Source organism: Astyanax mexicanus, chromosome 3, assembly GCF_023375975.1.
Source record: "Astyanax mexicanus isolate ESR-SI-001 chromosome 3, AstMex3_surface, whole genome shotgun sequence".
NCBI lineage: Eukaryota > Metazoa > Chordata > Actinopteri > Characiformes > Acestrorhamphidae > Astyanax > Astyanax mexicanus.
The window spans coordinates 34,333,688-34,394,034 of record NC_064410.1 but is presented as its reverse complement, the minus strand read 5'-3'; the positions used below and the strand labels follow the sequence as shown (position 1 = coordinate 34,394,034).

Below are 60,347 nucleotides of genomic sequence, written 5' to 3'. Positions count from 1 at the left end.
TACTGAATAGGTGTAAAAGAAGGTTCCATGCTTTAAGTAACATGCGTTAGTCACATCTCCATTTCTCAGGTCAATGGAGCACTCTCCAAGAAAGTCACTGTTCCAGGAAGAGTCTGCGTCGTATATTTGAAAAGTGAGTTTTCGGCCATTGGACAATTTGACAGGACCAAACTCAAATGATTCTTTCCACCTGGGATTGTTGTTATTTTTAATCACTTGAGTACGTTTGATTGCGGACCCGTAAGAAACTTTAACCGAGCCATCTGTTGCACTCCATACGTCTCCATATAACCCAGTGGCATGGAGGTTGTAAACCCTCAGCGTGGCTAGATTTTTTTCAGCAGGACAGCAGTTGGCCGTAATAACCTGACTTGTTTCACAGTTACAGGCACAGCGATCCCTTGGATTAGTGTGATGCCCAATCTTACAAGACTCAGAGCAAACATTTTTTAAACCATTTTCAAGGATGTACGTCTCAATTGCTTTCTTGAGTCCTTTCTTGGCAGGGTGCTTGTTATCCAGCACGGAGTGCAGAGGTTGAAGAGAGTACATTACCACATCTGGGATGGTCTTCAGAGATTCCAGCCAAGCATTTAATGCATTTGGATGTGAAGTAGAAGAGAAAAGGATATCCTCACCATTGATGTTGCCTCCAATGATGTCTGTCTGTCGCTCATTAAACATTGAGCTGAATTTCTCCTTTGTGTTCAGTCTCTTCTTTAGCTCTTGACAGTGGTGGGCCTCTGCTTTCAGGGTGACACCGTTGTACGTACCCGATGCCTCCACATCCAAACAGTCTTTAACTGCTGTTTCGGTAAGGTCACTCATTGATGCTTGACAGGTTCTAATAGCTGTTACCGCTTTCATCCTCCCACCTAAATTCACTCCTTTGGTATAGTGTGTGCCAAACATGTCAATTATTTCCTGATAAGATTCTTTATTATATTCTGGTGGAAGAGACCTAACAGCCTGAAGAAACTCCTGATGCAGTGGTGGTGAAGATGCTATTTTGTAGCTGTGAAGAAATGGACTAATGTTTGATTTTTACACTGGATAATTAAAACATTCTTAAAACAATCATCATGATTAAAATGTTTAAACAGGCAATATCAACTCACCTGTAGAAGCTGCATTTGACAACATGCTTGGTGAAACTGTACTTGTCTTCTTTGGACTTGTCCAATGCATATGTTGCTTCACGGGAATGAGTGCCTCCTAAAGAAACCGAAGCCGTCATTGGCACATCTAGTCCAATTTTCCAGTTGTTCGAAATCGACGAGGTAGAACCTTTCGCGAGAGCTTCACTGGAGTCATAAATCAAGCTGCCAACCTTCTTTGAACATTTTGGGAGGGTTCTCCAAAACTTCACAGCTGCGGGTATCTTCTGCTTTACATTCTTCAAATATGAGTTCTGATACATTCTGCAACTACCGTTTCCTATGTCCCACTTCTCCATGTCGATCACGAAAGACCCTTTTCGCTCCATCTTCACAACGTCAAAGCCCTCTCCTCCAAGGTTGTATCCAGGTATGAAGTGAGCATTGTTGCATTCTTCTGGCCCACCTAGTTCTGGCTCTTCTTCTGCATTCAGCATGGAGAGAAGAGAACACCACATCCAGCAGGTGACAAGGCAACGGCACATCCACCCCATCATCTGAGAAGAAAACAATAAATATTTTTTACTTAATAAACAATGCATACATTTCTATGTGATCTAGATTATTTATTATATAAATATTCGGTTAATATACTATTAAAATCAATATTATAATTTCATTATATTCCTCAGTGCTTACCTTAGTCTTAGTTTTTGCTGAGATGTGAGCTGTACTAGCCCAACCTTTCATGTTAAGTACTAGTGAAAGAGGGAGGGGCGTCATTAGAATTCTATATATTATTCATAGTTTTATAAGGTGTTGAGTAGACGCTAACTAATGACTCATGTATTCAGGATATTAGTTTCCTTTCATTCTGCTAGACTAAAAGCCCTAACAGCCCGCTTTCTCTAAATAGAAATTGAAGTCACAGAATGTCCAGAAGCTTTACACTTAGCATTGTATGGTAAATTTTGTTATGGTGTGGCAAACATTTTATGACTGTTAGACCCATTTTGAGATATTTACATTTCTTGGATCTATTTTCCCCTTATACTTATTAATTAAAATAATTTTTATTTTAATTAATAATTTTTAAACACATTTTTAAACAAATTAAATTGAAAAAAAAAACAGAGTTTACTTTTTTAACTACCAAATGCAGTAGATTCTTTATTGTACTGTTTGTTTGTACTTCATTTAAATCTAAGCAGTTTGTTCATTGACTTCAAAATCCAACAATTTAAAAAAGTTTTTAAGCGCTCCAAAGAACATCCCATTTTATGAATTATTATGGTTGTATAAAGTTCCACTCAATTTGCAAACTATTCTCTTGATGTAAAAAACATTATTTACATATATTTATATGTCCAGCCTTCAACATTTTAGTTCCACTCATTCACAGTGAAGCTGTAAGGAGTGTTTCACTGCACTGCTTTGAAAAGGATATTAAAACAAAAGAGGCTATGAAAATAAATGTCATTTACATACTTTAGTCTAAAAAGGTGCAGTAATATAAACATCCTGTTAACTTCTGGGGAAGAAAATAGCTTTAAAAAGGTCATGTAAAGTGAATTTTGGTGGTTTGTAGTAACATATAAACCAACAGCAAAATCATACATTACCTCAGTGGTCAAATCATACACAGCTGATTTATTATCAGACAAGCTACATAGAATATCAAAAAAAGAATCCAGAAAATCACATTGTATAAATTATATAAATTAATTTGCAATTAGCAGAGAAAAATAAGCGTTTTATTCCTCTGGCAAACAAGGTTCAATACTTGGTAGCAAAACCCTTGTTGGCAAGCACAGCAGTCAGACATATTTTGTAGTTCATTACGAGGTTTATGTACGTCAGGAGGAGTTTTGGTCCACTGCTCTTTGCAGATCATCTCTAAATCATTAAAGGTCACCTTCCGCGAAAATCCGATTTTTCTTGTTTTTTGTGGAATACAGTAGGTCTCTCCGAGTTGAATGTGTACACCTGCACATTAAACTGTTTTGCAGCCCCCATTGTCTGCAGGAGCTAAGCAAAGAAATCCCCCCTCCCCCCCTCCGAAAAACGGGTGAATTTTGAATTATCTTTCTGCCTACGTAGGCAGAAACTCACAGACCAGCCCACCTTGGCTCGAGAAACTCCCAGAGGCGGAGCTGAAGCGACGCAACATCACCGCTCATCAGTTAGGAGGTGGGAGGCAGTGAGCGGCAGAGCGGTGGAGGGGCGTCGCAGTGCTCCTAGCCAATCAGAGGAGAGATATTTGCATGCTGTTTGCATGTATGAATATTCATGAGCAAAGCTGGAATCCGGTCATTTTGGACACACCCCATAAAACAGTCCATTAAAAAAGAGCTATACAGAGACACCTGAGCACTTTTTTTTTACAAAAACGGCTCACATGTCATTCATTCATACTAGAGACCACAACTAGACATTTTAAAATGAAAGAAAAAACGACGGAAGGTGACCTTTAAGATTTTGAGGCTGTCGTCTTTCAACTCTTGAGCTTCAGGTCCCTCTATAAGTTTTCTACAGATTAAAGGTCTGGAGACTGGCTAGGCCACTTCATGACCTTAATGTGCTTCTTTTTAAACCGCCCCTTTGTTGCTTGGCTGTATGTTGTGGGTCATTGTCATGCTGGAGGACCCAGCCACTAAACATTTTTTTAATGTCCTGGTGGAGGGAAGGAGGTACATGACTCCATCCATTCTCCCAATGATTTGGTTAAATAGTCCTGTTCCCTTAACATAGAAACACCCCATGATACATCATGTTCTCACCTCCAACCTCCAAACATGACAAGTTGAGTTAATGCCAAAGTGCTCGATTTTTGTCTCATCTGACCACAGCACCATCTCCCAATCTCTCTTAGAATCATCCATGTTTTCATTGGCAAACTTCAGACAGGCCTGCACATGTGCCTTTTTGAGCAGGGGGCCTTGTGGGCACTGCAGGATTTTTATCCATTGCCTCATTATCAAGTTCCCCCCTTGTAGTTTTAGGCTGGTCTTTCACCTTCCTTGTAATCAAGGATACCCCACAAGGTGGGATTTTGTATGGAGCCCCAGATCGATGTTGGTTGACAGTCAATTTGTATTTCTTCTATTTTATTACTATTACACCAACAGTTGTCTCCTTCTCACCCAGCATCTTACTTATGGTTTTGTAGCCCATTCCAGCCTTTTGCAGGTCTGTGATTTTGTCCCTGATATCCTAAGTAAGCTCTTTGGTCTTGCCCATGTTGTAGAGGTTAGAGTCTGACTGATTAGTTGAGTTTGTGGACAGGAATCTTTTATACAGGTGACAATTTAAGATAGCTGTCTTTAATGCAGGTATCAAGTTGATTAAGAATGTTCAACTGATCTGTAGGAGCCAGAACCCTTAATGGTTGGTCTAGGATCAAATAATTATTTCTCCCTGCAAAATGCAAATAAATGTATATAATTTATACAGTGTGATTTTCTGAATTTTGTTTTTGATATTCCGTCTCTCACTGCTAAGATTAACCTAAAATTATAGACTGTCCATTTCTTTGCCTGTGGGCAGACTTACAAAATCAACAAGTGATTAAATAATTATTTTCTTTATTGTATGTGTATAAGAATATTACATATTACATATTTAAAATAGTATATGTGTATAATAAACTAAATATTTATTATAAAAGACATTGTATTGGTTTGTCTTGTATTTTGTTTTGTTTTTTATTAAAATGTCCCTGTGGACAGGTGTTATAAATAAGCATTTCCCTATAAAAATAGTTTATTGGGTGCTTGAGCATAACTGATTGTTCCAGTCCTACTGTATGTTCTCTTGTTCTGTGCTGTTTTTCCATAATAATAATAATAATAATAATAATAATAATAATAATAATAATAATAATAATAATAATAATAATAATAATAAGTATGGGCAGTTATGAATAGTATGAAACAATATTTTAGGGTTTCCGGTCGGGCGGGATCTAAGATGGCAGCATAAAGAAAGAGCTCCCAAGCGACGGGTGTTTTCCCCCCTGAAATATAGAAATTAAGCGAAGAAAAAAGAGAAGAGTAAACGTGCAAAATGTCAGGGGGAAATAAAGGAAAGAGCACCACAAAGCAAAATCCTAAGACGGTGAGTGAAGACACAAATACTCGGATGGAGGAGAAGGCTAAGGTGAGAGGAGCCCTTAAGGGGAATGATGAAGGAGGTGATTAGCAGTGAACTTCGTGAAGCACTCACCGTCTTCAGAGATGAACTCAAGAAAGATATGCGAGCGGAACTGCTGGAAATACAGAAGGATATCTCTCAGAAGTTAAATGAGACCACGGAGGCAATCCAGGAAGCCTCCGCGAGAATATCCGAGGCGGAACAACGTATTGGCGAAGCCGAGACATGGAACGTAGCGGCTAAAGAAGCATTGCTACATACGCTAAAAGAGCAGAGAGTCCTACAGAGCAGGCTAACTGAGCTGGAGGGATTTTCGAGGCGAAATAACATCTGCATATATGGAATACCGGAGGGGGCTGAAGGTTCCTCTGTACAGGCTTTTCTGGAGGAGTTCCTGTCGACGCTGCTGGAGGGAGCTGAGACCCCGCTAGGTATCCAGAGAGCTCACCGGGCTTTAGCGCCAAAGCCGCCCCAAAGTGCCCCTCCGAGATCAATCGTGGTCGGGTTTCTCCAGTACACAATGAAAGAAAGAGTTCTGAGGGAAGCATGGAGAAAACCACTCCACTATCAGAACCAACGCATATATTTCGACCATGATTACGCCAAGGAGGTCTTAAAGAAAAGGCAGGAATACACCCTTATTAGAAAAGCGCTGAAAGGGAAGGGGATCCGTTTTCAGACTCCTTTCCCCGCACGTATGAGGGTTTTCTGGGAAGATGGGGCGACCACATACGAAAGTGCAGACGAAGCGGCAAGAGACCTGGAAAACAGAGGGGTCCAGTCGGGTTACCGGGTAAAACCACAGCCTCAGTCTTTACAAAATAAACTTGAAAAGCTTCTCCCTTGGTCCACTGTGGACGGGAAAAGTCACAGCGCCGTTCAGTACACCAGCAAGGAGTACATCAGGGCAACCACGACCTGCATGAAGCAACTATTCGAGAAAAATTGAGAGGCTTCCGACGGGACCCACATGATAATTAAGTGTTAAATACTCAACTAAGATTCCGTCATAAGCCGTAAAAGGTTTTCCGCAGAAGTACAAAGTTTAACGCTTAATCTTGGTATTTACTTTGATATACTAAGTCGTCGTTTGGGGAGTTTCTTAACATTGGTTAGCTTGTAGGAGTGTTTTTCCTACACAACCACTCTTGTAGGGGGTCCTTTCTGTGGACTTCTCTCTCAGAGGCAAGAGACCACGATGGTCAGTTGACATTGGAAATCTCATTGTTTTGTGTATTTACTTTTCAGATTTTGTTTGAATTTAAAAATGTTCTGTTCATGGCACTTTTCGCAGGTAACTTTAAATATTTGATTTTTATTTTTAGAGGACATGCATCGTCAACTTAAGATAATATCAATGAATGTTAATGGTTTAAACAGTACCATAAAGAGAGCAAAAATATTAGCTAAAATGAAGAAGGAAAAGATTGATGTAATTATGATCCAAGAGACACATTTAATTGATAGTGAACATGAAAAATTTTGAAAATTTGGTTATAGAAATACCTTTTTCTCTTCCTTTAAGCAAGGCAGACGGGGAGTGGCAACGTTAATTTCAAACTCGGTCAATTTTGAATGTATTTCGGTATCCAAAGATAAAGAAGGGCGATACGTTATGGTAAAAGGAAAAATTGACAATAATGAGGTAACCCTTTGTAATGTATATGCTCCTCCAGATGAACAGTGGGCCTTATATGGCATTCAACTTGATCGCTACTGAGGCATCAGGAATACTAGTATGTGGGGGGGACTTCAATGTAACATTAAATCCGAAACTTGATAGTACAAATAAACAGAGGAGTAAGCCATTGAAAATGTCGAGGATTAGGAAAATAACCCAAGAGCTAGGACTGATAGATATATGGCGAGATGTCAATTATTCAAAAAGAGATTATACATTTTACTCTACACGATATCAGGAATACTCCAGATTGGACTATTTTTTATGTTTGGTGTGGATAGATTAAAGTGTGGAGGGTTAAAGGATGTACAATAGGTCAGAGGGACTTGTCGGACCATAGTCCAATTTACCTTACACTTTCTCTTGACAGCCCAGCTAAAAATCATCTATGGCGACTGAATGTAGGCATATTAAATGAATCATCATTTATATCATTTATTAAGGATGAGATAGAAGTATATTTGGAGCAAAATGATAGAGGGGAGGTCCCACCCACAATATTATGGGATGCTGCAAAGGCTGTGCTCAGAGGAAAAATAATAATGAGGATGTCAACAATAAAAAAGCTGAGATTGGCTAAAATGAATGAACTGCAAACTACATTAAAACATTTGGAAAGGGAACATAGTCAAACCAAAGATTCTAAATTACTCCTGGAAGTAAAAAAAGTAAGACAAGAAATTAATCAAATTTACGAGGATGAGATTGAAAAAAAGTACAGATTTACCAGGCAAAGATATTATGAGCCGGGTCCAAAAGCTACTAAAATGTTGGCCTGGAAACTCAGGAAACAACAGTCATTAAATAATATATTAAAGATAAAAGAACCAATAACAAAGAAAATAACGTCTAAACCTGAAGAGATTTTAATGGCATTTGAGCGATATTATCAGAAATTATATACCCAACCAGAGAATGCAGGCATTGATGAGATGAGGAGTTTCCTGGACTCTATAGACCTTCCAACTATTGACGAAGAACAAAATTCTTTTTTAACATCAGAAATCTCACCTGAGGAACTTTTAGAGGCTGTTAGTAATCTGAAAGGTAATAAGTCATCTGGAACAGATGGTTTCCCCTCGGAGTGGTATAAAACTTTTAAAGCTCACCTTCCGTCGTTTTTTCTTTCATTTTAAAATGTCTAGTTGTGGTCTCTAGTATGAATGAATGACATGTGAGCCGTTTTTGTAAAAAAAAAGTGCTCAGGTGTCTCTGTATAGCTCTTTTTTAATGGACTGTTTTAGGGGTGTGTCCAAAATGACCGGATTCCAGCTTTGCTCATGAATATTCATACATGCAAACAGCATGCAAATATCTCTCCTCTGATTGGCTAGGAGCACTGCAACGCCCCTCCACCGCTCTGCCGCTCACTGCCTCCCACCTCCTAACTGATGAGCGGTGATGTTGCGTCGCTTCAGCTCCGCCTCTGGGAGTTTCTCGAGCCAAGGTGGGCTGGTCTGTGAGTTTCTGCCTACGTAGGCAGAAAGATAATTCAAAATTCACCCGTTTTTCGGAGGAGGGGAGGGGGGATTTCTTTGCTTAGCTCCTGCAGACAATGGGGGCTGCAAAACAGTTTAATGTGCAGGTGTACACATTCAACTCGGAGAGACCTACTGTATTCCACAAAAAACAAGAAAAATCGGATTTTCACGGAAGGTGAGCTTTAAAGAACAATTAACTCCTCTGTTACTTAGATGCTTCAATTGGGTCCTAGAAAAAGCAGAATCCCCCCCCCCCCCAATGATATCTGTAATACCGAAGGAAGGTAAGGATAAAATAGATGTAGCCAACTATAGACCGATTTCGGTCTTAAACGTAGATTATAAATTATACGCTTCTATTTTAGCCAAAAGGCTGCAAAGAATATTACCAGATTTAATAGATAATGATCAGTCGGGTTTCATACAAAATAGACAAGCACAGGACAACATAAGAAGGTCATTGCATATTTTAGACTCTATTAATCAAAGGAAGTTAAAGGCTGTGGTACTTAGCCTTGATGCTGAAAAGGCATTTGACTCAGTTGGGTGGGACTATCTTTATCAAGTTTTAGAGAAATTTGGATTCAATGAGGCAAGTCTAAAAAGCATTCAAACTCTGTATTCATCGCCCTCTGCTATAGTTAAGATTAATGGCCATTTCTCAAAAAGACTTCAGTTAGAAAGAGGCACACGCCAGGGATGTGTTTTATCCCCTTCACTATTGAACCTTTGGCCCAAGCAATAAGACAGAATAAAGATCTGAGGGGAATTCATATAGGTAAGGTGGAACATAAAATATGTATGTATGCAGATGATGTACTTCTGTTCTTGCAGGACCCAGAAATTAGCATACCAATTCTTATGGATTTTCTAAAATATTTTGGATCCTGTTCAGGTTATGTTATCAATGAGCATAAAACTCAAGCTCTATTATATAATTGTACATTAACACAAATCTCCCAATCCAAATTTAATTTTAGTTGGACTTCCTCACAAATTAGATATTTAGGAATTAATTTACCAAAAGACTTAGGAGATATATATAAAATAAATTATACCCCCATTATTGCTAAAATAAAAGAGGATTTGAGTAGATGGTCCTTGTTACCCTTGGATCTCAGTAGTAGAATTGAGGCTGTTAAGATGAATATTCTGCCAAGGTTACTGTATCTCTTTCAATCTCTACCAGTAGAAATTCCAGAATGCCAATTTAAAAGGTGGGATAAGCAAATTGCCACATTTATCTGGAATGCGAAAAAATCTAGGGTCAAATATGCAACTCTACAGCTTCCAAAGGATAGTGGAGGAATGGCCTTACCTATCTTAAAGAATTATTTTGTAGCCGCCCAGTTGAGATTTATAGTATGCTGGTGTAGCCCTATATATAAGGCCAAATGGAAAGACATTGAGACTGATTCACTAGGTTTTCCACTGCAATCAGTTCTGAGTAGTATAAACATGATAAAATCTTTAGAACAACAACAGAGTCAATGGGTTGGGGTCCCACTTAAGATTTGGTCAGATATGATAATTAAATATAAACTACATAGGGACATAAAAAGGCTTTCTTGGCCAGGATATGACATACATTTTAAACCTGCCCAGCAAGATGAAAGATTTAAGCATTGGGCTACTAAAGGTATTACATCATTATGCGTTATGATGCAGAAGGATACTTTAAAATGCTTTGAAGACTTAAAATTAGAATTTACTTTGGAAAAACAAGACTTCTTCAGGTATTTACAGATTAGAAGTTACTTTGCAACAGAAGTTAGAAAGTTAGATAAGGATGTGTCACCTTTGGTAAAGATTTTTGTTGATGTTTATAAAAAAGGAAATCTGGACAGAATGATTGCTAAAATATATGGGGCTATCTTGTCTTCCATGAAAACTTCAACCAGCTATATTAAAAAACGCTGGGAAAGAGAACTTGAAATGAACATTACAGAGGAGGAAGGGGGAAAGATTTGCAATTCCCAACCTAGAACAACATTGGCAAGGTCATGGAGGGAATTTGGTTGGAAATCTATTATCCGTTTTTTCATATCCTCCAAACAAACCTGGAAGCAAACAAAGAGAAGCACAGCTTGCTGGAGAAACTGTGGTGAAAAAAAGGCTGGCCATACGCACATTTTCTGGTCCTGCCCAATGATAACCCCTTATTGGAGAGAGGTCAGAGATGCAGTTTCCACAGTTTTAGAGTTGGACATACCACATAACTTTACCTCTCTTTACCTGGGTTTTATCCCAGATGACTGGCGAGAGAAGGACAAATACTTATTCAGAATTCTCACAGTTGCCAGCAAAAAAGCTATCACAAGGATGTGGCTTCAAGTGGCACCCCCAACAATAATCCACTGGATGGAAATAGTTAAAGAGATTCAGCAAATGGAATGTATGACCCTAACCTTGAGACTGCAGAAAGTAAGAATGTACAGACTCTGGAGGAAATTAGACCTTTTTCTTAATAATGTAGATAATGAGGACTGAAGGTAGATGTTATGTAACCTCTCTCTTTTTAAATTTTTGGAATTATCTGGTGTAGAGTATGCCTGCTTGTTCTTTTAAAGTGCCAATAAAAATAAAGTACAAAAAAAAAAGAAACAATATTTTAGAAATCCATGGTAAAATACCTATTCAGATACAGCAGCTGCAAGTATATCTGTGGCCTGGCATGATCTCTGGCTTAACACATCAGGAGACAAAATGCAATACATCAGAGAAATACATCAGCAATTGCTTGGTGGAAAGGAAAAAGTCTGATCTGGACACGCTTCCCACAATGTACCAACTGCATTCTTTTTTTTAATGCAACAGCAGCACTATGCATTTGAAAGCATTTCAAACCGACTTTAACCCTGCAGACACATAACAGTATTAGACGCTATCCCGATGTAAAATGTTTGTGATCTGACGTCATGACCAACATTTAACCTGAAATTAACATCTATTGATGTTGGTGGCCAGCTGAGCACGCTACAAACACAGACATAGTACACTGATGTTCTAAAGGATGTGAATATGGCAGCACCCCCTGTCGGTGCAGAGAATGTAAATGTACCTGCAACTGTCAAAGATAAATAAAAATAAAAATGTTAAATATGTCATTAAAAATTTTACTAATTCCTGTTACTGATAATTTGAGGTTCTAATCCAATTGTATGCTTCATATAAACTTAACATTTTTTTCCCAGAATACATCAAATAGTCTTATGCCCACACCAATGTAGAGTAAGACTGGAATTGTATTTTTAAAAAATTATCTGAGTTTTTTTGTGTAACAGCGTGTAAGACCCAGTGTTAAATATGTCTTAGTTGATTCTAGGTTTAGGTGCCATCCCGCTCACAGAAATGACTTATTACTTTAAATATTTTTAAGGGGTATGGCTTACTAGACTCATCATCATCATCATCATTTTATTCACACACACATATATGTTCAAAGCAACAAGACAATCTTCAACATCTATATCATGTGAAAAGGGACACCCTAGGAAGCTCAGGAGCTTTTGAATGGGGCCCAAGCACAGAGATACATGTAACCCCCCCCCCCCCCCCCCACTACTCCCCACACTCCAGTTAACATCCAAAATACAAAAGATAATGACCTATAGTAGCAATATTAATGATAATAACAATAATAATAATAATAATAATACAAATATTAATAACAAACAAACACAACAAAATACAACAATGTCAGCACACTATAACAACAACAAAAGAAATACCCCAAAAACAACCCTCCTAATAAAGTCCATAGTCACTTTCCAGTCATATAGTCTATTACAAATACAGAGAAATACAGTGTTAATTCATGTTCATATTTGAGCATTTTCCAAAAGTACAGTCTAGTATAGTTCAATTTCAATATGTAGAAAAATTCAATATTAATTCATGTTTAAGCTTATTTCAACAGTAGTCGTCTCCTTAATCTCCTTTTAAAAACATGTATAGTTTGAGACATTTGTAAATCTATATCAATATCATTCCACACCTGCGGACCTTTACAAACTACACTAAGGCTAGTACATTTAAGTTTCCGTTTTTTCCCCATGATGTGCTTTTTCCTAGTCTGGTAAGCATGTGAGGGGAGATAGATTGGAATTAGATAACAGAGTCTATCATTTAGCTTGTTTACTACGGAATACATAACACAAGCATTATGAAAAGTATTAAGCTCAGTAATTTTCAGAAGACCCAGTTGACAAAAAAGTGGATCAGACGGGGCATCAAAACTAGCCCATGAAATTATACGAATAATTTTCTTCTGCAAAATGTGTAGTTTTCTCAGGTGACAAGAAAATGTATTACTCCAAATAATATTACAATAATTCAAATGAGGTTCAAATAATGTCCGGTATAATGTTAAAAGTGCTTCACCGGGTAAAAACTGCCTCAATTTGAGAAATAATCCAACATATTTTGATCATTTCTTTGTTAATTCATCAATATGACTCCTGAAATTTAGGAACTCATCCATATGGATCCCCAGGAATCGAGTAGATGACACTCTCGTAATAGGACTACCATTTATTTCTATTTTAATGTGTTCCATGTTACTCTGATTTCTTTGTGAATCGAAATATTATAAAATTAGTCTTTTTTATGTTTAAAGATAATTTATTACATTTAAACCATATATCAACTTTATTTAATTCATCATTTAAAATGTTTGCTAAATAATTTATATTTTTATGAGACAGAAATAAATTTGTATCATCTGCAAATAATATTTTGTGTAAAATACTTGAAGAAAATAAAAAGTCATTTATATATAGAATAAAAAGTAGTGGTCCTAATATAGACCCCTGGGGAACACCATATTCCATTTTTTGGTATTTGGACTTGTGATTGTTTATAGCGACATACTGTTTCCTTCCATATAAGTAGCTTTTAAACCAACTAACTGCTATACCTCTAATACCATAATATTGCAGTTTTTGTAGTAGAATTTCAAAATCAATGGTATCAAATGCCTTCGAAAGATCAAGGAAAACTCCAATTCCACACTCGCCTTGTTCAATTGCTTCATTAGCTTTTTCTAGGAGATCCAAAATCACCATAGAAGTGGTACACTTTTTCCTAAAGCCATATTGTGATGGAGTCAGGATTTCATATTTTTCCAAGAAGTTACTTAGTCTACTATATACAACCCTCTCCAACACCTTGGACAACACAGGCAATATTGATATAGGTCGATAATTATGAAAATCGTTTTTATCCCCTGACTTATATATCGGTACAATTCTAGCAATTTTAGTCATTTCAGGTACAACTCCACAATTCAAAGAGAGATTAATAGAGTAGACAAGGGGTTCCATGATTTCGTTTATAATAAAGTTAAGAATTTTGCTAGAAATGTTATCTACACCAACAGTGTGGGAAGTTTTCAGTTCCATAACTATTTTATATACTTCATCATTATCTGTTTTCCTCATAAAAAATGAATTTAAATAATTTCCATGAAGATAGTTTTTAAAAGTAATATTCTGTGGTTGATTAATATTTGTAGATAATTGTTTTCCAACAGAGATCAAATGATCATTAAATTTATTTGCAAGGTCCCCATTTACTATAACGTTTTCCTCATTAATGGAGTTATCCTTGATATTTATATGAGGAAGCACCATATTTTTATGTTTTCGACCAAGTATTTGATTTAGCACCTGCCAGGATTTTTTTTGATCACCCCGATGGGCTTCAAGAAGTTCAGTGTAATACCTTCGCTTACTTGTACGTATCACTTGTGTGAGCTTATTTCTATACTTTGAGTAGATTTCTTTATTTACGTTACTGGGATTTTTTATTAGATGTTTGTACAATTTATTCTTTTTTTTAATAGATTTTAAAATACCCTTTGTAAGCCAAGATTTTTGTTCAGGGGCACCTTGTTTTATATATGTTTCTGGTATGGTAGAGTCAATAGAATCTGTAATTTCGTAAATTAGAGCATCATATGCTGCATTCGGATCTTTACAGTTATATACTGATTCCCATGTTTTATATTGGAGGTTTGTACATAATTTTCGTAGAGATTTTTCATTTACAACTTTAACTCTTGTTTTAATTTTAGGAACATCTATTTTTTCTGAGAGATCAGTGTATAAAACAACAGGATAATGGTCAGTTATATCTGTAAGTATAACGCCTGAAATTATAGGAGCTTTATGCAAATTTGTAAAAATGTTATCAATAATTGTCTTACTAGTCTCAGTTACTCGTGTAAATTTATTTATTGTAGGAAAAAAAAGGAGGAATATAAAATATTGATAAGATCCTTTGCCCTTATATCATCCTTGACTAAATCTATATTAAAATCCCCAAGTATGAAACATATTTTATTTGTTTTATTTATGTGATACAAGAGGTTTTCTAATTTAATTTTAAAAATTTCGAAATCGGAATCTGGCGGTCTATAAACTACTCCTACAATAATATTTTTGTTATTTTTTACATCAATCTCCAAAAATAGAGAATCAGAGTGACTGTCCTCAATGATGAGGTCATCACGAATAGTAGCTGAAAGTTCAGTGGCTGCATACATACAGACTCCCCCTCCTGATCGACCGAGTCGATTTTTGTTGTATAACCTATATCCATCAAGTTTGAGAATGTCTACATATGTTCCTTCATTTAACCAGGTTTCACTACAGCCAATAACCTTAAAATTTTGACCTATAATTTTTAAAAGGGAGTCTAGGTCATCATGATGTTTACTTAGACTCCTGATATTCAGATGCATCAATGAGAATTTTTGTTATAATTTTTATGTTTCAGCTGACATGCCAAAAAATGCTTGCAGTTTAAATCTTTATAAACACAATTTTGCTCAAATACTTCATAATCGTGGATGCAATTTAAATCATGTAATCCCATACAGTACGAATCTATAATAATAGACCATAAAAGAATGACTGATTAAGTGAAATAAGACAAGAAAAGACCCCATAATTTCTCCTAACTTAACTACCAATCCAAACATCCCAAAGAAGGGAGGAGAGTAAATGAGTAAAAAAAAATAAATAAATAAAATAATTGTCTATCTATACAAATAAAGATCAAATAAATCTCCCAAAATGCCAATGCCAAAACCAAACCCAACATAATATTGAGGGATTATTAATGTAATCACATGTCCCAATTCATTTACAATCTACATGATGCGCAATTTCCTAACGTCAGAAAGTCTGCTGATGACATGCAGTTTCATCTTATGTGTTAGCAGATGTATGCGCCCATCACGTGTCCAGCTGGCGGTTAATTTATCCTTGTATTTTTCTCGTAAATCAGCAAGCAGTTTCACTCTCTTAGATGTTAGGTTCTCTAGGATGTACATTTTTTAGTTTTTTAGTACTTTTTTCCTCTTGAAAATGTGATCCCGAACATAGTAATTTGCAAACTTGACAATAATGCCTCTTGGTTTAGCCTTTGGATGGTCGGACTTTTGTCCCAAGCGATGACTTACATCAATTTCAGAAGACTGAACTTCTATTTTGAGATTAGTTTTAAAAATATCACAGACAAGCTGAGTTGTATTTTCCACATTTGTTTCAGGAACACCAAAGACAATGAGACAATTACGCCGGGAATACTGATCTTGTTCATCAAGATTATCAATTATATCATCATACTTCTGTTCTAGTTCTCTCAGTTTATCAGCTGTGTCTTTTAATTCGTATTGCACAGTTTCTTTTACCGTCTCAGTGATAGACTCCGCGATGGCTCTCTTGACCGGTTCTATAAGGGAATCCACCAGTATTTTACTTATTTTGTTGACGAAGTCAATGTCTTGGAACAAGGTATCCATCTGCTTGCTTATTATACTGTTGATATCCACTCTGGGTAGCTGGTCTTCCATACTGCTGGTTTCTCTACCCGGCATAATGGCAGTTTACCTGCCGATGGTGCCGCGGTGAAATCTCCGTCTCAGTCGGGTAAGCAGACGCAGCCGTTGTCTGTCTTGTCGACCCAGATATCCCAGGTCACCAGAGTTGTAAGATTTTAATCACAACCGCGAAGAATCACCGTAAATAGTACATAGTTTGTTGGGCGGCCGGAGCACGTTTGTTACTCCCGTCCCTTCCCGTCACTCTCTGATGACATCATCCTGGCTGACTCACAGGCCAGTAGAGAAACTAGTAAAGATTTGCACATTATGCAAATTAGCAGTGGCTTGCAATGTGCAAATTTGTTCGGCTTGAATTTTGGGAATAGGCCTTATGGGTCAGAAGATACGGGTCAAAACTTTTATTGAAACCTCAAACCAATGAGTGTAATTTTTCAGGGTTATGTCATTTCACTCCTGTTGTAATTTGTGGCCAAGTTTGGTGCATCTAGCCCTTATGGCCACTGCTCCACATCGTGTTTTAGCCAAGAAAAAGAATAATTAAGCAAAAATACAGAGGCAGTGCTATGACGTGTAATATTGGCACTGCTGTGCTGCGGTCACACTTATACCACAGTTCCATTATCGCTGTTTATTGATTTTGAATTACAGAGGATGATTGTTTGGTTACAAAAAAAACGTGAGTTAAAATAGTTCTATTGCTGCTCTGTTGCTGCTCTGTTTGGTTTGTAAGTGCTGCATCATTGCTAGTTTACCTGTAAGGGCGGAGTAATACGTGGAGAGCTTCGGTTACAGTGCATTACCGGCTGATAATGTCACTCATAAAATGCCACTCAGAAATAACCTGACAATTTCAAAAACTTTTACCTGGTCTTTTTGCCACTACATATTACTAATCTTTTATAATCAATAGATGTTTTGTTTAGGTCTCCTTACCAATCACATAATTTTCATATATATTAAATGGTAATTATAGCCTTATAGAAGCAATATTTCTATTGCTTAATAATTAGTATGCCTTTGGGAAATTTTCATCAGCATTATCAGCATTATCACCAAGATCAACATTATCTTGTATAGAGACTAATGCTAACATTTTGAAAGGTATATGCTTATGGTTTAAATCTCCCCAAGAGCAATATTGCACACTATGCTAAATGCTAGTAGTAAACATTTTAGAATTAATATGCCTTAGGTTCAAGGTGATTAATTACCCTGTATATATGCCAATCCTAAGCATATATGAAACCCTGTATACAGTGTACTATTCCATATTATGATTATCAAGGGCAGCAGTACTATGCCTGTTACATACTAATAATAACATGATAAAGCCCACATCTACAGTAGCAGAGCAAAAAAAAAAAAAAACAGTACAAACATTTTTATGTCAATATCTCAATCCAATGCCTGTCCCAATAGAAGCATTGGTTGCTGTTTAGTAAGATGAAGGCTCAGGACTTTGTTAGCTCCAGTGTGGTGCACTTAATTTAGTTACACCTAACCAATTTACTCCCAAAAAAAGAGTCAGGCTGACTAGCATGCTAATGCATGTTAGCAAAGAGCTAACATTGCTGTTTGCATCTCAAACAGTAGTAGTTTACGCTGCAGTTAAATGTCATTTCAAATAATAAAAATAGAGCTGTAAAATAGGCTATTAGCAAAAACACTTACAGGCCTTGTTAAAGCTGCGACATAATGGCCACATGATGGCCAATGTGAGACAATATGGTGTTGTTGATCATTTTTGCGATTTTTGTGTGACAAGTATGCACATCACTGCAAGATGCTGTTTAGAGACAAAGTAAAATCCACAAGTCACGATGGCACGAGGGAGCTAAAACCTAGGGCTTTGTGCAAGTACCATGATCGACTATACTCTCTTCAGCTACCAAAATGCACACTGTAATATGGGGACACTGACAAGACTTAACGACGATCCAGTAAGTCTAAAGAATAATAACAATAATGTTCTTGTTAAAGTGCTTTAAACTAAGCCATGCTATGCTATGCTATGCTATGTTAGGATACTTGGCCCCTGTAAGCCACTGAAGTATTATTTATTGTGTCAGAAACCAGTGTAAATTCCACTGGAATTTGAGGCAGAAGGGCATTAGCTGACAGAGTTGGCATGTTGAGTATTCTAACTTAGCTTTTAGTTTGCAAAGTCAAGCTGTAAGTGATTGATTTGTTAATAAAGCTTTAATTTGTTTTTTTTTTATTTGTTGGTTTGCAGTCTTTTTACATAAAAAACACAGTTGGAAAACACTGAGGTGAACTTAAGGAAAAGAGTACACTTTTTCAGTAAAATTGATAGAATTGTAATTTTTTCTTTGAACATTGTGTACTGGACACAGTGTTCCATGTACTGTTTAATAATGTCATTTACAATGCAGCATTTATATAAAACATTTAAAGCTCTTTAAAGAAAGACAATTCACTCAGTTTGTGAATGCTTTATTAAATCATCATTTTAATAAAATCAAAAGTTCAGCAAGCATTCGCAAAGCAGGATTATTGTATTATTATTTTTTCATTTGTCAAACAAGCAATAAGAGCTAAGCTGTTTAAGCAACATAACTGCTGAACATGATCTGGTTCTGCTTTTACAGATAATCACTCTTATAGTAGAGCTTATTGGAGTTGTTCTGAGCTGCCTGGAGTTTCCACATATCTTTAGCCAGAATGCCGTTTCGAGAGCGGAATATTTTGGCCAGCTCGGTGTCCATTGGAGAACGACTATAATTTTCACACCGTTTACCCTGCAGACTGGGAGCACATTTTAATGAATAGGTGTAAAAGAAAGTTCCATGCTTTAAGTAACATGCGTTAGTCACAACTCCACTTTTCAGGTCAATGGAGCACTGTCCAAGAAAGTCACTGTTCCAGTAATAGTCTGCATCGTATATTTTGAAAGTGAGTTTTCGGCCTTTGGACAGCTTGACAGGACCAAACTGAAACGATTCTCTCCACCAGGGATTGTTGTTATTATTAATCACTTGAGTACGTGCGATTGTGGACCCGTAAGAAACTTCAACCGAGCCATCTGTTGCAGTCCATACGTCTCCATATAACCCATTGGCATGGAGGTTGTAAACCCTCAGCGTGGCAAGATTTTTTTCAGCAGGACAGCAGTTGGCAGTAATTACTTGGCTTCTTCTACAGACACAAGCACAGCGATCCCTTACACTAGTGCGATGCCCTATATAACAAGACCCAGAGCAAGCCTTTCGTAAAGCATTTGCAATGATATACTTCTCAATAGCTTTCTTTAGTCCATTCCTAGCAGGGTGATTGTAACTCAGCACGGAGTGCAGGGGTTGAAGAGAGTATCTCACCACATTTGGGATGGTCTTCAGAGATTCCACCCACGCTTTTCGTGCATATGGATGTGAATTAGGAGAGAAAAGGATATCCTCACCATTGATGTTGCCTCCAATAATCTCTGTCTGTCGTTCATTAAACATGGAGCTGAATTTCCTATTTGTACTCATTCTTCTTTTCAGGTCCTGACAGTGTTGGGCCTCTGCTTTCAGGGTGACACCCTTGTACGTACCTGATGCCTCCACATCCAAACAGTCTTTAACTGCTGTTTCGGTAAGGCCACTCATTTCTGCTTTGCAGGTTCTAATGGCTGTTACCGCTTTCATCCTCCCACCTAAATCCACTCCTGTGGTATAGTGTGTGCCAAACTTGTCAATTATGGCTTGATAAGATGCTGAATTATATTTTCGAGGAAGAGACCTAACAGCGCGAAGAAATTCCCGATGCAGTGGTGGTGAAGATGTTATTTTGTAGCTGTGAAGAAATGGACTAATATTTATGATTTGTAGACAAGTAAAGGTAATCTTAAAACATTAAACAAGATTAAAACGTTTAAACTGAAAAAAATCTCACCTGTAGAAGCTACATGTGACATCATGCTTGGTGAAACTGTACTTGTCTTCTTTGGACTTTTTCATTGCGTATGTTGCTTCACGGGAATGAGTGCCTCCTATAGAACCCAAACTGCTGTGTGGCAAACTCAGTCCATATTTCCAGTTGTTTGAAATCGATGAGGTAGAACTTTTCACAAGAGCTTCACTGGAGTCATAAATCTGGCTTACAACCTTCATTGAACACTTCGGAAGTTTTCTCCAGTAGGTCACAGCTGCCGGTATCTTCTGCCTTACATTCTTCAAATATGCGTTCCGATAAATTAGGCAACTGCGGTTCCCTCTGTCCCACTTCTCCATGTCGATCACGTAAGACGCTTTTTGCTCCATCTTCACAACGTCAAAGCCCTCTCCTCCAAGGTTGTATCCAGGTACGAAGTGAGCATTCTTGCATTCTCTTGGCCCACCTAGTTCTGGCTCTTCTTCTGCATTCAGCATGGAGAGAAGAGAACACCACATCCAGCAGGTGACAAGGCAACGGAACATCCACCCCATCATCTGAGACAGAAGAATAAAAAAGTTTTTTTTTTCATTTGACATTAATATTACATTTAAATAATTTTTTAATAACTAGGTCTATATTCATGACATTTAATATATACATTTTCCATAAATATTTTGCAGTGATCAACAAGAAAAGCAAAGTACTTACTAATCTTATCTTTAGCAAAGATGTGAGCTGTCACAGCCCAAATCGCTCATGTTAAATACTAGTGAAAGAAGGACGGCCTTACCTTATATGGAAGTTGAATCGTTATGTTATTTATTTATTTATAGCTCCTAAATTTATGAGCTCTTCTTTAAATTGGTATTTTTTATCTACATTTTAGCCAATATCTAAACCAATATCTATTGAATAATTTTGTTTGCATCAAGATTTATAACAAGATTACAAAAATGTTTTAAACAAAAATTATGAGGTGTGTGTGGGGGAGGGGGTAACTTCAAAGGGTGACCTTACAATTTGTTTGCCAAATAAAGTAAGTCCCTCCCTCTTCCACTAGTATTTAACATGAGTCCTTTGGGCTGAGAAACATCACCTCTTAGCTAAAGATTAGATTAGTAAGTACATTGCTTTCTTTATCGATAACACATTGATATATTTATCAATACTGAATATATTGGAGGTTGGTTTAATATGGATTAAAAAATGTTTAAATGAAATGTTAGATTTATGCTAAAACATTACCTTTTTTCTGTCTCAGATGATGGGGTGGATGTTCCGTTGCCTTGTCACCTGCTGGATGTGGTGTTCTCTCCTCTCCATACTGAATGCAGAAGAAGAGCCAGAACTAGGTGGGCCAAGAGAATGCAAGAATGCTCCCTTCGTACCTGGTTACACTCTTGGGGGAAAGGGCTTTGACATTGTGAAGATGGAGCGGAAAGAGTCTAATGTGATCAACATGATGAAGTGGGACAGAGGGAAACGCAGTTGCCTAATCTATCGAAACGCATATTTGAAGAATGTTAAACAGAAGATACCTGCAGCTGTGACCTTCTGGAGAACCCTCCCAAAATGTTCAATGAAGGTTGGCAGCATGATTTATGACTCCAGTGAAGCTCTTGTGGGAGACTCTACCTCACCGATTTCAAACAACTGGGAAAATGGACTGAATATGCCACATGCCAATGGTTGGGGTTATTTAGGAGGCACTCATTCCCGTGAAACACAATATGGTATAGAGAAGTCCAAAGAAGACAAATACAGTTTTACCAAGCATGTTGTCGAATGCAGCTTCTACAGGTGAGCCGTCCTTTGCTGTTTAAACATTTTAATCATGGTGTATGTTTCAAAAATGGTTTATTTCCCTGTGTACAAATCAAATAATAATTTCTTTAACTCTTCAGCTACAAAATAGCTTCTTCACCACCACTGCATTGGAACTTTCTTCAGGCTGTTAAGTCTCTTCCTCGAAAATATAATTCAGAATCTTATCAAGCCATAATTGACACATTTGGCACACACTATATCACAGGAGTGCTTTTGGGTGGTAGGATGAAAGCTATAACAGCCATTAGAACCTGCAAAGCAGAAATTAATGGCCTTACCGACACAGCAGTTAAAGACTGTTTGGATGTGGAGGCATCGGGTACACACAAAAGTAACGCCAAGAATGCAGAATACCGTCAGTGTCAAAAGCTGAAGAAGAGAATGAACACAAATGATAAATTCAGCTCAATATTTAATGATCGACAGACAGAGATTATTGGAGGCAACAACAATGGTGAGGATATCCTTTTCTCTCCTACTTCACATCCAAATGCACGAAAAGCGTGGGTGGAATCTCTGAAGACCATCCCAGATGTGGTGAGGTACTCTCTTCAACCCCTGCACTTATTGCTGAATAAGAAACACCCTGCCAGGAGAGGCATAAAGAAAGCAACTGAGAAGTATATCATTGCAAATGCTTTAAAAAATGTATGCTATGGGTCTTGTAAGATTGGCCATCGCACTAATCCAAGGGATCGCTGTGCCTGTGTCTGTGAAAGTAGTCAAGTTATTACGGCCAACTGCTGTCCTGCTGAAAAAAATCTAGCCACACTGAGGGTTTACAACCTCCATGCCACTGGATTATATGGAGATGTCATCACTGAAACAGATGGCTCGGTTGTAGTTTCTTACGGGTCCACAATCAAACGTACTAAAGTGATTGACAATAACAACAATCCCTGGTGGAAAGAATCATTTGAGTTTGGTCCTGTCAAGCTGTCCAAAGGCCGAAAACTCACTTTCAAAATATACGACGCAGACACTTACTGGAACAGCGACTTTCTTGGACAGTGCTCCATTGACCTGAGAAATGGAGATGTTACTAATGCATGTTATCTCCAACATGGAACTTTCTTTTACACCTATTCAGTAAAATGTGCTCCCAGTCTGCAAGGTAAACTGTGTGAAAATTATAGTCGTTCTCCAATGGACACCGAGCTGGCCGAGGTATTCCACTCCAGGAACGGCATTCTGGTTAAAGATATGTGGAAACTCCAGTCAGCTCAGAACAACTCCAGCAAGCTCTACTATAAGAGTGATCATCTGTAATAGCAGAACCAGATCATGTCCAGCAGTTATGTTACTGAAACAGCTTAGCTTTTTTCGCTTGTTTGACAAATTAAAAATAAATTTCAAGAAAATACAATAATCTTGCTTTGCCAATGCATGCTGAGCTTTTGCCTTGTATGATGTACTTACTGATTCAATTAAAGCATTCACAAACTGAGTGAATTGTCATCCTTTTGGTCAATTTTTTTTATATACACTTGCCATTTTTTCCCTATTATCTTTGGGGTCTTTTTTACCATTTAATGTTTAACGCCTTTAAATAAGCATCTTATGTCTTTTTATTTACTTCATATTTAGTGACTTTTCCTTATTTTATGGGGACAACTGGGTAAACATAAAATTAATGTGATGGTATGTTTTCTGTGTCATTCTGTGACACATTTTGTATACATCAGTGTTCTTTGTGGTCAGTTTGACCCCAGGCTGTTTTAGCTGAATAAAACATATAAAAAAAACAGCATTTTATATACATTTGTGTTGGATGATGTGAAGATCACTATGACATGCAATTTTATAATCTTCAAAACAAATTTGATCTTATAATATTAAGATAATTGTTAATGCAGTCCTGCCATTTCCTTTAACTAGAGCAGTTAATTTGCAAAAAAAGGTGAGAAAGGGAAAAAGGAAAAACAGCAAGAAATGAAACAATTGGGGTCTGCAAGTTCTTCAAATGTGGCAACTGTGCTATGAGCTCTTCCCTTGACTGCAAAAATGTTTTTTAGGAATCCATCTTAAGTTAATAAAGAAGGGCTCTGCCATTGTGTCTGGTTTGTCTCTGAACCATGAGACCTTATCCTAATGATATCAAATCACACATAATAACAAATCACACATAATACAAATAAAATATATTCCAACAAATACTGTAGTAAAGTACCACCAGAATTTACTGTATTTTATAAACCAATAAACATCTATTTTCTGGTCTATTTTCATACATAAGGCACACTGGATTATAAGGTGCATTTTATGCAACACTTGTTAGGAACAGGGGTGTCGCCATGTTTCCCTTCTAATTCAGCAGGTCTCGCGCTTGGTGAGCTAAGCTACTGAAAGTTAAGTAAACAAAATTCATTACATTCATTGGCAACCTGGGCTATGGATACATGGGTTCCACAAAAGTAGCTTATTTTGGAACAATCTCATTTAGTTCTCAGTTTCCACATAAACGTTAACTAGAAGAAGAGCTACATTTTTCTTTAGACAGCATATAAAAAAAAGCAAATTTACGTTTTCCTAATATAAGATTTTTTTTTATTTGAGCTAAAATTAATTAACCTAAATGAATAAAAACATCAACGGAGTGCTGTTTGATATCATGACCGAATCAGCTAACCGAACTGCAAACAAACATGCAAGCTATGTGTATGGCATAATCATCGGTGTTGGCTGGTTATGTAAAGAATCAGGGCTCAGCCCAGCCAATTATAGGATTTATATATATATATATATATATATATATATATATATATATATATATATATAATCCTATAATCCCCCTGATTCTTTACATAACCAGCCAACAATATATATATATATATATATATATATATATATATATATATATATATATATATATATATATATATATATATGAATATATATGAACAAAGCATTTTATGTAACAATACCATTCATGACAATTTTCTAGTATCCAAATTATAGTTTATAACTTTTACTGTTGTTCATTTAAACACATTACTGAAAAGAACACAGGCCTTGTTGTTATTCAGTGATTCCAGTTTACCTTCAAATTTTAAGTTTCAACCGTCCATTAAACATCACCTTCATATACAGTGGTGTAAACCCTTACAGATTTGTCTTGTTTGTCAGTTTTGTTTTTCCATTGTTTCATACTTAATCTTTTCAGATTATCTAAAAACTTTAATGTCAGGCAAATATTATAAATATAACCTGAATACTAGCACATGCCTCTTCCAACAAATGTGAAGTCTCTTTTTGAACTGCTGCTGATGTAGCATTGCTGAGTAGCCAAAATGCACAGAAAAAGTGCGGCTAAAAAGTGCATTGTGGAATTTTAGGACACAAATACTATGGCAAAGACAGGCTGGCAGCCCAGTTCGGTTATGTTTACTTTATTTAATGTACAATAGATGAACTGGTGAACGCTTGCTGTGTTATCAAGTGCCACAATTGCTCTCACAAACGGGGGAAACAATGGAGTGTGATTTTTTTAATGATTTAAATTAAAGATAGATTAGCTAGTTATAACTTATAAATTAAAGCTAGTTTAGCTAGTCATAACTAATTAAAGCTAGGTTAGCTAGTCATAACTTATGAATTAAAACTAGGTTAGCTAGTTATAACTTATAAATTAAAGCTAGGTTAGCTAGTTATAACTAATAAATTAAAGCTAGGTTAGCTTGTTAAATTAAAGATAGATTAGCTAGTTATAACTTATAAATTAAAGCTAGGTTAGCTAGATATAACTAATTAAAGCTAGGTTAGCTAGTTATAACTTATAAATTAAAGCTAGGTTAGCTAGTTATAACTAATTAAAGCTAGGTTAGCTAGTTATAACTTATAAATTAAAGCTAGGTTAGCTAGTTATAACTAATTAAAGCTAGGTTAGCTAGTTATAACTTATAAATTAAAGCTAGGTTAGCTAGTTATAACTAATTAAAGCTAGGTTAGCTAGTTATAACGTATAAATTAAAGCTAGGTTAGCTAGTTATAACTAATTAAAGCTAGGTTAGCTAGTTATAACTTATAAATTAAAGCTAGGTTAGCTAGTTATAACTAATTAAAGCTAGGTTAGCTAGTTATAACTTATAAATTAAAGCTAGGTTAGCTAGTTATAACTAATTGAAGCTAAGTCAGCTAGTCATAACTTAAACATTAAAGATAGATTAGCTAGTTAACTTAAAGCTAGGTAAGCTAGTTATAACTTATAAATTAAAGCTGGGTTAGATAGTTATAACTAATAAATTTAAACTAGGTTAGCTTGTTAAATTAAAGCTAGGTTAGCTAGTTATAACTAATAAATTAAAGCTAGTTTAGCTAGTCATAACTTATAAATTAAAGCTAGAGCTAGGTTAGATAGGTATAACCAGTAAATTAAAGCTATGTTAGCTAGTTACCTTAAAGCTAGGTTAGCTAGTTATAACTTATAAACGAAAGCTATGTTAGGTAGTTATAACTAATAATTTAATATACGTTAAAACTAGATTAGCTAGTTATAATTTATAAATTAAAGCTAGGTTAGCTGGTTATAATTTAACAATTGAAACTAGATTAGCTAGTTAACTTAAAGCTAGATTAGCGAGGCATAACATAAAGTAAAGCTAAGTTAGCTAACTAGTTAATTTAAATCAAGGTTATTTAACTTATAAGTGTAAACTAGGTTAGATAGTTATAACACACTAAGCAAAAGGCCAAGCTCAAGCCCATTAATTCCCACATTTTTCTCAAGGTAACACTCCTTTGCTTCTTTGTTTAGCTTATGGCGATAAGGAATCTTGCACTTGCTCTTCCCATAGTCCATTTGTTTTGCACCATTATGTGGTTGCCCACACTCTATTGTGAGTCCTGAGCTCAGCTTGTATACTTACAGTCATATGAAAAAGTTTGGGCACCCCTATTAATCTTAATCATTTTTAGTTCTAAATATTTGGGTGTTTGCAATAGCCCTTTCAGTTTAATATATCTAATAACTGATGTACACAGTAATATTTCAGAATTGAAATGAGGTGTATTGTCCTAACAGAAAATGTGCAATATGCATTAAACCAAAATTTAACCGGTGCAAATGTATGGGCACCCTTATCATTTTATTGACTTGAATACTCCTAACTACTTTTTACTGACTTACTGAAGCACAAAATTGGTTTGGTAACCTCATTGAGCTTTGAACTTCATAGCCAGGTGTATCCAATCATGAGAAAAGGTATTTAAGGTGGCCAATTGCAAGTTGTTCTCCTATTTGAATCTCCTCTGAAGAGTGGCATCATTGGCTCATCAAAACAACTCTCAAATTATCTAAAACAAAGATTGTTCAACATAGTTGTTCAGGGGAAGGATACAAAAAGTTGTATCTAACCGATTTAACCTGTCAGTTTCCACTGTGAGGAACATAGTAAGGAAATGAAAGACCACAGGGACAGTTCTTGTTAAGCCCAGAAGTGGCAGGCCAAGAAAAATATCAGAAAGGCAGAGAAGAAGAATGGTGAGAACAGTCAAGGACAATCCACAGACCAAATCCAAAGAGCTGCAGCATCATCTTGCTGCAAATGGTGTCACTGTGCATCGGTCAACAATACAGCGCACTTTGCACAAGGAGAAGCTGTATGGGAGAGTGATGCGAACGCACACCACAAACAGAGTCGCCTGAGGTGTGCTTTTGCAGAAATGGCTTCTTTCGCATCACTCTCCCATACAGCTTCTCCTTGTGCAAAGTGTTCTGTTTTGTTTACCGATGCACAGTGACACCATCTGCAGCAAGATGATGCCACTTCTGGGCTTAACAAAAACTGTCCCTGTGGTCTTCCATTTCCTTACTATGTTCCTCACAGTGGAAACTGACAGGTTAAATCTCTGAGACAATGTTGAACAATCTTTGTTTTTAGATCATTTGAGAGTTGTTTTGATGAGCCTATGGTGCCACTTTTCAGAGGAGATTCAAATAGGAGAACAACGTGCAATTGGCCACCTCAAATACCTTTTCTCATGATTGGATACACCTGGCTATGAAGTTCAAAGCTCAATGAGGTTAACAAACCAATTTTGGTTGCTGTGCCCTCAAACTAACTCAACATACAGTCATTAATGTCTAAACCGCTGGCAACAAGTGAGTACATCCCTAAGTAAAATTGGCCAAATTGTTTACATTACATTACATTACATTACATTTGGCAGACGCTTTTGTCCAAAGCGACTTACAAAATCAAGTACAAAAGTAATAAGAATTAAGATAAACCATTTTAGATAGGGCTTAAAGGAGGTCGAAGGGAAATAAAAGGATAGAGAAGTGAAGGAGGGGAAGAAGGAAATGGGGTTAGAAGTAGTTAGTGTGTTAGAGGTGTTAAGAGAGTAAGTGCTCTTTGAAGAGTTCTGTCTTCAGGAGTCTCTGGTTATCCTGATCTGGTAGTGGAAGGTAGTTTGTTCCACCATTGGGGAACTCTGTATGAGAACAGTCTGGATTGCTTTGTGTGAGTGTTTGGCAAAGCGAGGCGACGTTCATTGGAGGTTCATTGCAGCGGCCGGGAGGTAACGTAAGCCTTCAGGAGTGAGTGCAGGTAGGAAGGAGCCTGTTCTGTCATCACCTTGTAGGCGATTGTAAGAGTTTTGAATTTGATGCGAGCATCAACTGGTAGCCAGTGGAGTTCAATGAGCAGCGGGGTGACATGTGCCCGTTTTGGTTGGTTGAAGACCAGACGTGCTGCTGCATTCTGGATCATTTGGAGTGGTTTTACTACACAGGCCGGGAGGCCAGTTAGCAGGGCATTGCAGTAGTCGAGTCGTGAGATGACGACTGCTTGTACCAGGAGTTGGGTGGCCTGTTGCGTCAGAAACGGTCTAATTTTCCTGATGTTATAAAGCGCAAAGCGGCAGGATCAAGCAACCGAGGCCACATGGTGCGTGAAGGAGAGCTGGTCATCAACCATAACGCCCAGGTTCCTAGCAACCTTTGTCGGTGAGAAAGAGAGAGAGTCGATGCTTATAGAGAGGTTGTGTTGAAACGATGGTTTTGCTGGTATGACCAGAAGTTCAGTCTTTGAGAGATTTAATTGAAGGTGATGCTCCTTCATCCATGAGGATATGTCAGAGACACACTGCGATATCCGTGCAGAGATTGAGTGATCTTCAGGTGAGAATGACAGGTATAGCTGGGTGTCATCAGCAAAGCAGTGGTAGGAAAAGCCACGTGAGTGGATAACCTGACCAAGAGAGGCGGTGTATATTGAGAAGAGAAGGGGACCCAGTACAGAACCCTGGGCAACCCCAGTGGATAGGGAGTGGGCTGAGGACAGCTGTCCTTGCCACGACACCTTGAACGAGCGCCCAGTGAGGTATGATCTGAACCATGACAGCACATTGTCTGAGATCCCCATGTTTGAGAGTATAGTTAGGAGGAAGTCGTGGTTGACCGTGTCGAAGGCAGCCGAGAGGTCCAACAGAATGAGCACTGAGGACTGGCCTGCAGCTCTAGCAGTTTTCAACGCTTCAGTCACAGACAACAGAGCCGTCTCGGAGTGTCCTTTTTTGAATCCAGATTGGTTCAGGTCCAGGAGGTCATTCTGGGAGAGGAAGCCAGATACCTGATTTAAAACTGCTTTCTCGAGTGTTTTAGAGAGAAAGGGTAGTAGTGAGACCGGTCTGTAGTTATCAACCTGGGCGGGGTTGAGAGAAGGCTTTTTAAGCAGTGGTGTCACATGTGCTTGTTGAAAGTAGTTGGGAAAACACCAGAAGTTAAAGAGGCATTGATGGTGTGAGTGATAGCCGGAATGATTGCAGGTGCGATGGTTTGTGCCCAAATAACCATTTTCCCTTCTTGGTGTCATGTGAATTGTTAGTGTTACAAGAGTCTCAGGTGTGAATGGGGAGAAGGCCAGTTAGATTTGGTGTTTTGGGTACAATTCTCTCATACTGGCCACTGGATATTCAACATGGCACTTCATGGCAAGAAACCTCTCTGAGAATATGAGATAAGTGTTGTTTTCCACAAAGATGGCTTTACAGCCTAAAACTGAGATACAGCACAATGCTCAAGGTCGTATAGCAGTTGTCCAGGACAGGTTCCACTCAAATGAGGCCTTCCCAAAGAAGTTGAGTCTACATGTTAAGCATCATATCCAGAGGTTGACTTTAAAAATAGATGCATGAGTGTTGCCAGCTTTGCCGCAGTGGGAGTGGGAGTGGGAGGTCAGCCTGCAGTGCTCTGACCATACGCCACACACTGCGTCTACTTGGTCTCCATGGCACTATCCTAGAAGAGGCTATATGATAAAATATTTACCTTAATTTATATACCTTTAAATATTTATCCCTTATGGTTGCTAAGGTGTTGCTTTGTGGCTAATATGGTATCAGGTTATTGCTAAGGTATGGCTAAGTGGATGCTAATTAGTTGCTGTGTTATTCTAGGTAGGTATTCGAAGGCTTTGCAAAGTGGTTTCTAGGTGGCTGTTCTCTTTCCAAGTGGTTGCTATGGTTTGGCATTTACTGTGCTACAGCTTTACACATGCAGCATTAGGGACAGAGGATGTGATGCTCACAGCTATTTTTGTAAATATTAAAATTGGTTATTGAGTATTGATTAATTAAAATACATACATTTAAATGATTGGCCTTTTTTTTGTATATTGTCATTGGGTTATTGTGTAGATTAGTGCCAGGTTAATATGTATACATGTGCCTTTTTATTATATGAAACATTAGAGACTGCTAATTAGAAGTAAACAAAAAAAATGAGAGAGCAGAACAATGGAACATTTTTGTATGTTCTAGAATGTTTTCTCTGTGACCAGTTTTCACCATCTTCACACTATCTGATGTTTAATGAGGCAGAGCAGTGACACTGGTTTCAGTGGCTTTGATGGGTTATTTATGACTCAGTATCTCTTAGTGTGAAAAATGTTGACAAGAAGCCATCACTACAGTCAGAGAGCAGTATCTAAATACCTACCAAGAAACTCCTATCTACAAAAATATATAATAGCCCAATGTGCCAATGGGTCTAGTTAAATATTAGTCAAAAACAACATAAGTAAACACAAAATGCAGTTTTTAAAATAAGGTTTTTACTATTAAGGGAGCAAACAATCCAAACCTATATGGACCTGTGTGAAAAAGTGTTAAAACTTTAAAACTTAACTGTGGTTTATCACAACTGAGTTTGATTTCTCTATCAAAACCCAGGCCTGATTACTGCCACACCTGTTCTCAATCAAGCAATCACTTAAAGGACCTGCTTGTGACAAAGTGAAGTAGACCAAAAGATACTTGAAATCTAGACATCATGTGAAAATTCAAAGAAATTCAGGAACAAATGAGAAAGAAAGTAATTGGGATCCATCAATCTGGAAAAGGTCATAAAGCTATTTCAAAACTCGAATTTTTGAACTACAGTGAGAGCCATTATCTACAAGTGATAATAATATAGAACAGTGGTGAACCTTCCCAGAGGGGCTGACCATCCAAAATTACTCTAAGAGCGCAGTGACCACTCATCCAAGAGGTCACAAGAGACCCCACAACAACATCCAAAAAACTGCAGGCCTCACTTGCAGTTAAGGTCCGCATTCATGACTCCAGTAGAAAGAGAAAGAAAGAGACTGGGCAAAAATGGTCTGCATGGTAGAGTTCCAAGACGTAAATCACAGGTGAGAAAAATGAAGGCTTGTCTCAGTTTTGCCAGAAAGCATATTAATGATCCCCAAGACTTTTGGAAAAATACTCTCTGAATTGATGAGACAAAAGTTTACAACTTTTAAAATTTTAAAATAACAAAAAAGGAAAGGGATCTAAAGAAAATGTTTGGGCATCCTGCATGGTTGGTATCTAGTAAAACCCCATTGGCAAGTTTCACAGCTTGTTAACTCTATTTGTAGCCAACCATTAACCTTTACTTTTTGTTTGCATTAGTTTCATTATTCTTTACAAAAGTCCAGATCTGTGTGATTCATGGGTTGCCTTGCATGCACTACTCTTTAGAGGTCTATCCACAGATTTTTTTATATGCTTATACTGTGAGGGCCATAAAAAACATTCAGCTTGCACATTTTAAGATAATCTATTATGGCTTCAAATATATTTATTTAATTATTTATTTTTTTCAGATGGTGTCAGTTTTGCTCCTGGAATTTCACCGAATCCATTCGTCCCTCTATCCATGAAAAGTTCCCCAATGCCATTATTTGCAACACAATCTCAAAGCATTATTGATCCATCAATATGCATAATGGTTGGAGAGCTTTTCTTTGCATGAAATCCCGTGCCTCTTTTTCTCTGAACATATTTGCTCATTGATGTCAAAAATAAATATTTTTCCTTGTATGCCCACAAGATTTTTTTCTAAATGCTTATACTAAATTTTGTGGTGAGGATGCTGGAACAATTTAGATACAGGCCACATAAAGGCCATATTTGTGCAGGTGTATAACAGTAGAACAATGAACCACAACTCCAAAATCTTCCTGAAGGTCTTTTGCAGTTAGTTGGGGTTATTGATTTGCCTTATGCTCTGAGCAGCTGTCTTTATTTGTATTTGTCTTGGTCTTCCAGACCTTATCTTGTCCTTAAATGTTCCTGTTAACTGCCATTTCTTAGTAACATTTGAAAGGATATGGCATCCTGAAAAATGTACAAAACCAATATAATACAATGTTGTTAAAAATGTTGAAAAAGTGTGGTTCATTTGTAACTTTATGCCTATGGGAGGTCATTTTTTTCTTCAACTTGTAGATTGACAGAGTTAAAAAAAAGAAGCTGTGAAGTCTAGCTGTTTTGAGAGGGACGGCTCAGTGACACTGAAGAACCAGTTCAGGCCAGTTTAAACCTGATGATCATGTCACAATGTCTTATTATGAGTCAATAGGATGGAAATGCTACCGTTTTATCTTTAACATTCTAAAGACTATACTATGAAGTGTAGAAAATAGAGAATATCATAGGTTGCATGTCATTTTCAACACCTAAACAACACGTTCTACAGTTTGTGATTCTTGAGTTATTGACTAAAAAATAAGTAATTTGCTTTGTAGCACTGTAGCAAAATAAAGTAATACAGGTTTTTATGGATTGTTTCTTTTAGCTATCTTTCCTTCATTCTAAGAAAACTTTTTAAATGAATGTTGTCTCTTGTATATACATCTAAAAAGACAGCTGTCATCATTTTCACTTATTAGTTTGCCAGGTCGCCCTGGTCTCAGTGCAAAAGACAAAACAAGAGGGCTGTGTTCATGAGGCTACATGCAGTGCAAGCAAAAGGGTGCAAAACAGGGCTATTATACACAAGACAGCAGCTTTACAGCTTTACATATTCAGCATTAGTGACATATTTTCTGAAACTCCTATGATCCTCAGAACTTGGTATGAAAGTGGTATGAAAAAGTGGTATGAAAAAGTTTCGGCATCCCTGATCATTTTTGTGTTTTTTCTTTAAAGATCTCCGGTTCAGCAATTTCAGTTAAATATATCATATAGCAGAAATACACAGTGATATTTGAGAAGTTAAATTAGTTTTTTTACAGAATTTACAAAAAGTGTGCAATAACTATTTAAAAAAAATCAAGCAGGTGCATGTATTTGGGCACCCAAACAAAAAAATACATCAGTATTTAGTAGATCCTCCTTTTGCTAAAATAATAGCCTCTAAACCAGGGGTGCCCAACCAGTCGGAGTTTTAGTCGATCGCGAGACGTGTAACCGTGTATTTAAGGCTCTGACAAAAAATAAATGAGGGGCCAGTATGTATTTTCATAATAATAAAATAAAAAAATAAAAATAATTATTTACACAACCTTTTCTGCTTTTCTGGTGCATGCTGGGTATGGTTTGCCACGGTTGCTCGGTTGTAACCAGGGACTTTAAAGCGCGAAGACGAAAAAGCCAGAACAGTGGAAGCTGAAGAGACAATGGCGGAAGCCAAAGAAGCTAAAAAATTATCACTTTCATCCCGAGTGGGAGGAGGACTACTTTTTTACTTATTCAAATTCAAAGTCGGTGTGTCTGATTTGTAATGCTGCTGTGGCCATTCCGATAAAGGGGAATTTGGAGCAACATTTTCTCACGGTTCACAAGAGGTATGCTAAAGATTTCCCAGCAAAATCAGCTCTTCGAACCGAAAAGGTAAATGAACTGAGGAGACAGCTAGCCGCGAAGCAGGCAGTGTTCACGAGACCTGTTAACAGAAGTAAAGCTGCCACGGTAGCGTCTTACCGTGTGAGCCGAGTTCTGGAAAAGCAAAAGAAATGTTTTAAAGAAGGCGAAGTTTTCAAAGAAGCATTTTTGGAGGCTGCAGATGCACTTTTTGCTGACTTCAAAAACAAAAAGGAGATCATGTCGTCTATTCACGAAATGCAGCTATCCAGGAACACCATTACAAGGCGGTGCGAGACCATGTCACACGACATTGAACAGCAGCTGAGAAATTATATTGACACTTGCCTTTGTTTTTCTCTACAATTTGATGAATCGACTGATGCTGTGGATGTGGCGCAGTTATGTGTTTTCATTCGCATGGTTTTTGGTGACATGCCGGCAAAAGAGGAGCTTCTTACAATTTTGCCTTTGAAAGGGCACACAAGAAGGTCGGATATTTTTGACACTTTTATGGAGTTCGTCAGTAAGTCGCATTTACCTCTCTTCAAAATGACATCTATAACAACTGATGGGGCTCCATCTATGGTTGGGCGTACTGCTGGATTCGTTGCTCTTTGCAAACTATCAGAATCTTTCCCGGATTTTTTGAGCTACCACTGCATCATTCACCAACAAGGGCTGTGCGGGAAGATTCTAAATATGAAGGATGTCATGGACGTGACAATGAAAATCGCATGCTCTGTTCGGGCCAGGAGTTTACAGAGGCGTTTATTCCGTGCCAAGCTCGAGGAGACAGGTGCAGACCACACCGATCTGCTGCTGCACACTGACGTCAGGTGGCTGAACCGAGGCAGATTCCTTGAAAGATTTTTGGAACTTTTGCCCGAAATTAAAGAGTTCCTGAAACACTCAACAACCCATGCTACTGCTTATACTCAGCTAGAAGACGGTCAGTGGCTCACTGATCAGCCTTTACATTACATTACATTTCATTTGGCAGACGCTTTTGTCCAAAGCGACTTACAATAATGAAGTACAAAGTAATAGGAATTTAGATAACCCATTTTTAGATAGGGCTTAAAGGAGGTCGAAGGGAAATAAAGGGATAGAGAAGTGAAGGAGGGGAAGAAGGAAATGGGGTTAGAAGTAGTTAGTGTGTTAGAGGTGTTAGGAGAGTAAGTGCTCTTTGAAGAGCTCTGTCTTCAGGAGTCTCTTAAAGATAGCGAGAGATTCTCCTGATCTGGTAGTGGAAGGTAGTTTGTTCCACCATTGGGGAACTCTGTATGAGAACAGTCTGGATTGCTTTGTGTGAGTGTTTGGCAAAGCGAGGCGACGTTCATTGGAGGAGCGCAGCGGCCGGGAGGTAGCGTAAGCCTTCAGGAGTGAGTTCAGGTAGGAAGGAGCCTGTTCTGTCATCATCTTGTAGGCGATTGTAAGAGTTTTGAATTTGATGCGAGCATCAACTGGTAGCCAGTGGAGCTCAATGAGCAGCGGGGTGACATGTGCCCGTTTTGGTTGGTTGAAGACCAGATGTGCTGCTGCATTCTGGATCATTTGGAGTGGTTTTACTACACAGGCCGGGAGGCCAGTTAGCAGGGCATTGCAGTAGTCGAGGCGTGAGATGCCGACTGCTTGTACCAGGAGTTGGGTGGCCTGTTGCGTCAGAAACTGTCTAATTTTCCTGATGTTATAAAGCGCGAAGCGGCAGGATCGAGCAACCGAGGCCACATGGTGCGTGAAGGAGAGCTGGTCATCAACCATAACACCCAGGTTCCTAGCAACCTTTGTCAGTGAGAGAGAGAGAGTTGATGCTTATAGAGAGGTTATGTTGAAAAGATGGTTTTGCTGGTATGACCAGAAGTTCAGTCTTTGAGAGATTTAATTGAAGGTGATGCTCCTTCATCCAAGAGGATATGTCAGAGAGACACGACGATATCCGTGCAGAGATTGAGTTATCTTCAGGTGAGAATGACAGGTATAGCTGGGTGTCATCAGCAAAGCAATGGTAGGAAAAGCCATGTGAGTGGATAACCTGACCAAGAGAGGCAGTGTATATTGAGAAGAGAAGGGGACCCAGTACCGAACCCTGGGGAACCCCAGTGGATAGGGAGTGGGCTGAGGACAGCTGTCCTTGCCACGACACCTTGAACGAGCGCCCAGTGAGGTATGATCTAAACCATGACAGCACATTGTCTGAGATCCCCATGTTTGAGAGTATAGTTAGGAGGAAGTCGTGGTTGACCGTGTCGAAGGCGGCCGAGAGGTCCAGCAGAATGAGCACTGAAGACTGGCCTGCAGCTCTAGCAGTTTTCAACGCTTCAGTCACAGACAACAGAGCCGTCTCGGTAGAGTGTCCTTTTTTGAATCCAGATTGGTTCTGGTCCAGGAGGTCATTCTGGGAGAGGAAGCCAGATACCTGATTTAAAACTGCTCTCTCGAGTGTTTTAGAGAGAAAGGGTAGTAGTGAGACCGGTCTGTAGTTATCAACCTGGGCGGGGTTGAGAGAAGGCTTTTTAAGCAGTGGTGTCACATGTGCTTGTTTGAAAGCAGTTGGGAAAACACCAGAAGTTAAAGAGGCATTGATGGTGTGAGTGATAGCCAGAATGATTGCAGGTGCGATGGTTTGTAGTAAGTTTGAGGGAATTGGGTCAAGCGGACACGTAGTAGGACGGCTACGCGTTAGGAGAGCCAGTGTCTCGTTCTCAGTGAGAGAAGTGAACGCCTTCGGTGGAGGGACACCGGGCTGCAGAGCATGTAGTAGGACTGCTACATGTTACATCAGTAAACTGGTTGCTGATAGCTGCCACTTTTCCAGTAAAGAATGATGCAAGTGTTTCAGCAGTAAGGCATGTAGCCGGAGGAGGAGGGTTCAGTAGTGATTTGAAAGTAGCAAATATTTTCCGGGAGTCTGTGAGGGAGCTGAATTTATTGTGATAAAATTCAGCTTTAGCAGTCGTGATGGTGGCTGAGAAGGAAGCCAGGAGCAGTTGGTAGTTTTTTAGGTCTGCTTGTTTTTGTTTTTTATGCCATTGTCTTTCGGCAGCTCGGAGTTTGGAACGTAGTTCCCTCAGTGAGTTATTTTTTTCTCACCGATGTCACCAATAAGATCAATGACTTGTATCTCGAGCTGCAGGGGAAAGGAAAGCACATTGCCAACATAATCAGTTCAGTGAACGCCTTTAAAACGAAGTTACGGCTGCTGTTAAGCAGGTTGCAAAAGTGTTATCTAAGAAACTTTCCGCACATGGAGGCAGAGCTCCGCCATCAGGGCAAAGACAGTGTGGAACTTGCTCCTTATGAGCAACAAATCCAAAACATTCTGTCGGAGTTTGAGCGCTGGTTTACAGACTTTGCGTCCATTGAGCCCGTAGCTCAGTTTCTATGCTTTCCATTTGGGGAAAATGTTGATGTGGATTGCATTACGTCCAAAGTAGCCACACTCTTCAGCCTGGACGCCAGTGCTGTTGAGAATGAAATTCTCACACTGCAAAATGATATTGAGATCAAATCAAGAGCAACACATGGCATAAGTGACGAGTTTTGGAACCTGCTGTTGAAAGAAAAGTATCCAAGCCTCAGACAATGTGCACTGAATATGACTTCCCTTTTTAGATCAACATATTTGTGTGAGTCTGCCTTTTCACACATGAAAATTATCAAGTCGAAGTACAGAACCACATTGACTGATGACCACCTCGCAGCCTGTTTAAGGCTGGCGCTCAGCTCCTACTGCCTGGATTATGAGAAGCTAGCTGACTCCTCCCAGTGCCAGAAGTCCTACTAAGGTAGAAAAGTGTTTTTTTTATTATTATTCTATCTTGAATTAGGCATAGGCCTATTCATATCCATATACTGTACTTAGAAGAATATGTTAGAAGAGTATCTTGAATTACACATATTCATATCCAAATACTTAGAAATGTATGTTCCGATTTTTTTTCCAGTTGAATTTAAATCCATCTGCCGGTTTCCCTGCCAGTGCCACTGCCCAGTGAAGTTTAGCATTCTGAAATATTGGACTTATCTTCTCCTCCTTCCTGCTTTGAAGTTATCTCTTCTAGAATTTGTGTGTGTGCATGTGTGTGTGTGTGTTAATCTGTGGAATTACTTGTTTTTTTATACAGATTTGGGTTTTGTGACTGCCCAGCCTTTTCTGAACTTTCTTGACTGCTCTTTTCTGTAGTTTTGGTGTGTGTGTGTATGTGGCTAAGAGAGATAGAGATGGTGTGAATTCTAGTGAGATTCTTGTGATTTTTGATGCATTTATAATTTCCTCATTTGTTGGATTTACTGCTTATTCTCCACCTGTGCAAATAAAAAAAACATTTGTGATTGGGGTTCCTTGTTTAAATTATTGCCCGGCCCTTGTGTTTGACTTGGTAGATCTTCTCATGCCATCAATTTCAACAGTAGATCTTGGTTAAAAAAAAAGGTTGGACACCCCTGCTCTAAACGCTTCCTATAGCTTCCAATGAGAGTTTGGGTTCTGGTTGAAGGTATTTTGGACCATTCTTCTTTACTAAACATCTCCAGTTCAGTCAGGTTTGATGGTTTCTGAGCATGAACCACCTGCTTTAAACCACACCACAGATTTTCAATAATATTCAGGTCTGCTTACTGAGATGGTCATTCCAGAATGTTGTACTTGTTCCTCTGCATGAATGTCGTAGTAAAATTTGAGCAGTGTTTAGGGTCGTTGTCTTGTTGAAGTATCCAGCCCTGGCGCAACTTCATCTTTCTTACTGATTCTTGAACATTGTTCTCAAGAATCTGGACAACTGTTTGTCCTGGAATGCTGGAATGCTGTGTTCTTTTTCCGCCATGCATACCGCTCTCCAAATAACTCAATTTTAGTTTCATCAGTCCACAGCACCTTATTCCAAAATGAAGCTGGTTTGTCCAAATGTGCTTTAGCATACCTCAAGCAACTTCTTCTACATTACTGTCCCTTACAGCCTCTACTTATGCAAAGTGCGCTGAATAGTTGAACGATGCACAGTGATTCCATCTGTAGCAAGATAATGTTGTAGGTCTCTGGAGCTGGTCTGTGGGTTGACTATGACTGTTCTCATCATCCTTCTCCTCTGTTTATCTGAGATTTTTCTTGTCCAGCCACTTCGAGCCTTAACTAGAACTGTCCCTGTGGTCTTCAATTCCCTCACTATGTTCCTCACAGTATAAACTGACAGCTGAAATCTATGAGAAAACTTTTTGTATCCTTCCTCTAAACCATGATGTTGAACAATTTTTGTTTTCAGGTCATTTGAGAGTTGTTTTGAGGCTCCCATTTTGCCACTCTTTAGAGAAGATGCAAAGAGGAGAAAACTTGCATTTGGCAAATTAACTCTTTCTCATAGCTGGATTTCAGCACAATTCAATTTTCAAACACATTTTGTGTTGCAACAATTAGTTTTAAAGGTATTTAAATAAATAAAACAACAAAGGTGCCCAAATGTATGCATCTGCCTTACATTGTTTAAATAATTATTGCACACTTTCTATAAATCCTATGAACTTCTCCTATAAATTCTCATCTCATTCTCAAATATCACTATGTTCCTCTGCTATATCATATATTTAACTGAAATTACTGTTAGTGTTATTATTTTAATGCAAAAATGGAAATGCTTTGACCTCCTTTGTATTCTATTTATAGTTTATGTAGATTAATGTCACAGGTAATTTATTATACAAAAACCTATAAAGTTACTGTCTGGCAAGCAATCACTTTAATAAAGAGCTAAGCAACTATCATGAGACAGCTGAACAATGTGGATTTTTTTTGCATGTTCTAAATAGCTTTGTTTTTGCACTCACTTCTCACTATCTTTACACGATCTGATGTTTCTTATGAGTCAGCACAGCAAGACTATGGTTTGAGTGGCTTTCATATGTTTTTTTTTTTTTTTTACTGTGTATCTCTTCATGTGGTAAATGTTTATAAGAAGCCATCACAGTGAGGCTACAGTCAGGCATATGAAACAAATGGGCCTGCCAAGAAACTTGTATCTACAAATATGTATGATAAAGGGTTAAGGCAGTAAATAGTACATATATGTTCAGCATTTGGGGGGAATGGGAATTGTAATAGGAAGAAAATCTGTCTAGTGGAGTAATTGAAATTCAGATTTAAGTAAAGTAAAATCACTATGTCAATTCTTGTGACTATTTAGAAAGTTCGCTAAAGACACATAAAGCTCAAATGTTAAAAATTATCTTAACTAGTACTGAATCTATACCTGTAGACGTGCAGAACAATTTATTCAGAAAATGAACCATTTAAGCATTTAAATGGTTCATTTTTCTGTTTGGTTGGTTTTCTGTTTCCTGCATACTTTGTTAGCCTCCTTTCACCCTGTTCTTCAGTGGTCTGGTCCCCTCTGGCCAACCACAGAGCAGGTATTATTTGGGTAGTGAGTCATTCTCATCACTGCAGTTACATTGATATGGTGACTGAAATCTATTAAGTTTCTACCTGTAATTTTCCTAACATTACATGTTTTCTTATGTTTAGTGCTTTTCCTGTTATAGCCTGTATGTAAGCTACACATCAGGCCTTTACTCTCAGAACTACAGATCAGTTTCATTAGCCCTGTGCAACGCCACAAGATATGCTCTATCAACCAACAGTCACCAACAGTTCATAACAGTTTCCAAATTACAATTAGTAGCTAAATAAAGGTGGTAAACACTGTAGTTTACTATTTGGCACTATGTCTAGACACTTCTGAGATATCTCAGTAGGAATACTGTATTAACCAAAAAAATAATCAAATAACTTAACTCCCATACTAACTTACAAATTGCAAAAGTGGGCAAGCTCCAAACAAAAGGTGACAATTGGTAAAAAATATAGCATGCACAGTGGTGTGAAAAAGTATTTGCCCCCAATGGATTTCTTATGTTTTTGTTTTTTTGTCATACTGATATTTTTGTGATTATCAAACAAACCTTAATATCAGACAAAGATATTATGAGTAAACATAAAAAGCACTTCTTACATGATAATTTTATTTATTAAAGGAAAAAAACTATCCAAACCAATCTAGCCCTGTGTGAAAAAGTGATTGCCCCTAAACCTAATAACTTGATTATGCCATCCTTGGTGGCAACTGCATTCAAGCTTTACAGATAATTGGCAATGAGTCATTCACATCTCTGAGAAGGAATTTTGGCCAACTCTTCTTTGCAGGTTTGTTTTAATTTAGCCATATTGGAGGGTTTTCGAGAGTAAACATCCTGTGTAAGATCATGCTACATCATCTTGGGTTCTTTTGTGACCTCCTGGATGAGTTGTCCATGCCCTTTTGGAATAATTTTGGTCAGTCGGTCAGTCCTGGGAAGATGTCCATGACTTTGTTTTCTCATCTGTTTTTGAATTTCTTCAGATTGGGACATGGAGTATTGCTTTTTGAGATATTTTAGCTGCTTTATGTTGTCAGACAGGTTCTGTTTAAGTGATTTCTTGATTTTATGGGTCTGGCAGTAATCAGGCTTGGTTGTGCTTTGTGAAATTGAACTAAAAATGTGATTTATCACAAAAAAGTTACGGGGGGGGGGGGGGTTATATTTGTTTGATGCTATATTTTGTTTAATATTTTGAAAAATGGAAGTACGACAAAATGTGTAAGGGGGCAAATACTTTTTCACACTATTGTATGTGTGGATTAAATGTGTAGCTTATTGTGTGCATGTTTTTTGTACATATGTTTCTGGGAAATGGCTTGTAGGTAGTACTACATTGGTGAGTGGTATGTGGTCTAAAATGTGTGAAAACCACTGGACTAGAGGATGAACAACAGTATCAATGCAGCAACAGATGAGCTTCTGTATTTGATTTTATATCTACAACATGGAACAGCTTAGCAGAAGTGTCTAATAGAGTGATTGAACACAGTGTTTAAAAACTCATATCATTGCAACACACACTAACACACCACCACCATGTCAGTGTCACTGCAGTGCTGAGAATGACCCACAATCCAAATAATACCTGTTCTATGGTGGTCCTGTGGGGTCCTGACCATTGAAGAACAGGGTGAAAAGAAGATAATAAAGTATGCAGAAAAACAGATACAGCACTACAGTCCTGTATCATTCTGTGGACACTTATTATAGACACTTATTGTCAAGACAGCCAGAGCCGAGTCAAGACCAAGACTTTAAGTAGTCCCGGTAGCATTAGTATTTTATCCAGCTCTTCGCTAATGTTAGCTAGTTTGTCACTAATGGTAGTTCTCTCCCTGGGAGCATTACTATTTTAGCTAGCTTAAGGCTAAGGTTAGCTAGCTCATCACTAAACGTATTTCTCTTTCTGGTAGCATTAGTATTTTAGCTAGCTCTTAGCTAATGTTAGCTAGTTTGTCACTAATGGTAGTTCTCTCCCTTGGAGTATTACTATTTTAGCTAGCTTATGGCTAAGGTTAGCTAGCTCTTCACTAAAGGTTTTTCTCTCCCTGGTAGCATTAGTATCAAGTTCAAGTTCAAGTAGTTTTATTGTCAATAGTGCATATGTACAGGACATACAAAGAATAGAAATTATGTTACTCTCCTTCCTAAAAATGACAGCAAGTACAGAAAATAGATATATAATATAAAAAAATTGGAGACACTATGTACAATACAACAAGGACACAGTAGACATACATGAGACAGAAGACAATAGTGCAATAGTGATGGGGGGTGATTAAGATGTGATGACAGTACAGGTATAAATATAACCCGTATAAAACAGTAGTAGTAGTGCAAATATGGTATAATAGCTTAAGGCTGGTAAAGTGAATGAGTGCATAAGTTCTTAAAATTCACAGTTTATACGGAGTTAAAGTTAGTAATGCAATGCGAGTGTAGCAGTAGTGCAGGTATGGGATGTGTAGTGCATGTCCGTTTTGAAACGTTTCTGTGTATTTTAGCAAGCTCGTCACTAAGATTAGCTAGCTTGTCGCTAGCCTTAGTTCTCTCCCCAGTAACAATAGAATTTTAGTTAGCTTGTTGCTACTGTTAGCTAGCATGTTGCTAACAGTAGCAAAAAACCAAGATGGCAGCTGTTTGTTCTCCTTGTTTGTGAGGTCTGTGAATGTCTTATGTTTTAAGTTGTCTAGGGGACATAGATATGGTTGAACATGGGATACTCTTCATGTTTTTTCTTTTTTCTGTTTTTTTTTTTCTTCCTGATTTCCAAACTCTGATATATCTGGGACTTATTTTAAGGAAACATTTTGAATTGGTTGTTTGAGACATGTTTGAGGCCTAGCTTGCTACTGGACTGTTTGAAGCCTGGGCTACCACCAGGCCACCAGCCTTCAGCTCTATTGATTCTAGCTTCCACCAGACTATCAGCCTCTAGAAGCCAGCTTTCACCAGGCCACCAGCCTCCAGCTCTACTGATCCTAGTCTCCATCAGACTACCAGCCTCTGGCTCTGCAGAAGCCAGCTTTTATCAGGCTACTAGCCTCCTGCCCTGCAGAAGGCCAGCTTCCTCCAGGTCATCAGCCTTTAAGTTAGCTCATTGCTGTGGTTAGCTCGCCCTGCGAACATTTGTTATCTCGCTAGTTTGCACTCTCTTCTCCTTGTGCTCGTCCAGTGTCCGAGTCCACCTTACCCCGAGACAGAGACAAGACTGAGACCGCTCATTTTTGGTCTCGAGACCGAGACCTGACTCAAGTACTACTACAATAGACTGTAGCAAGCGATAATTTTATGGAAAATAGAGAAGGAAATAAGGTGTTTGAGAAATATAATTCATATAATATATGCAGAACTTATCTACAGACAGATACAGAGTGGATATAGAGAGTAAACTTTGAGGTAAAATTGGAAAAGAAGACTTTATTAATGAATTACATCATGCTTTATTTTACAATGAGAACTACATATAAGGCCGTTCAGTAATATTTACCTTCCTAGCGGCAGACCTCTTATCTTCAGTACCGTTTATGCAGATATCAAATTATGACTGTGAAGCCAGTCAAACGCACATGGCAGCATTCGAGATAATAGTAGCAAATGGAAAGGAGGTAATTTGCCTATACGTGGGACTGAAGGACTTCAGAAGACAGTGCAGTCACTTGAAAAGACATCACAACGGCAGTCATGCAGTTTTTTTCTCTTTTTACTCTCCAGTTATTTTTTGCCTTTGCCTACCAGGCCATTTGTGAAGGTAATGTTACCATACTATATTTTAAAAGTCTTTTGTTACGTAAACTGTTGATCTTTATATCAGAGAAAGCTGTACAAACTTAAGTGCACTTAATATTCAGTATAGTTCATGTTGAACTGTTCAGCTGGATTTGTGCAAAGTACAATTTGAACATATGCAGATGAGTGAGGTACTGCTGACGTGGGTAAAATGTAACTTTTTGATTTTTGACTTTTTAACTCCTCAGTCCAATAAAAAAATCTGTATCTTCAAACAGAAAGATAAACTCTTCTTAACCTTTCTTGAATGAATATCAATGTAAAACCTGTTTATTTTTTAGGTGATTTTGTCCCATTAATCAAAAAAAAATTAAACAGTGACAGTCTGTGTTTAAATTAGGTAGTAAAATGAATTAAACAAAAATGGAGATACTTGGATTACATTGGACGGCGATGTTATGTACTTTGACATGTTCAGGTAGAATATGCTGTCGGTATCTTGAGTTCCCTTAGCAAACATTCTGTACAATTTGACAACAATCAGATAAACTGTATTGGTTTCTGTTATTTCAGCCTTCCTCTTTGTGAATAAAATCAGTAATTTCTAATAAAAGCAAGTACAACTTCCACACTGTAGGGTTAGTTTAAAAAAACTTTCATTCCTAGGACCATCAAAATAAACAATTAGAGAAGTTCAGACAGCAGGGTTCATTTTAGAGAGTAGTGACTTCCTCATTGCTAAACCTGCCACCCACACCACTCTTATTTTGTCTAATATTGACTATACTGAAAGCAAGAGAGGCCTGATGGTCCTTAAATACGACTTCCTGTAATATTATTACACTGAACACTTGAAGTTTTTTTGGCAACCATTGGATTTGGTTTAGGCCAAAGTTACTTTTTCTATGCATTTTGGATAGCTTTATAAATAAATTCATTTAACATATTTAATGTTTTTGCATTGTTTTATATAGACATCTAACCTAACACTTTAACCTCGACTAACCCAAAACCTCAACTTAAAACTAAGCTTAATCCATACCTTCACTTCACCAACACCTCAACCTAAGCCTGCCCTTAACCCACACATCAACCTAAATCTAAACTTAACATACTACACCTAAACTTAACCTACATGTCAACATAAATACAAATTTTACAGATACCTCAACTTAACCTCAAATTAACCTACACCTCAATTTAAACTTAACCTACATCTCAAACTAGACCTAAATTGAACTTTTTCTATCTAAACTTAACCTCCTACACCTAAACCTAATTCTAACCTTAACTTACCCTAAACTTAACTTAACCCTTACTTTAACCCTAGCCTAAGAATGTGTCTCACCGTTTTTTCTTAAAGGTCTCATTCCATTGTTTTTTCATTCATTTTAAAATGTATAGTTGTGGTCTCTAGTATCAATGAATGCCATGTGAGTGCAAACATATCGCCTCTGATTGGCTATCAGCACTGCAGCAGAGAACGCCTACTTGCCTTCCCCTAGAGTCACTTTTACAGGACCAAATGTTTTCAGAGATACAATCTTAGTTATATTTAAATATAGGTGCTAGGTAAAGTTAACCCTTAAACTTTGCTTAACGTCAGACTCTCGGGCGAGCGGCCCTGCGGCTGAAAGGAATGGGTACCACTTGAAAAAAGATTACCATTATAAATGGTTTATAAATGGGTTATAAACTAGATTATTAAGTATTATTGATTAGGTTGTAAATGCCTCAAAACCATTGATAAGTAGTTACAACACACCAATTAAAAAGGCAACAGTGATCCGTTGTTTACTTAGTCATTTAATTAAAATTAGTCATTTAATTTATAGTAAAGAGTTAAACATACTTACAAATATATTAATATGACAATTTTAATGCTGATTGATGGAAAACACAAAGTTAGATCAGTATCTAGAAAGATCTGAGGTTTGACAGTAGAAATGAGTGTGAAATCACTACTTTTGCCATTTCTATTCATAATGTTATTTAGTTATTAACTGCCTATTAATGAGTTTTAAAGTATTTGCAGCCTAATTAATAACCATTAATAATCTCCTTTATAAACCATTCATAAACCCTTTATAAAGGTAGTCTTATTTTAAAGTGGTACCAAGAAATGTTATCAATGCCGCAGTGCAGACGAAGGCTGCCTGCCGCTCTCCCCACGGCCGAGCGGATTCTAGCAGAAGGAGACCTTTAATTGTAATAGTAGTAAAAATGTTTTCTCAATTCTTCTTGAACTTCATGGTGGACAGCTGGTTTGAATGTAGAAAACAATTCCCCTAGCTGACAGTAGCTGTAGCATGGTCCATAAAATACTGTATACATGAAATATTTTCATTTTCTAGAATACATTTTTATTCACATGCATACCTGTCAAGTCTCCCGTTTTGGCCGGGAAACTACCGTATTTTACTCCTCTTTCCCGCCGTCCTCCCGTATTAGTATTTTCCCGTAAATTTCCCGTATTATACTAAATAAAAAAATATATAGGCCACAGGCGACAATGCACTGACCGCTGTGTGTCTCTTAACCAATCGTGGTGCCGGTTCAAGGAGAAAGTCCCGCCTTTCAGGAGAAACAGCCAATCAGCTAGCTGGTTTTGCGGAGCGTAGTTTAGTGTGGGGGAACCCCCGCCCCTCCCCTCGCTGTGAGTTCAGGCAGCTAGTCGGAGCAGCTGTCGTTAAAGCTAATCTGGATATACGGAGATTTTTCTAAAAGAAAGGTAATTAACCATGTAAACTGTGATGAGATTGTTTCTGATAGCTGGTTAAAAAGACTCAAATTAAGACTCTAAATTAAACCCATTGTGTGTTTAATAAAATCCAGCTTGTGACTCAGTTAGCTTAACTTTAGAATTAGCTAGATAGACTCTATTAGTTCAGGGCTAGTTTTAGGGTTTGTTAGAATTTGTTTAAATCTCAAGTATTGTGGTAATGTATTATAATGTAATGTAATGTATTATTTAGAAGGGGTAGAAGAGATGGTTGAGCTGGAGAGAGAGAAAATGTGAAGAGGGCTGAAATTAACTGAACTGATCAGGAGTGGACTGAACAATAGAAAGAAGTATTAATGAAAGATTATTAATTGTGTAGGCCCCTTAGGACTATTATTTACTTATGGAATATATCTGATCCATGTCCTTTTTGTAAATTTGTGCACCCTTCAATTTCAATTTTATATCTATTAAATAAAAAAAATATATATATAAAAAAATAAAAAATATATATATATATTTTTTTTTTCCCCTCGTTTGGGCTGTTGGGGCGGCGGAAAAAATCCCTTATTTTTAAGTCCAAAACTTGACAGGTATGCACGTGTATTTTTTGGGAACTTGTTCCTATATAACAAATAATCATTCTTAAAATTAATAAAAACAGCAATAAAAACAGCATATTTAGTTTATTCAGGAATGGAACAATTTCAATAGAGTACTGGTTGAAGCATACAATTCTGTTAAATATTATTCAACAACCTTGTTCTCATAGGCATTAACCAGCGATCCTCCTGTGCTGCTACTGGGAACAGAGCTATACAGTAAGACATTTTATTCTCTGTCTTCACCCTCACATATTGCCACCATAAAACAAAAATGTTAAGTAATACATTAGCCACATGGTGTGTTATTTCTTCATGTGTATACTTTATCTTGCTGATTGAGACTTACTCTACGTAAACAACTAAAGCCCTATCCGGACGGGATACTGTAATTACACTTTGGGTACGCGTTTTCACAGAGATCCACATAAACACAATAGCGAGTGGAAATGGAGGAGCTACTGAACGCAATGTCATGTGACTGAGGAACCCAAAAAACTTACTGGTCCTCCTTTTTTTTTTCAATTGCAGTCCGGATGTAAGTAGAAGTGTGAAACATTTTTCACAAACGTCCCCCTGAGAAACTAATCCCGTCCGTATAGAGCTTAAGATTTTTTTTTTTCATTTTGCTGGGGATATTTTAGACAACAGTAGTCTGTTTTTAATTATAGTCTTTACCATCATATTAAACCACACTGGTTAATCAAACCATTTTAATGGGTGAAATTATGCTTTTAAAGAAACTGGCATGCCAGAGTCATGGGCTAGCACTATCTAAAACAGATCAGTAACTTTTTTTTATTTGTAGAAGTAATGTGAGGTGTCATCTTTTTAGTGAAGCCAAACACTGACTAATGTTGTTATGGCAAGGCAAGGCAATTATCTGGGGTTAAATAAGAGCTGATAGTGGGTGCCAGAAGATTGGGCCGGTTCTCTTTTGAGTGGCTTGGGCATTTATCATTATTTAATCCACAATGTCACATATGTACCAGCAATATTTTATTAGAAGACATTTCCATCCAGTGTTAATGATTGCAACTGAGAGTGTCTGGCTAGAATTTGTTCATGGGATCAGACAAATGACTCTGGCAGAAATTGCATCCACATTCAGTGCAGGAAGCCACACACTTTTATTCGACTGTAAAAAGTCATGGGACAAATTTACTAGTATACTAAACAGCCTATCTTCTTCTGTTTTTTCTTTTTTAATCAAGACCAGAAGAATTCATTTTCCTCCAAACATGCTCTTCAGTTAGAGATGGGTGTAGTGCTCTACATGATGATGTTTTTCCTGGGATGCCTCCAGTTACAGACTTCCTAACTGACACATCAAACAAGCTAAACTTTGTCTGGTCTTCAGCTTTGGCAGTAAACATTACAATTAGCCCAAAACCATGGAACAACTATGATCATCAGAACATCGTTATGCTGGAGGACGATCCAGTAGTTGTGCAGTCTGCCTCTTTCCTTTTTGAGAAGCATCCTTCTAGGTCAACATTGCTGAGTTACCGCAGTGGGATACTGAATGTGATTAGGGGAGCTGGAGCACGTCTGACAAAAAAGAGTCGAGTGGTGCTTGTTGGCCATGGCAGCAAAGGAAATGATGGAGCTTCTAGGCTTGGCAGCTATGGTCCCGAGGAAATTGCTACAGTGGTTGGAGCTATGAAGATTGAGGGAGGACATATACAGACCCTCAGCTTGGTGGGGTGTTATCTTGGAAGTGATCTTCATTTTGCCAAGAAGCTTTTGAGCACACTGAGAGATATAAATATAAAGGCAGAGCTACAATTACTCACATCCCCAGTGTCGGTAAGTCCTGCTGGAGAGCAACTAACAATGGATGGGAATGTCTGGAGACACAGAGATGGCAGTAAGAAAGTCATTGCCTGGTTAAATGAGAGGGGCACATTTCAGACTAGAATGGAGAATGGAAACATAGGTGAAATTGTTCCCAGTTATGAAGGACATCCACTCTACATGCACATTCTGGAATGGCCAACACATCCCCAGATGTTTGTTCCTGCTGACCTGCGCAAAAAGTACAAATCTATTGTTTGTCTTGAGGGCCTAACATGGAGCCTGTTTTTTGAGGAACGTGAAATAAGACGTGCACTAGATTTTATTCCAACTGGTGACCTCTCACCTGTATGGCTAGAAGGTCAAGAACCTAAAGCAGAAGTTGAGATTAAGCACATTACTAATATTCTGGACCTCGTTCTTGAAATCAGGCACCATGCAAGAGAAGACGAAAACTTTGACACTTATTACGTTCTCAATGATTTTGTGTTCAAAGTACAGAAAAAAACCTTCCATACCTCCCTTGTGGGTAAATACATGAGTAATCAGCAAGAGACTCAAACATTCTTAGATGCTTTAAAGGACCAGAAAGATCACTACACAATTCCTGAGCTGATGCAAAACCTGGAGGCATCCAAATTTAATGAGTTCTGCCGGCAGACATTCCACATGAAGCAGTGTGACCATAACTGTGGTTGGTGGAGTCACTTCTTCATGGAGGCTGTGTTTTCTGCTTCTATACGGAACTTCCGCACCTTCTCGCTCTTCCTCATGAGCGTTATCGCTTGCGAGGTCAGCCGTTCTCAAGGCAAGGACAACTCCATTTGCTCTGCTTTTGTTAGCAATGATTATCCCATGATGCATGAAGACCCCTGGCCTTTCCACGAGCGACGAGGATTCTATGGGTGTACGATAGATGATACAGAGAAAACCAAGCGTGAGAGAGTCTTCTGGCTAGATGAGGTGGTTTCCAAAGAGAATTCCCTGTACAGCAGATCAAAGAAGATGATGGTTGGTGTGGATCATGATCAGGAAACTGAGCTGGATGTCTTCGGTAAAGTCAAGGTGATGAATCAATATGCATTTGCATCATATCTAGAATTTTTCCGTGGGACGATTGAGGGAAAGAAACTGTCTCGAGGATGTGCAGAGAATGCTGTTTATGAACCTGATGAAAAATCACATTGAAAAAAGCCTTTGTTTTTCCTAATTTCAATAGTAGGGTTGCAGAATATTGGAAAAAAAATGACATTGCAATATATAAAGTGCTTTTAGAAAGTCTTGTTGTGGCCTTGTGATAGTTTTCCCCCCTATTCTGCACAAAATACCCAATAATTAGTATTTCGTCGCTGTCCTATAAAAAAAAACCACTTGCACCCATTTTTGTCGATTTTTAGTTTACAACATAATTTGAACAGACAAACTGTCCCTTACACTGTGCCAAAATTTCTTATTGAACGGGCCAATTGAAACTCTTCAAAATGTCCTGTAAAGTTGCTGTTTTGGAGATATGTGTTTTTCATTGGACAGCGACAATAAGTGAGTAGGGTTTTGGTAAATGAATAATAATAATATTTAAAAAAAAATGATGTAGACATAAGTATTCACACTCTTTCTTATGACACTTGAGCTCTTTTGTAATCACATTTTCACGTTTACTTTTCTACACCTTGATTAAATGGAGTATTGTAATTTGTCCTAATTTTGTCATTATGGGGTATTGAGTGCAGAATAATGGAAAATATATACATTCTTTTTTATTTTGTAAGGCTGCAACAAAACAAGATGAAAAAAGTGAACGGGCCCAAAAATGTTACACATATACAGTACTTTTCAACATATTTCATCAGAAGTCAGTGATACATGTCATGTAATGTAATGATACCAATAGTGCACTCAAGCAATTCAAGCAAAGATTGAATTAAGAATTTAAATTGAATGGATATATCCTGCTTCTGTCCTGATGTGAATGCAATGCTGAAACAATATATTGTGCAGCCCTACTAAGCAGGCTGTCAAAAGGAATTGCTCTGTTACCAATTGATAGATAATCAATTGGTAAGTTCCACCTACAATTTTTTTTTCAAATGTTCTTAGCATATACTGATAAACTGAAACCCAGTTGCTAAAAATGCACATAATAAAGTCTTCACGTGTTTAATTACATACTGTAGCTTGTGGCAGTCAGAAACCATATTTTTTTAGGTTACATATTGTATATTATTATATTTAGACAATATTGTACACAGTCGCCCCACAGAGAGATCTAATTTCTAAAAAACACACAAGTTAGTTTTCATTCACACACACAGCACTAATGTCTGACTTTTGCTAAAGCACTCATTTAGCACTAAATTATTTAGCACTAAATCTACAGGGTCCAGTGTTCACTACCAATTTTTTTTCTGGTTTTGATTGGGACCCTGCAGCATGGGATCCTGTAGAAATATGTTAGTTTAAAGATTAATTTGAGTGATGAATACCTGGCAACTTATGTTAGATGTGTGCAAATAACCAGCTTCACTGCTGGGCCTAATACACTTATACCAGCAGTACACACACTACCATGACGGCTACTATATTGTAAAAAAATGAATTTTGTTTGAATGACTATTTTTATCAAGTTGATTGAGCTAAGCCTTAACAAAAGTCTGAGCAACAATACATTTTACAAGCATTTACAACGAAAACATTTTTGTTGTTGTTGCCCAAGATAATGTGCTACTTTGTGTTGGTCTTTAACTTAAAATCTTACTAAATACATTTAGTTTTCTTTTAGTTTAGTACATTAGCCACATTTAGTTTTCTGAGACTTTTCTCTCAGTTGCTTTAAGGGTGAGGGTGCTTGATGGTGTTTGATAGCAGAGGCACTACTAAAACTGCTTGTGGTCTTGTGGTTCTGAAAACATGTCTTTAAAAGATGCAAATAACTTAAGCGGGTTTCCACCCAGTCAAAGTGTGAAATGACACAGTGGAACAATGTGATGAAGATAAATATATAATTTATATGAAGACTGTATTCACATAATGGCAGTGCAAAGAAACCCTGTAATTCTATACCTAATAAATAAAGACCTTTCTATGTTTTTTTTGAGCATTACTTTGCGTTACACGTTATTGACATGTATCTTTACTATCAAATCTATGGACACTTACTAAACACTGGTGTGCACTGAAAATCTGACTACAATTAAGACAATGTAAACAAAGTGAGGGTTTTTGTGTTTTATTACATTAGACATTGCAGAATAGTAATGAATTTGCGGCCAGAAAAAGGAGAACTACAAAATATAAATATGGAGAAAAAATATAACTGCAAGACGACCCTTCTGAAGAAGTATCAATCTCTTAAAACTTTAAATGGCACGGATACACTTTTAAACAGGATGGTGAGAAGTCACAGACTTGTGTTATTACTCACAAACATACTAAACATTGTATGAGACAATACTAGTGGTGTTACAGATAAAAACAAAACATAAAAAAAAACATTCTGACCACAATGGTCTCTATTGGTCAAGCAATAAGTTTGCTGATGCCTTTGACATATGCAGATATAGTGGAAAAATATATTTTACAATACTCCAGTTTACAATAATTCATGCTAATTGTGCAGTTTTACAAAGAGATTTGTGGCCACTTTAGACATGATACACACTGATTGTGATTCTAAGTCGGCTCGTGCCTAGAGATCTGAGGCTTTGTAGCAAATACTTATTAAGCACTGACATTTTCACTGAAAGAATAGATGGTTGTAGAAGAGCTGTTAGTGTTTTGAAAAATAAAATGGGTATAACTGGTTAAATGGAGAACAACAGAGATCAAATCTTGGTGTTAGCAGCATCACTCCATTTCGACCGGGTCTGCGGATGATGCCTGGCGATCACAGTAGAAGGCAGGTGCATTTGGACACCTTCTCGTGACTGAGCTGGCCATACTGGCTTGAAGCCACATTTTGGATCAGGGACCAGAAGTGTTTGAAGGTTATTCCCTCTCCATCCTTTACCCCCATTAGCTTCATCACCTCTCCGAAACCGGCATCTCCTCCTGTGGTCTAACAGAGGCACAGAGAAAGGCAAGACTTTAGCCTTAATGCAGAAAGTTTAAGCTTCTCACTTGAAATACTATTACTATTAGTGTAGTCAGTGTATTGTTACTACTTTAACAGAACCTTTAGACATTAAACCTAGTCTTGGACAACTCAGCATACTTTTAATGCTAATTTTCCATTGAAAGAAAAATAGAATCTACAACCATACTTAACTCCTACCCAGAAAACTGGCTGTTAGTTTCAGGACTTAATCATTTGAAAATGCTAACTGCCCTTTATGTTGCCTCAAAATATCATTAGAAATGGTCTTAACTCGGCTTAATGGACTTATGTTAACTGCCCCAAAGTAACTGCTCAAAACAAATAGCACTTTACTCAAAGAGCAACAAATTTATTCCACAATAGCTTTTTGTTTTAAACAAAAACAGTAATAAAGGGACAGTGGTGGCAGCATAAAGAGCACTGGGTTATTAGTTACAGGGTTGTGAGGTCAATACCAAGGTTGGAAAGCTGAACATTTTAGGTCCTTTAACAAAGCCTTTAATTCTCTCTGCACTTTGCACACTCCAGCAATGACTGCGCACTGCTCTGGGCACGTGTACATGTGTATGAGTACACGTGAATGTGTGCATGTGCTTGTGTTAATATACTGATGTTTTTGGCCTGTTGTGTACATCAGGAGTCCTGATGTTTTTTTGTTTTTTTTTACTTAACTGGTTTGGTCAAAAGTTAAGGTCAACGTTAGGGTTAGGTTATGGTTTGAGTTTAGGTTAGGATTAGGTTGAGGTTTGGGTTATGGTTTGGGTTAGGTTAGGATTAGGTTATGGTTTGGATTGGGTTAGAGGTTGAGTTATGTTAAGGTTTGGGTTAGGTTAGGATTAGGTTATGGTTTGGGTAAGGGTTAGGTTAAGGTTCGAGTTATGTTAACGTTTACGTTAGCAATTGAATTAGGTTAAGGTTTGAGTTATGTTAACATTTGGGTTAGGGGTTGAGTTATGTTTGAGTTAGGTTAAGGTTTGGATTTGAGTTAGGTTTAAATTTGGGTTATGGGATGGTTTAAGTTTTGTGGTATGTTAAGGTCAAAGTAAAGTTATGGTTAAGGAAAAAAATGGTTTATTAATTTGAAAAACTAAAATAGTGAAATTATTTGCATTTGGTTACTGAAGTTAGGGTTAATGTTAAGGTTAATGAAATCACTTACTTATTTACTTTTGTTCACTGAAGTTTAAGATAATGTTAGAGATTGGGTTTGGTTGAGGTCAAAGTTAGGTGTAATTAGGTGTTAAATAGCTAGAGTACTCATCATTTCAATGGAAGGTCTTGACAAGTATAGTAAGACAAACAAGCAAATGTGTGTGTGTGTGTGTGTGTGTGTGGGAGGGGGGGCGTTGGTGGGTGGGTGGTTGTTTCCTGCACGAATGGGTTAAAGGCGAGGCTCAATTTCATCCGTGTCCAACGGAAGTATGTTAAATGTGGTTGTGTTGTCTTGTCAAAAACCCAATTTAACACAATAAAACATCCTATATAACTCATAGCAACAGTAGCAACCCCTTTTTATATTGTCTAGTTTTAATGAAGTATTATTTTTGTTCAGTTGGATGTTTTAATGCCATGTAGAAGATATGAGCTTTTCTGTTGTTGAGATACAATGGTCTAACTCAAACTTGACTGGGGTAGTTGCACACTTACTTCTGACTCATTTGAGAAGATAATGACTTATCAGTACTCTATGAAAATCCCCTCAGTCCCAGCAGGAGACAGCGTGGCCTGACTCTGGATTTACAAATTCTTAGGCAGAGATATTTTCAGATGAGGTTTGTCGCCACCTTGTGGCTTTGTAATGGAGTATTAGATCCATAGCTGCTCTAAAATCTTTACTCTTTTTATACTGTACCTTCACAAACATACAACACTAAAATAATGCAACTTCATTCATCACTACACGCTTAAAATAAGGTTCAAATGCTTTAACTGTTTTTTTTTTTAACTATTTGTAGATGGTCCTACATATTACCTTTCTTAATATAAACATGGGATGCATTTTTGGTTTAAGTTTCAGAATCCTTTTTCAGTACTATAATAGAGACCATTTTCCTCAGAGTGTACAGGGGAAAGAAACACTTTAAGCCAATTTAAGCTAATGTTCCTCCCTATGAGCTGCAAATGTGCAGGAACCATCTGCTATTGTTTTTGACTGCTCTGTAGGAACTGTATGCCTGATCTCATGTACGCTGGTTTCCTGTACACTCATTTTTTATGCGTTTTATCTTTCAGTGTGTGTCATCTTAAAAAAGTTGTACAATTGCATGCCTGTGCTGTCTCTGTTTTTCTTTCCATTCTACAATTTCTGCCTTAAGCACTCAGCCTGCCACAACATGAACTGAAAGACGATCTTCACACAGTAAAGGGCTACGTCACTCTGACTGCATCATTTGTCGAAACTGTGCTGTTTAATTAAGTGTATTTGCTTGTTAGCTTTGATAATAATCCATGATTTACCAATGATTAACTTCTAATTATGTCTAACTGCATAATTCAGTTTATTACTTATTCACTATTTTAATTGTCAGTGCTGACTGTTTTTGTCATGTTGCGGTTAAATTATAGTTCTTTCTTAAGTATTAGCACTTAGATTTTTTTTTTAAATTATTTTCTTAATGGTACTCATTTACATTACACAAATGGACCACCTCATGAACTCAACATATTTCTAAAATGTCTGAAATATATGTTTAATGTAGCCCATAAATACTGTTCTCTTTAGTCTGTAAAATGCATAAGCAGCCCATTTTAAATGCACAGGCTGTATATCTGCCCATTAGGCCTACAGCAATTTAGCTCTGTCCATTTACACTCAACAAGTTACAACAAGTGTTTCAGGCTGGACTGCTTTTTGAATAAGCTAACATACAGGTCAGCCAGTCAGAACCGAGATCATTTAGATTGATCAGTCTTGAAGGCACAGTAACAAACACTGCTCGCTTAATTCTGAGGTTAAGAGAGTTTGAAAAAGTATAAGAAACTTTATAAAAATAATTATGACCCTTTTTGTAAACAAATGCACCAGACCGATCGTATGTAAAAAAAAAAATAATAATAATAATAAAAAAGCAAGATATGGGCACTTTAATGTAGCCCAGAGCTCAAGTAAATTCAACAGTGGACATAACCCTCCCATCAGAGCAGTACCCTGAGTCTCTGGGTGACACATGCCTCAATAATCCAAAATCCCAGCCTTGCTTTAACCACAGCAGGATTCAGCACACAAATGCTGGTCCCGTAAAAGGCGGTTTAGAGTTTCTCAACAGGGATTTGTGACCACGCCCTGTGAATGAGCAGCAGGCATGTTTACCTTGACAAGGTTAGGCAGCTGGGAGGAAAGAAGGTTCTTGAATTCATCTGCCTTCAGTGAGGGGCCTTTGTCAGCCGAAGCCGAGTGGAAGTTTGTGACCAGAGTGTTAATGGCCTTCTCCAAATCTGACAACTGAGACTGAGAGAGAGAGAGAGCACATGTAAAGTTAACAGAACTGTCCACAGTTGTATGAGAAAGCCTGTCATAACCAGACATATGAGACATAATAGCAAAACCATGACATCATATAATTAGAAGGAAGCTTTTAAACCAAAACAATCAAAAACATCTCTGCATTCCTCAGACCAAACCAAAACCATATGAAACAGGCCTTACAACGGCCAAATGTGCTTGCTTTTCCTCGCCGACTCAGTGAGTCTTGAAGCCACTGACATTTAAAACTGGCACCTCAATACGCAACGATACCTGTAATACCTGCAAGTCAAGCCATGCCATCCCCACCCCCCTGCGCAATATTTACCCACAGGCACACCTACATTCACTGTTAAACCCCACAGCTCACTGTACTATGAATATATCGGCTCTGGGTTGTAATGTGGTTTTTAATTTATACTCACAATTTCCTATTTGTTTAAGATTTAAGAAACCCCATTTGAACCAGAGAACCATGCAAATAATCTTTTCAACACTTAAAAGGCACTTTGAATTGTTATATTTGTGTGAACATATAACAATACTAACCAATGAAGACCCCAACTTTCTGGGTGTAGGATACCTTCAGATCCTCATTAGAACCAGAGTGTGAATGCTGAATCAGTGTTATGCCCAGTGCTTTTCAATGTCCCTTTAAAAAAATCGTCTTTATAGGTTCTTTATGAGGGAAATATTATAATATATAAACAAACTCCTCAACAAGGATTCTATAAATGGCACCAACAATGTTCTCTGATTTGTATTTTTTAGAATGATCAATTTAACTGAAACTTTGGCTTACATAAATACTATATATTTGTTTTTGAATTTATTATGTGTTTGAGGTATAAAAAGCTCTCCTTCAGGCAACATATGACTGTCACTAAGCTGTGGAGCGGTGGAAACATCCATGGATTGATGGTGCTTGATAAGATGGGAGTGGTGATTCAACATCCTGATCTTATTAATGCTCTGGTTGCTGAATGCAATGAAAGTCACAAAATCTAGTAGAAAGGCTTCCCAAGGCAGTAAAGTCCAAAAAAGCAAGATACACATTTTAACTTTAATTTTAAGGTTTATTTACAAAGTTTTTTAGTTATGTAGGAATGAGAGGGCTGTATGGTGGTATACTTGGATCACTTGGATCCTGTTGTATTAGCCATCCTATTTTCACCCTATACGCCTTTATATCTGTTAAAGGCACTTGTTTGTTATATAGTGTAATTGTGTAAAGTGGGAGTAGGATAAAGTATACCACATAAATCACTCTATTAATCCCCAGAAACAAACTGACAGGGTCTACATTAATAAAAAGCTATACAGCTCTGGAAAAAAGAGACCATTTAAAAATTATGAGGTTCTTTGATTTTACCAAATTGAAAACCTATGGAATATAATTAAGAGGAAGATGAATAATTACAAGCCATAAAACCAAGCTGAACTGCTTAAATTTGTGCACCAGGAGTGGCATAAAATTATCCAAAAGCAGTGTGTAAGACTGGTGGAGGAGAACATGCCAAGATGCATGGATATTGTGATTAAAAACCAGGGTTATTCCAACAAATATTGATTTCTGAACTCTTAAAACTGAACTTGTTTTCTTTTCATTCTTTGAGGTTTGAAAGATCTGCATCTGTTTTGTTATTTCAGCCATTTCTCATTTACTTCAAATAAATGCTGTAAATGACAATATTTTTATATGGACTTTAGAAGAAATTTTGTCCGAAGTTTATAGAATGAAACAACAATGTTCATTTTACTCAAACATAAACCTATAAATAGTAAAATCAGAGAAACTGATTCAGAAAAGCTGTATAATAAAATAGAACTATGAGAAGTATACAAAAAATAAAATGTAATGTAATTTTGAATTGTGTAAAGTGGGGGTAGGATGGTGTACCACCCTATCGATCACTATATTAATCCCTAGAAAAAAATTCACACACTAACAGGGTATACAGTAGCAAAAAGCTGTATGATAAAATAGAACTATACAAAGTATATAAAAATATATGTAATGTAATTGTGTATTATGTAAAAGTGGGAGTAGGATTAGGTGTCAGTGCACTGTAAACAGTTTTAACACATTTAGTCCAATGTCTTGAGTAAGAGTAGTAATTTGTAAAATAAATACATTTTGCCTCAGTTTTTTTTTTTTTTTTTTTGCCAAAAGTTTGAGCTGTTATATAGAGCATAGCTAAGGGCTGTGGCCGGAGACATAACACTGCCTTGAGAAAATGGTAAACTAGGCTCATTTTTATCCTGCCTGTCCCACCCTATCTCAGTGTTTCCCACTCCTGGAGTGCTCAAGTCCAGCTCATCCCACGAAAACGCCCCATGTTTCAGGCTTGTGTGTGGAGGGACGGGCTGATTGATTCCCCGTGCTTTCTATTTCTCTCCGCGCAGTTTGGATGGAGAAGCCCATTGTGGAGCCATATGGTCTGAATTAACATAGCTAACTGCCTGACTGCAGGAAACTAGTTTGTCAAAGTGGCTCAGGGCCTGGGGTTCAGAGCATTGACACTCCTTAAAAACAGAGACACAGCAAAAATACCTGGTTTCTCTGGCCGTCAGTGATAATTTGTGGGGGTTATTTTTGTTATTAACTACAGTAAACTGGATGAAGGGGTTGTTTTTGGGAATTTGGTAAAGAAAAACAAGAAGAAATGAAGCTGCCAGCGTCGAGAAAAGGTAACAAAGTAACCCGAAGCACCTCGTGAAGCTCCTGAGAGACACAAACCTCTGGTATTTTAATCAAAATGGAGTTTAGAGTTTCTGACCGAGACAACTAACTGTTAAACTGCGCTTTAGCTGACCCTGCTTTCCCTGCCCGTTCAGACCTGAAGGTGGTGTTTTGGCTGCCTGACTGGAGAGACACGACACGTATGAAGCTGCAAAACTTAGTTCTCTCCTCTTTATTTACCACCCAGTGAATCCTTCTCAACCTGGTGATTATTATAAAGTCTAGAGTGAGTATAAAGTAAAAGTGAATATCTCACCTCTTCCGCCATTGTGTCTTATCTTCTCCCTTCTCCTCTCTCTCCGTTCAGTAATTGTTACTTTACTCGCTCAGCTTTCCACTGCTGTCACATCTTGGCTCAAATCCAGAATCCTCCCACTCAGAGCAAAAAAAAAAAAAACACAGATCAACCCACCTACCGTGTTGGTGAGCTGTGTAATCTGATGCTCTGGGACTGTAAACTCTGCAGGGCGGGGATTTGGGCTCCATATAGCCACATAGCACACGGTTTTCTTCTCCAGCTTCTCCACATTCTCTCAAAACTCCAGAGCACAAGCTTCTCTCTCTCTTTCTTTCTTTCTTTCTTTCTCTCTCTCTCTCTCTCTCTCTCTCTCTCTCTCTCTCTCTCTCTCTCTCTCTCTCTCTCTCTCACACATCTGGAAGCTCTCATGAGGGAAAAAGCTGGAACACGTTCGTTGCTTTTATGCAACACCAGCTTGCAAGTAAAGACTGGTTTGAGCTGGGACTGTTTT

The 60,347-nt window shown here is 37.7% G+C and overlaps 6 protein-coding genes across 6 annotated transcripts in view; 3 read left to right on the top strand and 3 right to left on the bottom strand.

Moving 5' to 3' along the window:
• LOC125799514 (perforin-1-like) overlaps positions 1–1,810 on the bottom strand; it is a 2,478-nt gene extending 668 nt beyond the window's left edge. Inside the window, exons 1-3 of the mRNA XM_049476413.1 lie at positions 1,797–1,810; positions 1,119–1,654; positions 1–1,015 (exon numbers count right to left, since the gene is read on the bottom strand). The exon at positions 1–1,015 is cut by the window's left edge and continues 668 nt beyond it. Of these exons, the coding sequence (XP_049332370.1) occupies positions 1–1,015; positions 1,119–1,654 (1,551 nt within the window). The 5' untranslated portion in view covers positions 1,797–1,810. The remainder of the gene's footprint in view (positions 1,016–1,118; positions 1,655–1,796) is intronic.
• A 16,963-nt stretch (positions 1,811–18,773) lies between these two features.
• LOC103030274 (perforin-1-like) lies at positions 18,774–20,696 on the bottom strand. The gene is made up of 2 exons (XM_015607232.3): positions 20,158–20,696; positions 18,774–20,058 (listed from the first exon to the last, which is right to left on the bottom strand). The coding sequence occupies exons 1-2, from the start codon at positions 20,691–20,693 to the stop codon at positions 18,867–18,869; spliced, it is 1,728 nt and encodes a 575-aa protein (XP_015462718.3). The 5' UTR covers positions 20,694–20,696; the 3' UTR covers positions 18,774–18,866.
• A 584-nt stretch (positions 20,697–21,280) lies between these two features.
• Positions 21,281–23,381, top strand: LOC103030592 (perforin-1-like). Its single transcript, XM_049476412.1, has 2 exons — positions 21,281–21,939; positions 22,044–23,381. Exons 1-2 carry the CDS (start codon positions 21,401–21,403, stop codon positions 23,233–23,235), a joined length of 1,731 nt encoding a protein of 576 aa, XP_049332369.1. The 5' UTR covers positions 21,281–21,400; the 3' UTR covers positions 23,236–23,381.
• A 10,897-nt stretch (positions 23,382–34,278) lies between these two features.
• LOC125799380 (zinc finger BED domain-containing protein 5-like) lies at positions 34,279–37,825 on the top strand. The gene is made up of 2 exons (XM_049475924.1): positions 34,279–34,872; positions 37,148–37,825. The coding sequence occupies exons 1-2, from the start codon at positions 34,279–34,281 to the stop codon at positions 37,823–37,825; spliced, it is 1,272 nt and encodes a 423-aa protein (XP_049331881.1).
• A 9,694-nt stretch (positions 37,826–47,519) lies between these two features.
• On the top strand, positions 47,520–52,399 carry LOC125780447 (uncharacterized). The gene is made up of 2 exons (XM_049476414.1): positions 47,520–47,721; positions 48,717–52,399. The coding sequence occupies exon 2, from the start codon at positions 48,799–48,801 to the stop codon at positions 50,485–50,487; it is 1,689 nt and encodes a 562-aa protein (XP_049332371.1). The 5' UTR covers positions 47,520–47,721; positions 48,717–48,798; the 3' UTR covers positions 50,488–52,399.
• Positions 52,400–52,509: 110 nt separating this feature from the next.
• Positions 52,510–60,055, bottom strand: s100v2 (S100 calcium binding protein V2). Its single transcript, XM_007254715.4, has 3 exons — positions 59,855–60,055; positions 56,703–56,840; positions 52,510–53,353 (listed from the first exon to the last, which is right to left on the bottom strand). The coding sequence occupies exons 1-3, from the start codon at positions 59,864–59,866 to the stop codon at positions 53,183–53,185; spliced, it is 321 nt and encodes a 106-aa protein (XP_007254777.2). The 5' UTR covers positions 59,867–60,055; the 3' UTR covers positions 52,510–53,182.
• Positions 60,056–60,347: the final 292 nt, after the last annotated feature.

Excerpts from the sequence above, each read along its gene's own strand:
- LOC103030274 (XM_015607232.3), bottom strand. The coding sequence starts at position 20,693 with ATGATGGGGTGGATGTTCCGTTGCCTTGTCACCTGCTGGATGTGGTGT. Across the intron at positions 20,059-20,157 it reads GTCACATGTAGCTTCTACAG|CTACAAAATAACATCTTCAC; the intron begins GTGAGATTTTTT and ends ATTTCTTCACAG.
- LOC103030592 (XM_049476412.1), top strand. The coding sequence starts at position 21,401 with ATGATGGGGTGGATGTTCCGTTGCCTTGTCACCTGCTGGATGTGGTGT. Across the intron at positions 21,940-22,043 it reads GTCGAATGCAGCTTCTACAG|CTACAAAATAGCTTCTTCAC; the intron begins GTGAGCCGTCCT and ends TTAACTCTTCAG.
- LOC125799380 (XM_049475924.1), top strand. The coding sequence starts at position 34,279 with ATGTCGTCTATTCACGAAATGCAGCTATCCAGGAACACCATTACAAGG. Across the intron at positions 34,873-37,147 it reads ATCTGCTGCTGCACACTGAC|ATCAATGACTTGTATCTCGA; the intron begins GTCAGGTGGCTG and ends GTCACCAATAAG.
- LOC125780447 (XM_049476414.1), top strand. The coding sequence starts at position 48,799 with ATGCCTCCAGTTACAGACTTCCTAACTGACACATCAAACAAGCTAAAC.
- s100v2 (XM_007254715.4), bottom strand. Across the intron at positions 53,354-56,702 it reads AGCTGCCTAACCTTGTCAAG|ACCACAGGAGGAGATGCCGG; the intron begins GTAAACATGCCT and ends TGCCTCTGTTAG.